This window comes from Diabrotica undecimpunctata, chromosome 4 (genome assembly GCF_040954645.1).
Source record: "Diabrotica undecimpunctata isolate CICGRU chromosome 4, icDiaUnde3, whole genome shotgun sequence".
NCBI lineage: Eukaryota > Metazoa > Arthropoda > Insecta > Coleoptera > Chrysomelidae > Diabrotica > Diabrotica undecimpunctata.
In genome coordinates, this window is record NC_092806.1 from 109,410,959 (window position 1) to 109,483,047 (window position 72,089).

Genomic DNA, 72,089 nt, shown 5'->3' on the forward strand with positions numbered 1-72,089 from the left:
AATTTTTGATTCATATAAAACAACAATCAGTAAATATTTGTTTCTTTGGAGATTAATTGCAGTTAATTATTAGACATTTTTTTAGCTATTACCCTTTGATAAATTAGGGGATAGATTTGGCAATCGTCAAATCAGCAGTTGCCAGATTACAACAGATGTTTGCAATTAATCTCGAAAGAGACAAATATCTACTCGTTATTGCTTCATATAAATTAAAAATTGCAGAATTCATAAAATAGTATAATCAAAATGTACTTTTTAAAAGCTTTATTTCTTTATATTTGAAACGTACCACATATGCATTATAAAAACATGTCAACACTGCCAAACCGAAATATTTTTGACATTTGCGGCTATATTCAGCTTGTTCTTTCGGTAAACTCAACCAGAAGTAGTATTATAGGTACCCAATTTAAAAATGTACCTATTGCTTTATCCATTTGGCGTTGAATAGTTCTAGAATGGAACAGATAAATCAAGAAGTTATCAATATCCTTTGCCTTTTATCCATCGAGCAAAAAGACAAAAGAGGGAATCTAATCGTTATGAAAAGGAGACCAAAAAAGTGGCCTCTGATGGCGGACATATCCGAAAATGCGAATGCGCCAAATTTAAATTTCATGACACTTCACAATAATCATACAGTGGTGTAGGTGTTCTAATTTATCTATTTATTTGTTATATTACATAATATTAATATTACATAATATTAACACATAATACACTTAAAATACTTTTTTAACACTAGAACAAAATAAAGTTTTAATTAAATAATAACAATAATAGTCAAAAATGTGAAAAAATTGTTAAAAAACTACAATAGAAAATACAAATAACCTTTCATGTGACAGTTGGGACAAACAATAACATCAGCAATAACATAACCCAACTAAATTTGATTTCTTAAACAAGGAAAAAGTCTCTCTTTCCTTGTTTAATGTGGCCTCTCAAGATGGCACTTCCTGTCTAACAATAATTTTGCCCCCACTACCTTTACATTCCCTCTTTTGTCTTTTTGCTCGATGCTTTTATCCAGCCAATTTATATAATACGCAAGCTATCCGAGTAAAGCTAGCATTATCTCATATCGGTGTTTACCCATAACATATAGGTACCTATAAATACTCATTCATCTACTTATTTGTTTGATAGGAGCTAGGTAGTTAGGGGAAGTATGCCTATGATGGCATACCTAACTTCACCTCTCGTTTTTTTTATTAAAATACATGATCATATTTGTTACAATTTTTTTTTCCATTTTAGTTGAATGTGCCAATTAAGCTGGAAATAAAAAGATCAAAGAGAATGTGGATTTTTATATTAAAAAATTGAAATATCAGAAATGTCAAGTGTGCCCTCATAGGCACATTCCTTGTCTATGATGGCATGGCTGCACAGTATAATAGAAAAAAATATGTTTTAGTGGAATTTTCGCATTTTATTCAAAGAAAACAATAATACAACAAATATAAAAGTAACACACATTAAAACAATTAAGAACATAAATCACAATAAAATATCTTACATTTTTTATCGACCCCAGTGCATTCAGAGTGACACCAGGATTGGCACTCTTGACATATAATCCAGCATTCTTTCGACTTTGAGAGGGAATACAGGCCATTACAATACAAGCAAGTGACGTCGGAATCATCATCTTTAAAATTTTCGTTATCGCTCGCGGATTCCTGTTCCTTCTCATCATTTTTCTCTATCCCTTCTTTTGCCATTCGGTATAATGTTCGTTTTTTAGGAAAAGTGTCATCCACAGATTTCCGTTCTAATCCACTGTTCTACGTAGCTTTTCCTTTAGGTTCTATCTTCTGTTTTATTTGTCGTTTAACTTTGTTTGCCAGTTTTCTTCGTTCTACATTTTCTTTTTCAACAACCTTATCTTTCAATTCTTGAATTTCAGGGGTTAAATTTATTACCACTGTTTTTCTACGCTTCTTTTGTTTTTTTGTGTTTGACTGCGAAACACTTGGAATGGGTGATAAATCTTGGATTGTTAGGTGAAGAGTATCCTGTTAAGTATTTTCTAGAAAGACCCGTTGGCAGTCTTTAGGTGGGTGATTTTATCCACTTTCTAGGTTTTCTTCTCGATTATAATCTGGATTGTTTGGATGGATGTTTTGAGTTCGATCTTGATTGCTCTCTATAGGTTTATCTGTAACCAATGATGGAGCGAACATCCATTCCTCAAAAATATCAGGATTAAAAGGTTAAATCCCTGTTTTGGCAAAGGCATTTGCAGGAGTGGCGCTTTTAAGGTAAGCTGTTTTAAACAACTCAGCAACTTGAAAGTGCGTAACGAGTCTTCCAGGATTTTGTTTTAGCCAATTTTGAATTTCTTGGTTATAATAGGTTTGTAGAGGACTAAAAAATCCCACGTCGAGTGGCTGCACCCGGTGGAAACAGTGTGGTAGAAAGCAGAAAAGTGCAATACTATTCTCTTTTGCAACTTGTAAGACTTCCAGTCCCTTATGACTACTGTGGCCATCGAACAATAATATTTTGTTCTCATTCGAAACTTTGGTATAGTCAATAAAATGTTTAAGCCATTAAACAAAAATGTCTAAAGACATCCACCCTTTCTCTTGGCAAAAAACAACACTTCCCGGTGGGGCAGCGTCCATTAATTCATTTTTGAACCCTTTTCTGGGAAAAATAAATGCAGGTGGTACAAAAGTACCAATTGCATTTATTGAACATACAACTGTTAAATGCTGACCTCGTTCCGCATTGCTCAGTGCTCCAACTAATTTCCGTCCCTTGGTTGCAAACACTTTTTGAGGCCTTGTTTGAACAGTACTAAGACTTGATTCATTAACGTTGAATATATTTTCGGATTGAAAATTGTATGTATCTAAAACTTTTGCTAAAGAGATAACATATGCTTCAATATTGTTCTTATTAAATGCTTGTGATCGTGCGAGAGATGTATTTTCTGGTGTTCTGAATGAAATGGTACTATTTCTTTTTAAAAAACCCCTCACCCACTTCAATCCAGCTAAACGAGTCGTTTTGTTGAATTTGTGTTTGATGTTATTTCTCTTAGCAAGTTCGAAAACTTATCGTCTCAAATTTAGCGTTGTGAGACCAAAAAATCTTATTTCCATATCAATCACATGAGTAGCTACCTCTTTCTCAAGATGAGGAGGTAGTGTAATTCTTCGGCCACCCAAATCTCCTTTTCTTCCACCGGAGTTGTTTGCAAAACGTTTACGGAGCGTCGTAGCCGGAACATTAAAAGTTTTGGTGGAAGCCAACAGCCATCCCATCTTATTTTCTTTTTCTTCTTCTTTGTGTGCCGTGCTTGTATTCAAGCGTTGGCTATCGTCATATTGACAAGCTGATGAAATGATTCTCGGTCGGCAGCTAGATGAAACAGTTCCTCGACCGTTCGACCTGTCCATTGTCTAATGTTACGCCGCCAGGACAGTTGTTTTCTTCCGACCCAACGTTTTCCTTTATTTTGCCCTGAATGATTAACCAGAGTAAGCGATATTTAGGTCCTCTCATTATATGACCGAAGTATTGGACCTTTCTCATTTTGATGTTGTTGATCAATTCTCGCTCTTTGTGCACGGTCTTTAGCACGCGTTCGTTAGATATGTGTGCTGTCCATCTTCTTTTCTTGGATGTGTTGAATTGCCATATTCATGTTCTCTTTCGACCACTGCTGCCTATGTTTCTTGGTAGACGCCATATTAACAAAGGCCTTGCAACAAAACAAAGCCTTTATATCTGATATCAGGAGATATTCGACTATTTAAGGTATAACTAGATAACGGCAATCCAATTTTTAAGGATTGTACTAAACCTTTAAGGATATTTTAGATATACACTTAAATTTACTATTGAAGATTTTGTGCGATTTGAAAGCTCCAAATTTGTTTAAAAAACCCTACAAACTGGTATTGTTTATCTTCTTTTCCCTTAATATAAGTAAAAAGTTGAGTTTTTGAAATTGTTGCAATTAATATTCATTTTCCTTTGATGGCATATAACATGTGCACATGATGACATAATGTGCCATCATTGGGACACATCTGCTATGCCGTCATAGTCAAGTGCGCATCAGATTTAAAGCAGAGCGTTATCTTCTAGCACCACAATGGCAGAAGTTAAAATGCATTGCCTACTGAAGCTTAATACTAATCAAAATTGCATACTTACTTTGGATATTTTAACTTCATACGAGAAGCGGCAAAAAACTGTTTGTGTTAACGTGCGTTATAATAGTTCAACACTCAAAAAATCACACTTTCCGTTACAGACTTATCTGTGGAAGTGGAACTAACAATAAGTGTTTGTAACTTTACCGTTGCAAATAAACACTGTCTATGCACATGCCTATGCAGCCGATATCGTTCGACAGGAAACGATTTACAAATTACAGGTGGTATGCCATCAAAGGCAGCATGCCATGATAGGCATATTTCCCCTACTTTTTCTACACATCAAAATCTAGATGTTTTACTTTCTTATTTTGAAAGTAAAAATAAACTTGTAGATTCTGAAAACGACCTCACTTTACCCATAGCGGACCGACTAATGTAAAGGCGCGTTTTCACGGGTCGATTTGGGTTGAACGATTTGGATCGTTCGACCATAATGCGATCTGTGCCGAAAGCAAAAAGGTTTACACGACAGTCGATGAATGTTGAATTATTTGTAGTACAAAATGGCTACACGTGAAATTCTTAATGTAGGTGTGGAATTAATTTGTTATGCAATTCGAGAAGAAATCGCCAAATCAAACAAAAAGAAAAATAAACGAAGGTGGTGGACCCGACCGTGGATTTTAAGACGAAATACTCATGGTGCATCACAAAGCCTGCTCCAAGAAATGGTTGTGGGAGATCCAGAGGCTTATATAAATCATTTAAGAATGGATAATGCACATTTTAAAGAACTTTTAGAAAAAACTGCTGGGAAAATTCAAAAAATCGATACTAAGCATTACCGGCAACATTTTTTTTATAAATTAATAATATAATTACTTCAATCCATCTATTTAACCCGTTTGATAAATTTAATAATGTTTAAATTATAAGAATAACTCTAAAATTAATAGTAAATAATAGCAAATCAAAATTAAAGGTCTTTTAAAATACCTACTTTTAAAAATTATTTAAAAAAATATTTTTCAGCATTTTTTGCAATAAAAATTTGGTATTTTATATACAGGAGGTTGACTGATGTTATATATTAATTAGGCATGAATGAATCAAGTATATAGCACCTTTTTTGTGTATTATTATTGTGTATGATGTATTATTAAAAAAAAACTGAAAGGTTATTATTATAAAGAGGGATCTGTATAGCTGTAGCTATGCTTGACTTAAATAAAACAAAATTAGATTATTAATTTAACAAATTTTATTAAAATTATCTATATTTTTAAATGTTAATATAATTTGATACATTGCTTTGTATATGTAATATTTTCTAAGTAAGGTTTTACATAAATAGTCTATTTATAAATGCACCATTAAGATGGTATTTTCTTAGATAAAACTTTGAAAACAATTAGAACCAAATTACAAAATGATAGATTAACAACTAGAACCAAATTAAATGTATCAGCTATAATGGAACTGTTGACACGATCTACTGACAACACTTATTTTTATCTAAACAATGATCTCTATAAACAAAATTTTTGGGCTGTGCTTTAAATCCATTATTAGCTAATATATTGATGGAAGACTTCAAAACAAACATTCCTAATCAAAATTTAAAGCCCACAATATGTTGGAAATATGTAGATGTTGTGTTGGATACATTTCTGATTAATATAAATAAAAGGTAAAAGGAGTCAATAAAATTTACAATGGAAAAGAAATAAAATAACTCGTTACCTTTTCTGGATGTTTTAATCTTAAAGGAAAATAGTGGATATGAGACTAATGTATACAAAAAACCAAACCAAAAACCAAAACAAAAAAAATGAAAATTGCCTGTTCTAATGATAATTCGTTTTTGAAAGAAAAATAAATATTATTTAACATCTATTTTAGTAAAAAATGATTATTCCAGTCGTTCGACATTGAGTCGGCGGCAATCGCCTATCAAAAGTAGACAGTCTTTCTACTTCCGTCGAATCGCCTCACTCCGCCGAACGGCCAAGTCGATTTGCGGTTTACATATTCAATTTGCTTTCAATTTAATAATCGATCTAAATCGTTCAATCCAGATCGACCCGTGAAAACGCGCCTTAAGAAAACGTTTTAAAGGGGCAGATAACGGTTTACATCGGAATTAGTAAACTCGGTTCGCTAATCCCAGTCGGAACTGTCTAGTGAATTTAGTAATTATTTTTTTGCGAAGTTAGTTACTTTTTGACAGACTAAAAGTGGCTGGAAATTACTATACAACCAAGCACCCGTACTCATAGCCAATATTAATAGTAAACAAACTAAATAGTAAATAAAATAGAACTTTGCGAATTACCGACAATCAATATTTATTTATCTGCACCATATAATAAATAGTTATGTTAAATTATAACAACTAAATATATATTTTTTAAATATATACTACCCAAAATTTGATGGGTTTAGTATACACTTCGACTATTTAGAATAATTCTTCTTTTTTTAAAGAAAGAAGTCTGTAATAGCAGGATACTTGAGCTATTATTACTGAGAAGTAGGAATTGTTGTGTGTAGGTGTAGGTTTCCGACAATGAATCTGTCAAAATTTGTCCGAGCTAAGCGAATGGAGTTTACTTTATTTGTATGGGTTATGTTACTTATACGAAACGAGGAAGACCAGCCAAGTCTTGGATACAAGGTGTTATGGAAACCATGAAAGATAGAGCCATTGATGAAAACACCTGGAGAGATAGAAAAAGATGGCGATCGAAATGCGGGAAGCGGCAGAAGCTGTAGGATCCCCGCTTATATTATTATATGTTACTTATAACACGTCAACGTATAGCAACGTCAAGTACAACAACGAGTTATACTTGATCAAATTACATTATTTTCTTTATTTTCTATCATTTTATACCACCTTTTGATGGCTTTGGATTTTATAAAAATTATTAAGAATTTCATGCACTAAGCGCCATCTATAAACGCATAGCCAAATATTGTGACAGAAAAATCAAATTTACTTTATTTTAAATTATGTTTATAGTATCCTAAACATTAAACAGTATTTCATTCATATATCCAATTTATTTTTGTACATAAGATACTAAAATCGAAATAAATCTGCTGAAATTTAAGATTGTATTAAAGTTTCATCAGTTGGACAAACTGTATTTTCCATAAGCTTTAAGGCGTTAAAATGACGTGTCGATAGACAAAACTAATCTCCGGTCTGTCAATGTCAACAATATGATTTTAGGTTAGAGTGTTTCAAGTAAGATAGTTACATTGACGTGTCTAAAATTTATTAAACGAATAAAAAGTTAAAAAACAGATAACAATGCACTCAGTGTTACAAAGGGGCAATTCAATATTTGCCTACACTCTCACTGTCTTAGCCTGTTTAACGTTTTTATGTTTTGCTTCCACAGTTTGTCTGAACTATGTAACAGATGCTAATATGAATACAGTTAAAGTAGTAGTGTAAGTAATGTTCTTATATAAAACTGAATGTATCTAACTATATATTTTTGCAGAAAAAATGTTCCAGATTATAGTGCAAGTAGAGAGAAAAATGACTTAGGATTCATTACTTTTGATTTACAAACAAATCTAACTGGTTTATTTAATTGGAATGTTAAACAGCTATTCCTGTATCTTACAGCAGAATATAGAACACCTAGTAATGAATTAAATCAGGTAAATATATTTATCAATAATTTTCAAGATTCGAAACATATTTACTTTTCTGAATCATATTTAAGAGTTGCTGAGATAAGAGCTGAGAGTTTTAGCGAGATGAACAAAATCAAAGAGTTTGAGTTTATATGTTCTATATAATTAATTTAACCTTACTATAATGCTAAAATTCCTTAAATGTAGGATCATGTGTATTATACATATCTACATGTAAAAGATAGTGTGAAAAATATTTGGTTTCTAATTACTTGTGTTTTACAATGACACAGGTAAGCTGTCAATAAAATTATAAAATTCATAATTTGTAAGTTCTTCATATTTTTTAACATTTTATCATTGTATCTTTCAACAGTTTATCATTGCCATCAAAAATCAATATTCAGTTCAGATATTTGTCCATCCTAAGTCTTTTTATTGTTGTGGTATGGTTGAGTATGGTAGAATAACAAAAAAAAAGCTTAGCGCTTTTTAATGACAATATATTTTAGCAAGTTTATATCATTTGAGTGTCTGGGAGATATGTTCCTTATTTTATGGGTATGAGGAACACTATGATTTTATGTACTTTTTATAACCATGTCATTATAATATATTTTTACAGAAACTAAATTTCCTACTGTCTGACTTGCTTATCTCAGAAAGCAGTGTCCTGTGAGAAGATATGTTGTTAATTTAAGTATTTTTTGCCTATTTTGAAAAGGTAATTGAGATAATTTTACAAATCTTTTGATTGCTTCAGTCCTGGTATGTTAAGACAGTGAAATCATAATTGATTGGGTTCCAAAATACAGAATTCTTTTTTTATGTGGCCATTGATTAGACCACGAAAGGAACCCAAACCTAGAAAATGGAAGTTGGCTCCTTGTGCTGCCAGCTTGGCAACTTTTTGATCCCTGATCCTTTTATGAATTTTCACTAACAAGTAATTGTGGGAGGCAATTTGGAAATTTGGACTGAAGAAATTGCTGCAATGCAATCAAAAAATAAAGTGAAAATTGAAGCTTTTGTTTTTTATCTCTTAGCAGCAACCACCTATATAGTGACTAATTTAAGAATTTCCCTTTCAGCTGTCATTTTCAGAGATCTGACTATTATAATGTGGATCATTGTGATATGGTAAAATAATAAGTCAACAAACAACACAAGATGGCGTTGTCACGGGTAGCGTCATAGAATATCGGTTCTTGACATTGATTCACTACTCTTGATCAATTAATTTCTAGTCGTCATATATTTATTCTAAGCAGGTTTAAATTAAAAACTGCATGACAAATAATTAACAAAATATAGAAATTAAATGAGAAGTAAAAAATTAAAAGAATATCTGTCACTAAAAGATTCAATTCATAACAATTATCAAAATTTAATAAAAGTTGTAAATGTCATCCGATTAATAACAACATTGAGAATAACAAGTCAGTAATATCATTTTTTAACATGTCATATGAGTTGAGTGCCATGAAAGTGTAATCCAGTTCAGATCTGGTATTTTACATATAATTGAAGCACTAACATCTATTTCAATATGGAAGGATCCCAAGACTGCTACATTTGCATCAACTTTGCTTAATTCTTTATGCATATCTTAGGTTCTAGTGTCAATGATGTCACTGATTGACATACTAAAATTAACATTGCCACTAAGCTTTCTTCTACAAACAAAATCTCTTGATGTTAACCTATCGAGTAAGGCTGTTTTCAATGCCAAATCGACTTTGAAAGATAGAAGATCTAACTGCAAAGAAAGTTTTAATAAGATTGCATTCTTTGTCCTTGTTTTGGTCAGTATTAATTTCATTTTTTTTTTGTCGAAGTAGTCAAATAATAAATTTATTCCCGACTCGCGACAAAAATCGCTATCCAATCCCGCGTCCCGTCCCTTCCCGCTGGACAAAATGGTGGCCAAACGGCGATACGGGACGTCCCGCGTGCATAACTAAATGACCAATATTATTCGCCTTTTTTTATACTATTTTAATTTCAAAAACTAAATTACATTTCTTTCTTTGCATTTGTTGGACTTTAAGGGGTTTTAGGTTAAAAATTGCAGCCCCCCCACACCCCAAAAATCGGTCCTGGAGCCACCCTTGTATTAAATGATGTTTATTTATATTTTATTATTAATATTTGATCTGAATTTGACAGATTTATCATAAGTAAACAACATATGCTTTGTTAATATGTTAACAGGTGGTGTTATGAGCAAACATAATAATTTATTGAATTTATTTAAAATATAAATAAATAAACAAATTACTTTAATTAATTAATTTTAAATGTATTATTTATATTTTAAAAATGCAGAAAACATAGTATGAAGCTCCACTCTAGTCTACAGTACCACCTACTGTTTCACTTTTTTTCTTAATAAATGTTTAAACAATGTATATTATTTCAGGTTGTTCTTTGGGATAAAATTATTCTTAGAGGAGAAAATGCAGTATTAGACTTTAAAAGCATGAACACCAAATATTACTTCTGGGATGATGGCAATGGTCTTAAGTAAGTATTCTTTTTGGTGTGGACACCAAATATTTATAATCTCTGGATATTAAATTATAATTATTATAAGGAGATAAATTCCAGTACACTTGTGCAAAGTTTTCTTAAATCAAGTTAGCTTTATCATAAAGAATAAATTCCTCATTTAATTTACAATATGAACCAATATTTAATTTTCAGTGAAATCTAAGGAGGGATTAACCCATTATATGCCATCGTCGTATTTATAGATCATTGAAACTCTAATTGTTTTTTTTTTTTTCAACCCTTAAAATTTTGTTCCGAAGCTATTTTGTTGTATCAACTTAATGCAATTCTGTTTTTATTAATGTTTTGTATTTTGAGAACAATTTGTTAAAGTGGAAATTGAAACGTCAAAAATAAACTAATTTTAAACTTTTTTAAACTGCCTCAAAATTTGTTTAATGAAAATTTTATATATATTTTAGGCTGTAGTAAATTAAATTATATTATTGAACTAACTACTGAAAATGAGATTTAAGGATAATGAAAACTGAAAAAAAAAATGAAAGAAAATGTGACTAACGCTTACACTATTCTGGGCACCTGGAAAGGGCATCAATTTATTCCTATTACATGGCGTTTCTCAAATTATAACTATCCAACGCATTGCAAGTGAATATTTGAAATATTCCTAGATAAATAAGATAATGCATCTACCTACTGGGTTAATGCAATTCATCAGCCTGAATATCTGTTCATAGAAAAGCATTGGTTTCAAAAGCATTACCTGCTGATTTAAAAACAAGTACAGCTGGTTTCAAATGCAGTGACAAACAGTTTCACGAAATATTATATCAAATAGACAATAGAAACAGCTAACGACATAATGTCAAATAAATAAATTTGCTTTGTTTTTATTGAAGATAATAAATACTATTTCTTTTTTAGGGGTAACCAGAATATAACCTTAACTCTGTCCTATAATATAATTCCAAATGCTGGACTTTTACCAAACGTTTTTGCTAAAGGGAACTACCTATTCAAATTCCCTGCTGAATACACAACTTCTAGGGTATAATTATTTGTATTTAAATTTATGTACCTCTTTTTGTAAATAAAAAGTGTACACACTTAAAAGAGAATTATGCTTAGTTGAATCCCTCGCAGTTTACTTTTGTTCGCATATCAATAGTATCTCAAAATTGTACAAAACTTTGGGTATCGTCGATTTTTTGGATGTAAATAAGAATTGTAAAAACATTCGAAAAGATTTTTGTGCTGTCCATCCGTAGATTACTGCCATTGGATTATTTAGACGGCCTTAGAAATATTTTAAAATTATAAACAATTTTTTTGGTTTATAAACAAATAGAATATCTCGGTAACTATTAGCTTAAATTAAATTTAGGAAACAGGGTTGAAAAAGACTTGGTAAGACGTTTCTTATAAAAGAACAAAAGTTGAATTATGAATCCCCTCTTTTTTGTATTTATTGCTATTTTGCAGCTAGGGTAATAAATTAAAACATTATTATCCAGTCGTATCTTATAGAAAATTTAATTGTGGCTATTTCATTTCATTACGACTTTGCTCCAAAATCAATTGTTTTAAAGTTATAAGCAAGAAAAGTAGAAAAAAATTGATGTTTGTAGTAATTTTTAAATATTTAAATTTTTTTATTATTATGGGAGAGTGTTGTACCTTGGGTCAATTTTTAGTTTTTATTTTTTCTAAATCCTAGAATTATATATTTGCAGTTTATCCAATGCATTTGTTACTTTGGCTATTTGGCTACATGCTTTCTTTTTTTTAACATTTTAAGCTTAGTAGTTAGTTAAAAAATATATATTAGCAGGCCCTTGCATGTTGACCCAAGGTACAAACTGGTAATTTACCTTGGACCAGCATATATTGTACCTTGGGTCAGTTATAAAAAAAAATAAGATATTAGAACAAATCTTGAAATTTTTTATTGAAAATCTCAAAATAATCAGAACATTATGATTAACTAATGATTAATTTGGTAAATAAAAGCTTATTTTGCATTATATCCGCTAAATTTAACATTAAACTGCAGGTGCGCATCGTGACGTGCAGTTCCGCTTATTTTGTGCGGCTGTGGAAGTTTACGTACAATATCATTGCGCAAAAAATCATGTCTCGGATGAGTCGTTTATAAATTTAGAGGTATCTAGAATTCTACGTATATCTCTAAGCTAAGTTCATTGTTAATTCCATCCATCCAATGGCGCTACAGCCCAAATCGGGCCTTGGCCTCCTTCAACAGGCTTCTCCAACCATCTCTATTTACCGCTGTTCTTTTCCATGAACGCGTTCCCAGGCAGTTCCTGGCATCCTCATCGACTTCATCTTCCCATCTCTTTTTAGGTCTTCCAACAGGTCTTTTTCCCTGCATTCTTGCATTTAATAATTTTCTGGGGATTCTATTCTCATGCATGCGGACCACGTGCCCTGCCCATCGTAATCTCTGCAGTTTAGTATGTTGTGCTAGAGGTGGTTCGCTATATTGCTCTCATTGTTAATTCCACTGTTCAGTATTTCGGCAACAAAATAAACAAAAAACGTCTTCCCTGCCACTTTCACTAAAACAAAGTCCCCTTTTTTAATCTCGCCCTTTTCAGATGTCATATATTTTTTGGTCATTTATTAATTCATTTTCTCTAGTTACCAAGTCCTCAAATGTACCTCCATCACTTGAACTTAATTGACTATCATACTTAGCAACTCTCTTTGGTACATTTTGTATATCTTCTGTCGCTATTTGCTTTGTAACTGCCTGCACTTTCTCAAATGATACCTTCTCTTGAGTCTTTCCCTTTTTGAGCGCAGCTATTTCATCTTTCTCTGGAGTGTCGGTAAGTATTCGTGACTTTCCTCTTGCTCTTCCTAACTTCTTTTTGCGAACAGGTGCCTTTGGATAGGGTCGCAACATTTCAGGTGTAATAGAACTTCCTGAAGTTCCTTCTTGACGAATATTTGAGGTAGAAGGAGTAGACTCTTCCATTTCATTAACTGTAGTTTTCGTTTGTTCCCCGTCCTGTTCAACATTGACTTGCTCGCGACTGTCAGTAAGCTGGTTTAAAGGACGATCAGTTACATACGAAGACAGAAACTCATTATCTTCAAAAATATTTTCATTGACGGGATAGAGACCGCTCGCCTCAAATTCCTTCTGGATATTAGATGTAGTAAATGCTTTTGGAAATGTCTTAGCTGCAAGTTTAGCTATATCGTAAATCGTAATAGGTTATCCAGAGTGCATAATCATCCACTCGCTACAGGCGGTATTATAGTAGGTTTTCATCGGTCCAAAAACTGTTCGATCGAGCAGTTGCATTTTATGGCTGGCTGGGAGGTAAAACTAGGTGAACTTACCGCTAATTACCATGATTTGCACTACTTTACGAAACAACGAACAAAACGAATTCAATATGAGTGCATTGATTTTCACTGTCGAGTTGCGTCTTTCCCTCTTAACGACTTACGCTCTTGTGCTTTGCGGGATGCATTCCACGAGCTCGAGCGATACTATAGGGATCGCAGGAATACAGGGTGGACAAATGTATTGATTAGTTCACACAACCATATTTGAATTTAAACAGATAATCTATGTGATATTTCCATGTCATTTTTTATCCATACAAATGCCTAGGTATTTTACAGATGCACGTACGGTATACTTTGTTGTATCCAATGTTATTTCGGTTTGAATGTTCTTTCTTTTTCTCGTGAAAATGCAGACTTCTGTTTTTTTTTCCTGAAAATTTTTAGACCATTTCCATTACACCATTTATTGAGGTTCTTATAGGCTATATTTAATTGTTTACACCCTTCTTCAATGTATTGGCATGGTGAATATATACAAATATTATCGGCAAATTTTAGTATAGAAATGGTCTCACTACATTTAATTTTACATTCCAGATCTGCTGTATATATTAAGAATAGTACAGAGCTTAGTATATTTCCTTGTGGTAATCCAATATTGCTCGTTTAGGGCCCAATGATTCATCATTTATATTTATTGGCACTGTTCTATCGGAATATAGTAATCTGAAAGCTTAAGAAATTCCCATTTTTTCACAGAAAATGTCTAAGATTACTTTATCATATGCTGATTCCATATCTACAAAAATTGCTGGAAGTGATTTGTTGTTAGTAAAATCAATATTTTAGGTTACCTATATTTTCAGTGGTTGAACATCCTCTTCTGAAGTCAAAGAAATAAAAGAAAGAAAAAATGTTTAATAAAAATTAACACATTTATTTTCAAGTATTCGATAAAAAATAAATATTAGTGCATTGATTATTTTATTCTTACAAAATAATATGCATATATAGGTAAAAACTGAAAATTCCGAGACTTACTACAACTACTGTTTAAGTAAAAATATATATTTTAAGTTATACTACATTGAATTTTACACTAGAGTGTCTGGTAAATATCTTTATTAGTAATAAATGAAACAAAAGAATGCTTTTGCAATCCAGCTCTGACTTTAACGTTACTGGTATGATAAAGTTCAAATTTTAGTTAGTCAAAAAGTAGGTAGGTAGAATACATTGTTTTTAAATATTGACGTTGAACATATTTTTACATTGGGCTTTGGAGAATATTGAGAAAGATTCTTGTAAACGGGAAACGTTTGAATAAGTTTAATATGCAAAATTTATAAAAACGAATAGCAGAACTGCAGCAAATACCGATTATTTAGAAATTTCGTCGCGTAAATTTAAAAGAGTTTAATTTTAGCAGTATTGGTAAAGCATAGCAATCAAATAGAAACGGGCATAAGTAAACCCGAATAGCAAAATAACACTTAGACACTTAGCAGTAACAATAAATGCCTAGGTTGTCATTGGACTTCTCCTTGGAAGCTAGGCATATATTAGAAGGTTTATCGGTCGGAGGCATCCTGTGACTGGATGCAAAAATACGCAACGTCGCACACTTCACTGTAAATGATGTTTACTATACATGTTTATTATAAAACACTGACTTCGGTAGGTCAATAGGTAGCTCATTATATGGAAATGGAAATAATAATTAATGAAAGAAGATTTCTGTGAAGACAATTTGAAAAAAGAAAGTTTTAGGAATGAAATGAGAACAATCACCATATTTCTATGAACTGATATTGGATCGGATCACTAACCTTTTGTAGAGGACATTAGACTAGGCTTTTAAAATAGCAGTGGCAAAAACAGAGAAAAATAATTCCTTGTCTGAAGGGGTGTCTGAAAAAAAAACAAGTTTCCTAGCTGAAAAACATTCGATAGTTTACCGTAAGGCAATTTTTTCTACGACTGTACACCGTGAAGCCAGCGGTAATCTCGGAGAATTCTGATGTGGCGCAAAAAGAAAAAGAACTGATTACAGTTTTTTTTACCGATATGTTTAGTTATTGTTAAATCTTGACATATAAGGTACCACACCTTTTCACCCAAGAATAATCTGCTAGGTGTTACCTATTCCTGTCCTTTTCTATAAAACTCAATTCTGTACATTGAAATTGGGAGATTTCACCAATTTAATATAACGGCCAGAAAATTAAACATAATAATTGCACTAAAAAACATGCATGGTTATAACAGCAAATCTACCAAGATGTAAACTGGAGCTAAAAGGACAGATAATAGAACAATAAAACACTGAAAACATTTGTTTCAACACAAAATTTATTTTAAATTATTATCACTACAGCTGTTTAGGCCGAAGTGCATTGAGAAAGGCATAATAAGTTTACAGAAACTTATCCTTCGTAGAAAAGCAACGTTAGAGGAAGTTTATAATTATACTAAGGAGTTATCATAAAACATTAAGGAGATAAGCCCATGAATTTATTAAAAGCATTTGATATAATCGGACAATATGTGGAACACGTAATTTTCCTTGGCGAAACTAATAAATACATTACGAAATACTAAAGTTATTTATTGAAGAATAATCATCCAATATCGTAGTGGGGCTGTTTAAATTAGTCTACCTAAGTGGCCAAATTCCCACATCTAAACACCATCAGTCTAATAAGGTATGGAACCAGCTTAACATTATTCAGAAGGTTGTAGGTAAAGTCCAAATAACGTTATGCGTATAGCGGACACTAAAACACATTTAAGATACAAAATAATAATACGCAAAGTCCTAACATATGGGTCAGGGATCTGGACTCTAACAAAAAGTAATGAAAAGATATTAGGATGTTTCGAAAGAAAAGTAAAGTATCTGTAGAAAACGATACAATTTCGAACTTTATGGAATGTACCAGGAAGCAGATATCGTAAAATATATGTATTAAGATGGGATGTCTGATGAGGGTAGCGCATGTAATGTGGATGGAAAAAAATGACCCAGCTAGAAAAACGCTCCTTGATAGACCCATTGGTCATATAAGAAGAGGAAGACCCAGAACAAGGTTCCTTGATAACATCGACGAAGACATCAGAAGTATAAGAATACGTGCTGGCGGAGGAAGCCGATGGGTAGGAACCACTGAAGAAAAATTCTTGAGGAGGCTAGGAGCCTCATACAGGGTTGTAAAGGTAGTATGAAGATGATGACTTGTAAAGAATTCGGAATGAAAATCATTGTTAAAATCCAAAACTATGACTGTACAAAGAAAACTTTACGTTCCGTAATCTATGGCAATAAACAACAACACAAAAGAACAAGTTTATGAATATGGGTACCTATTTAAGATGCTGGATTAAGTGTAAATTAAATATACATGTGCACTATTAAAATTTACAATTGTTAGGCAAAGTAAGTCTCGTTATTTGTTCTCTAAACTTATTCTCGTGAGTATTTTTTTCAAAAAAGAAGAGAAAATATGCATATGATACTGAATAATAAAACGAAATTTATCAGTACAAACTTTATAAATACAGCCAGAATTAATAGATAAGAAAAACAAAAATTTTGTAAAAAGATTATGTGACTAATCTAATTAAGACATGTAAGGATATAGAAATCGCAAATAGTTATCTATATTGTAAACTATAGTAATATATGTAACACTAACTAATTGTAGTATCATAATACACAACAATTATATATGTAACACATTGTGTTCCTTTTTTAAATTTTTTTGCAGTCTTTTATATATAGAAGACATGAAAATACAGGAAAAAACTTGCACTTGTTTTCAATTTTGTTTCCGATTTTGATAAACACAAGTTAAAATTCTGTTTTAGCAAAGGTTTGTGTAACACTTCAAAATTATGTCCAAACGTAGTCGACTGAGAAAATAACATCTGAAATTTACCTGGAAAACAAAGAAATTGAAACGTTAGATTTTGATCGCGATGATTCTCCAAGTAACCCCCACTATATCCTGGAAAACACGGACGACTCAATTGATTTATTCGATAATTTTACTGGTTATACTGGTCTACAAAAAGATATACCGGAAGAAATGGCCCAGCTTGATGTATTTTGTCTTCAGGTTGATGATTAAATTATTGATGTTATTGTTCTCGAAACCAATAGATTTGCCACGCAAACCATAGATTCCAAAGAGTTTAGACTCCTGCGACGGTCTTGAGACGATGTTGTAATCTTCATACTAAAAACACGAGGTTCTGGCGGAAGTCATCATCCATCCCTAACTTCTTGTACGACAAGAATTGACCAGGAACAAACAAAAACCGCAATGAAACTCAATAAGCATCAAAAAGGTCGAAGCGAGGAAAATGTTTAAATGTCTGATGAAATATTGCCGAGAGAAACCTTTGTAGGCTCAGAACCAATGTGTGGCATCACCAAAGATGCTGCAAGAAACGAGGTTCAGAAGTAGATAAGGAGTCATCAAAGGAAATGAGGAGCCACACAGGGGCAAATAAAGACTAAAAAAATAATCAAGAATATTGATAAAAAACTCTCGCACAATTTCATGAACCTCAATAAACGAGAAATTAAAACGGTCACCGAAATGAAGACTGAACATTGCCCTTTAAGAAAAAAACTATGCAAAATAGGTAAGGTGAATGAATTATGGTACAGAAAATGCCAAGTGTAAAAAGAAACTGCCATACACATCCTTTGCCATTGGAGTTTAATGGAAAAAAAATAAGGTATGGTACAAAGGTCATATGACCAAGCGCCAGAGATTAAGTGTCTCGCCTAAGCTAAGAAGAAGAAATAAGGCCACAACTCAAAAAAGGCAGCTGATAAAGCCTATGAGAGATACGAACATATATTTAGGTATACACAAAACATCTTTTTTTATATACACAAAAATTTATCGGATTATTATTTTCCATGGACTTAGTTCATGCACCAACAAAAAGGCAATTCAAGAAAGGGAAGGCATGGGAAAAATTCAACTGTTGATATTCTACAAAGATTTCAATCGCTTCTTTATTGAAATTAAGATATATTTATATACGGAGCTTTAATATTATAAAGGGATTGCCTAACATTTAAGCAATTACAATTACTAAAGACTGAAATCAACAAAAGGATGGGACAAGGTAAGCAATTATACCTAATTCGTTTTACAAATTCCCATCTGTCAACAAAAGCACGTGAAAGCCAAAACAGGGTCGTACTGAGGTATATTATATGATTTTTAAAAATATTTACTTTTGAAACTATTAGTGTAAGAATTTCTTGAAATTTAATCACTGTGAGTAAAATTTAATGTTCCATTGAAGGAAAATGTGCTAAAATAAAATATTCATTAATTGAGAGATACATAACAAAGTAAACATTTTGAATAAAAAAGCAACAACAATTTGAATTTAAATAGGGTGGCAAGTTTGGATCTGTAACATGAGAATCCATATGGCTTAAGGCAATAAATTATATTTAATAGCCTCTTGACGAATGAGAGGGCGAATATTAAAACGTACTTATGTTTACAGATGGGAATTTGTTAAATGAATACACTTTAACAAAACTAAACTGCGCGCTGTGGAACTAGTCCAGTCGCCAGAGAGTTTACTCCTAAAAATCATACGAACAAGCTGAATTTCGCAGAGAATATTAATTTTGGGACCCCAAAAAAAGATGCAAAAAAGTTTACCACTTTTACTCCCGGGCTTACCCCTAAACCCCCCCGATAGGGGGGGTAAAAACGTGAAAAAATCGATTTACCAAAAATCTGTACACCGTAGAAAAAAATGTTGCTGAGATAATTTTAATCAAAAATGTTTTTTAGCATTTTTAGTGTAGAATGAACGGTTCTGTTAGAAACAACGCTTGTAGCGACCGTCGATTTTGCATGTCAGTTACGCGCGCGAAATCAATGTTCAATAAAATTTGTATCAGCTGGACGGTAAAAATTCGATATCTTTTGATCCAAATGTCCTATCGACAAAAATCAAGATGCGTTTTAAATGGAAAGAATGCAGTTTTTGTATTTTGCCGAGAATAAACTCAGTTTTTATAAAGGTGTTAAATAAATTAAGAGAATGAACTTGGACCCTTGGCTGGAGGTGCTTATATACATTATAATATTCCTGAAATAAATGACCTGAGGAGATGGTTTGACCACTCATCCGCAGAAACCTGTTGTACAGCAGATTCCAAATCTACAATTTCCATTTGGATCGCAAACCTTCGAAAGCAGAATGCACAATAAGAAGAAGTACTATATTAACTTTTGTTTTATTATTATGTCAAAATAAGTAAGAAATAAATATGATACAAGCGAAAGTGCATGATGTGTTTATCTATTAACTGCAACCGTTTATCTTTCAATCTGTCCAGCAGAGGCCACGGTTAAGATTCCCCATTTAAAACACACTATATTGTCGCAACGTCGCACACTACATTGCATATGAATGGCATCGTCTAGAATAGAAATACCTGTCTTATTATGATGAACCGTGACCTTTGCAGAAATATCACTGTCTTTCATATACGACATACATGACACGCAATGTTAATGATGGTTAGAATAAAAGCTGCAAATCTATTGAGCAACAAAAACTGGATTAAGAATATCTGTTTTCATAAGTTTAAACCAGCAATTATTTTATAAAATAATCTTTACAGATCAAAACTTGTTGCTTTCATAACAAGTCCTTTAAGTTAAAAATATATCAGCCTTATTAAATTCTTCACTAAATCTTTTTCATAATTTATCTTTTTATTCTGAAATAAACACTCACATAGTCCACACAAAATAAAAAAAAAATGTAGCCCATCTTGACTTACGGCTGTGGCTAAATATTTCACAGAAACATAATTTAGCGTTTGGTAAGTGCCACTTCAACCGTTTTGTAAACAAAATAGTACGCGTTTTATGGTGGAATAATTATATAGAAAAATTATTATAAATACCTTTCAGAATTGTATCTTACAACTCAGTGTTAAGATTTTCTAACAATTGGTTAATTGAGTTAACTTAAAACGAAAATTTGGAGTCAATAGATGAGAAAAAGAGCTCGATGACTCATGTTCATATTTTGTGTGAACTTGATAATTGAGTAATCCAATAATGTGTGATAATATATAGTACAAAAAATAAATTAAACATACATTATAAAAAATTAAAAAACATAACAAACATTATTTTAAAACTATTTTACAAATACACAAAGAATATTTTTCAAAAAATTTATGTCTGCACTTCAGTTTGTACAAATTTATCTTCTTTTTTCAAGTTTCCGCATTTGTGAGCAATGTCCAACATTTCTCTTAGGCCCTGAAATATACAACAACTTAGTAAACAGTAAGTGAAAAATACTGCATCGTCGTAATGCAATAACGTTAACATTCGAATGAATGCCTATGTTTAAAAAGGGGCAGAAATAGAGCATGTTTTATATCGGCAACAGCGCTACGCTATGTCAAGTCAGTTCACACTGTATACGGACCAATCCTATAATTGGGTTCTGCGTTGTTTTAACTTCTTCTTCTTCTTTCAGTGCCTATTCGTTCCGAATATTGGCAATCATTCTGGCTATAATTATTTTATTGACTGATCTTTAAATAGATTCGTTGTTGTTGTGGAAAACCATTTCCTCAGGTTCTTCAACCATGATATTCTCCTTCTCCCAATTCCTCGCTTTCCGAATACTTTACCCTGTAGGATTACCTTCAGTAATCTGTATTTAGTGCTGTTTCTCATTATATGTCCGAGATATTCCAACTTTCTCTTTTTAATGGTATACATCACCTCTCTTTCTTTGCTCACTCTTCGTAATACGGTCTCGTTGGTTATCTTGTCTGTCCATGATATCCTTAGAATTCGCCTGTATAGCCACATCTCGAAGGCTTCAAGTTTTTTCTCCATTGCTTCAGTTAGTGTCCAGGATTCAACTCCGTAATACAATATTGAGAAGATATAACATCGTAGGAGCCTTACTTTTATCTCCAGATTAAGATTGTGGCTTTTAAAGAATTTGGCCATGTTATTGAATGCACTCCTAGCCTTCTCTATTCTACATTTTATTTCCTGTGAGTGATCCCATTGTTCATTTACTGTTGTTCCAAGATAGTTATACTGTTTTACTCGGTCCACTGGTGTATTATTGATAAGTAGTTGAGCGTCTCTAACTTTATTTTTGCTGATGATCATAAATTTAGTTTTTGTTATATTTACTTGAAGTCCAAATCTTTCACTTACTTCATTTACTTTGTTTATCAGTTGCTGTAAACTGTTCAAACTGTCTGCAAAAATAACGGTGTCGTCTGCATAACGGATGTTGTTTAGGCGTTCTCCATTTAGAAGTATTCCATGTTCGCATTTTTCCAAGGCTTCACTAAATATTTCCTCTGAATATAGATTAAATAATATAGGTGAAAGTATACAACCTTGTCTAACGCCTCGTAGAATCTGGATCATTTCCGTTGGTTCACCTCCAAAATTCGTTCTTATTGTGGCTGATTGGTTCCAGTATAAATTTTGTATTATACGCCGATCTTTATCATCCATTTGGGCTTTTGTTAGAATATCCATCATTTTTTGGTGTTGAACTGTATCAAATGCTTTTTGGTAGTCCACAAAGCAGGTGTAAATATCGCAAGTCATATCTCTGCATCTTTGAAATAATACTTGTAGACTAAACAGTGCATCTCTTGTACCTACGCCCTTCATGAATCCAAACTGTGTGTCTTGTATTCTCTCTTCGCATAGCTTGTATATTCTACGATGTATAATTTTAAGAAAAAGTTTTAATGTATGGCTCATTAGACTTATTAGCCTATATTCTCCGCACTTTTTTGCTCCCTGTTTCTTTGGTAAGGTAATAAATTCTGAAAGTAGCCAATCTTTTGGGATATTGCCTGTGTCATAGATATTATTGAAGATTTTGCATAGTACTCTTAAAGATTCATCATCAAGAAGTTTAAGAAATTCAGATTGTACTCCGTCTGGTCCTGGAGCTCTACCTTCTTTTAGTGATATTATGGCTGCTCTTATTTCTGCCACTAGTATAGGTGGTCCTGTTTCCGTAGGTATTGGGGGCTGGTTCTCTCTCTCATCAAAAAATAAATTTCTTATGTAATTTTTCCAGGTATCATTGATACTCTCTTTGTCTACGATTATCTCTCCATTGTCATTAACAAGTTTACTTATTCTTCTGTTTTTACATTTACCTGTAATTTCTCTTACCTTCTTATGCACGTTGAAGTCGTCGTATATACTTTGGAGAATTTCGATTTCTTGGCATTTTTTCTGAAGTTCTTTCTGTTTGGCTTCTCTGATCTTTCTCTGTATCTCTCGCTGTAATGTTTTATACATGGAGTTATCGTTCTTGTTTTTCCTTCTTTCTTCCATTAGCTGCAGAATCTCTGTCGTCATCCATGTCTTATTCTTACCTTCTACGTTCTTTATAAAATTGTCTTTAATGTCGTCTATTGTTTTCTTAAGGGATTCTATCTTATCTTCTGTGCTTTCCGTTGTATTATCAATTTCTTTAAATTTTCTATTTAATGTTTTGCTGACTATTTCTTTTACTTCGCTACATTTCAGTTTTCTCATGTCATGTTCTTTTTTTTTTTAACTAGGCGGATATATTTCGAGGATATGTGGAAGATTGATATTATGAACACCAATGTCGTGTTCCCAAGGATTATTTAACGACTTATCAACAGAGGGTTTAATAGTATCCTTTTCATATATTGATTTCCAGTGCGTGCATAAATATACTGTTATATAATGGCGTAACGAAGGCGTCCGGATTCCCGGTGCCTTGTTGTGTCTTTGCGTCCGTATTGCTTGTTTGATCTGTTCAAAAACAGTCAAAAACAACAGAGTCCCAGGAGCCGATGACATTGAGATTGAAAGTATTAAAACGTGGAGAAAAATTAATTTATGCACTAAAAGTCCTATTTAATACATGCTTAAAAACCGGAAGAATTCCAACGTCATGAAACAATGTTACCAAGGTAATCATGATCGTAAAAAGAGCGAACAGACATATATTAAAAGTTAGCACCCGTTTAGTCTTGCCTCATACGTGTTCAAATTGTTCATAAAGATCTTCACAATACGATTAGCTTGTACAGTAAATGTATATCAACCTAAAGGGCAAGTAGGTTTCAGATCCAATTAGTATAGTAATATTACAAAGTACAACTTACTAGTTAGTTAAAAAAACAGTGGAATGAAACAAACCACGGGTCTAAATATTTGTTGAACTATGAAAAAGCTATGTCTGTAGAGTTAGCATATCCATTTTATACAGCCGAATTAAAAGCAACTCTATAATTTATTGCTAGTTTATTACGGAAAGAAAAAAATTATTGATGTAGCCGTTTCCGAGAACAATGGGTATGCTAACTTTAAGGTAAAGCTAGCATAGCCATAGCTATATCTCGGTAAGGACAAGGGGGACAGAGCCCATCTTGGTGGCATACTTTATTGCTAATTAATTGCTGTTGATTGGAATATTGATTGCTAATTTATTGCTGAACTTTTATGCCAAGAAACAATTTATTGATGCAACGGTTTCCAACAAACAATGATTATGCTAACATTACGGTAAAGCTAGCATAGCCATTGCTATATCTCGGCAAGGAAAAGGCTGATAACAAAACACCAGAATACACCACAAAGATAAAAATCGAAAGCTTACAAGATGCCTCCATAAGATACCTATTCCAAACAAAAAATAACCGAAAAAAGCAGGAACAAATATATCGCAGAAAGTAATGGAGTCGAAGAAAGCTGGGTAAGAATTAGGTCTAATCAAGGAATCTTGGTAAAAGAAATAGAAATAAAAATAAATCGTTCGCAAGGCGAATAATTCCATGGTTTTATAAAGAAGTGAAGGAAAAAATAAAGAAAAGAAAAAAGCTTACCTGAAATACATGTCAACCAAAACACAATAGGCATACCATAAGTACAAGATAATAAGAAACGAAAAACATGCACTTGTAAGAAAAATAAAAAATGATCACTGGGAACGCTTTTCGAAAGAAATGGAACATAATTTATACGGTCTGTTAAGGAAATATGGCACTTTATAAGAGGTCAAAGAACGGAGGTAAAGGAACTAATAGAACCAAAACACATAGAATAGGATATATGGATTGACTACCTAAAAAAGCTCTATGCAGAGGGGGAACAAATGACGTCAGAACCGGAAACACTAGAAATTACCAGAAATGAAGAACTTAATATAAATATGCAGGGAGTTTGTAAAATACTTAAAAAGCTAAAGAACAGAAAAGCAGCAGGTAAAGACGGGATACCAAACAAATTACTGAAATATTGTGGAGCAGCAAGGACAGAACAATTAACAATATTAATTAATAAAATAATACAACACAATAAAATACCAGAAGAATGATTAAACTCTGCATATATTGGTATGGGGCAAATTGAGTAGCTCTATAACCGATGCGGTCAGTTTTAAGCCCGGATAAAAGAGGAGGGGCAAATGAGTAACACCTCTAAAAAAACCAGGCTTTAGATGACCCGGCTGATAGCACTCTGTGAAGGTCCCTGTCTGAGGTACAGGTGAAAACCGGTCAACGGTCTCAAGAGCAGAGGATGGCTGGAATTAGCAACCTAACGAACGAAAATCGCAAGATGAAAAAGCCAAATACGGAAACACTACCCCCGGTGGAAATCCACACCATCAGATACGGGAGGGGGCCAATGTTGCGAAGAGTTCAGAAGACCCAGTCTTATCAAAGCTCAACCAAAAATCAAAACGAAGAAAAGATAGGACACTCATATATGCAACGTGGAATATACAAGGATGGAACAAAAGGGCGACGAAAGTGATCAAGGAGTTTAGAGAAAGTAACATCGACATACTAGTAACAACAGAAACCAAAAAGAAAGGAAATGGAACGGAAACAATAGAAGACCGTATCCACTGCTGGTGCGGAGTTAATAAGGAATGTAGAGCAAAGGCAGGAGTGGGAATGCTAATCAAAAATAAGTGGAAGCACAGTGTTAGAACATGGGAGCCAATCAACGAGAGGATAATTAAAGTGCATATAGACACGTACGGTAAAGAGGCAGTGATAGTCGGAGTATATAAACCAACAGACGATTCCTCGAGAGTAGAAAAAGAAAATTTCACGGAACAACTTCAACACCAAATAGAGCTCATCAAGAAGAACGTGGAGATAATTATAACAGAAGACCTTAACAGTAGAACTGTAAGGAAAGAGAACGATAAAGTAGTGGGGAGATTTGGAGAGGATGAACAAAACGATAACGGAGAACGTCTGATTGAATTATGCGAACTAAACAACCTAAAAATCACCAACGGATTCTTCAGACATAAAAATATTCATAAATATACATGGACGCAAGAAACACGAAAGCTGAAATCGATAATAGACTACGTAATAGTTAAACAAAATACCACAATAAAGATAAAATATGTGAGAGTCAGAAGAGGAGCAGAATGTGGAACTGACCATAAACTACTGAAAGCAAAAATGGGCATTAATTGGAAACATAACAAGACCCCCTCGACAGAAGAACCGTTGAACGCTATAAGAGAAAAACAATACAATATAGAACTACTCCAAGAACTATCAATAAGAGAATTATACAAACAACTTCTACACCAAAAATTAATAGAATTTAGATACGGCAACATCGAAGAAATATACGAGCATATAAAGGCGAGTATAAAACAAGCAGCATTCGAAGTCCTTGAAGAGAAAGAACATATAACAAATAAACAGCACTATTATGAAATAAATAAACCAACAAAAACAATAATTGAAGAAAAAAGCAACTATACAGAAAATGGCTGACTACAAACAAAGATGAAGTTTATAAAGAATATAGAGAAAAAGATAGAGAAGTGAAAAAACAACAAAAGAATGAAGAATGGGAAATAGCCTGCTTAAATATTGAAACATACATAGGAGGTACAAGAACTTCGCAGTCATGGAAAGTACTGAGAGGATTGAAACAAAACTCAAAAGAAAAAATTAAATTGGGAAATATACAGGACAAAGAATGGAAGGACTATTATAAGGAACTGTTAACAGAACAAAGACCACAATTCATTGGAAAAGAAAACAGGCGAAGATGAAGCAGGTCCTCACAACAAGAAATACAAGTAACAGATAGGGAAATGAGAATGGCCATAAAAGCAATCAAAAATAAGAAAGCACCGGGACCTGGAGGCATCTCACCTGGGATTATAAAGTATGGCTTAACAAAAATTACATCGGATGATAAAATGGATATTTCAGAAAGCCATAAATGGAGAACAGCTCCCAAAGGAATGGACGGATGCATATATGACATCTATATTTAAGAAAGGAGATAGAAAACGATGCGAAAACTACAGAGGAATAAGCGTAATATCATCAATAGGAAGATTATATGGAAAGATACTGCGAGAAACGATAGAACAAGCGATAAAAGGCAAAATCAGGGAGGATCAGACAGGCTTCATGGCAGAAAGATCATGCATAGAGCACATATACACACTGGAACAACTGTTGGAAAAGAAAAAAGCAAAAAATATAGATATACATTTGGCATTTGTGGACCCGAGAAAGGCGTATGACTCTGTACCAAGGTCAGAACTATGGGAGGCAATGTACAAATTAGAAATACAGACAGACATAGAAGCTACAAAAGCTATGTATAAAGAAAATGAAGTGTCTATTAAAATGGGAACAAGAATCATAGGAGACTTCACCACAACAAAAGGGTTCCTGCAGGGTTGTTCCACATCTCCAACCCTATTCAAAATATACTTAAAGAAAACCTTGACTACATGGAAAAGAAAATGCAGAGGCATGGGAGTACCAGTACGAAATAAAGACTCATTGGGCCCTAAGCTCTTTAATTTAATCATGAATGAAATCATCAAAAGCGTTAACAAAGGAAGAGGACACAAAGAATGGGAAACAGAGAAGTAAAAATACTCTGTTACGCAGATGATGCAATATCGATAGCCCAATTGAATATGACAATCTCATCTCAGAAAACCAAAACAATAGTAATCAGCTAATAACCAATCAGATTTAAAATAGAAATTGATGGCATCAGTATTGAACAAGTAATGGAAACAAAATACCTTGGAATTACACTGTCCAGCTATGGAGACCTGGACAAAGAAGTGAGAGATGAAGCACAAAAAGCAAATAGACTGGCATGATGACTTAATAACACTATATGGCGAAACAGACACATTAACACTGAGATGAAGTCAAGAGTTTACAAAGCCAGTGTAGGACCAATAATGACATATATATCAGAAACAAGACCCGACACAACCACAACACAAAGGCCACTGGAAGTTGCAGATATGAGAGTTCTGAGAAGAATTACAGGAAAAACGCTGAGAGATCGAAAGAGAAGTGAAGACATTGGAAGAAAATGTATCACAATGTTTAAACGAATGGACACTAAATAGGAAAAAAATTGAATAACCACATAAGCAGAATGGGAGAGACCCGTGTCGTCAAAATAGCAAGAGATAAATCACTAATTGGCAGAAGAAGTATCGAACGACCGCGCAAAAGATGGAGTGGCAACCTTCCATAGAGGTATTAATCTGCCAATGAACAAGCAGAATTACTTATAAAAAGTAAGAAGAAAAAATGATGAGGAAAAATAATTAACTACTAAAATATTAAAATTACATCTAAGCCATGTATGAAAGATCGAAGAATTTAGGACAGCAGTATAAAGTAAAAAGATGAAAATCACAATGATAGTAGTGATCATTAAAAAAAAAAGACTATAAGAAGGGGAATGATCTTACCTGATTTTCTACTTGTAACATAGAAACTACTTCTTGTACCCTAGAATCCCTATCCTCATCTATCAAGGCAGCTTTGTCCATCACAGCAGCCATTTCTTGAATTTTTTCTGCTTGATTTTTAATAATCTCACTATATTTTTGCTCCTGCATTGCCTTAAAATTTATTTTGGATTTGTAGATTTCTTCATTGGTATGTTCCCTATATTTAGACATCACATGCTGTAGCGTGGTATGGTAATCCTCCAAAGCAGCCCTAAGTTCTCTATTTTCTTGTTGAATCTCCTTTAAATGCCTATTTTCTTTTTGAATATTTGCTATTAATTGGGAATGGGGACGTTGGTTGGCTACTTCATTTAACTGTTCTACTTCTTCTTGAAACTAAAACAATATATTTAAAAATCATACAAAAAGCATTGATGTTTAAGATCAAATTAAAAAAAAATACTCCTGTAGAATCATTGAGAAAATGCTAGTTGGAGTACACATTAAAAATTAAATATTTGGGTTGAAACTTGGTCAACCGGTTAGACACAGGACGTGCCACATATGGCCGAGTATTATCACCATGCATCAGGTGAACGTGAAAGTTTTCAGCAACATTATTGTAGCACTGGTGTATGTGTAGATTCCATGGCCATGTCTTCAAACTCCCTGAAATTTCCCAATAGCAGTTGTAACATGTCTTTGTCCTGGATGTTGCTCAGCTGAAGTATCTCAAAAACACCGCCATAATTGACTTTGGGAGACTCCCATGTGCTCAGTTATGCCAGTTTACAGCATGCAAGAAGGCCTATAGCTCCATTAATTTAATCCGAATTTAAATGATGTTGTTCTATAGTAAATCGAAGTATTTATAATGAACCTACTAAACATGAACGGTATAACGTGAATAAAATTAAAACTGTATAAACAAAACTGTATAAAAAAAAAACTGTATAAAAAAACGGGTGTGGCAGTCCAGTGGGACTGCCGGTGGAAGTTACACTTCTATACACGCATTCGCCGTTACAAATTTATTTGGGAGTCAATCTGCACAATCATTACATATGTAATTCTATAGGGAAGACATAGCAGAAAGAGAAACAGAAATAATAACAACTTACTAACAATGAAGGATTGAATCAATATTTTGATGAAAATGTATATTTTTATTTTCATATATGTATGAAAGGAGTTGAATGCAAAATTTTTTTACACATACTCTGCAGTAAAAGTCATTGTTTATTTTGTTATTAATATAATAATACAATACAAATTAAACTGCAATATTCATAAGTATTTGAAAATGACAATAATATACATAAAAAAATACACTACAATACAGTGCAACATAATTCCATATATAATAATACAATACAAATTAAAATGCAATATCCATAAGTATTTAAAAATGACAATAATGTAATAATATTAATAAAAAAGTCCTCCCCGACTGGGAATCGAACCCCGGTCTCCCGCGTGACGGGCGGGGATACTGACTACTACACTACCGAGGACATAACACAAATGTATTTCAAAATTGACAGTTCTGGATCATACAGTGATTTATTGAGATTATTATTTTGAAATACAAAAGAATAATATAATTAGGAACATTTAATAAATAATACAAAACATATCACATAAATAATAATATTAATAAATATTTTATTATATGTATAAAATTATATGTATATCTATCTTTATATATTATATATAATATTAAATTATATATACAAAAGGAACATTTTTATATTCGAGAGAGGAAGAGAGAGAAAATATATCTTCTGTCTCTCTCTCTTACTCATTATCTTACATATGTAATGGTTTCACAGATTTACTCCCATACAAATTTCCAACGTGGAGCGCGCGCATAGAAGTATAACTTCAAAAACTGTATAAAAATATACAGAATGAGAATGTGTAACAATAAAATATAATTCACAAATTCATCCACAAAAATTCAATTTTGTTAATTTTATGATTTTATAAAAGAGACCCTGATAAGCTTAACTTTCACTACTGACTCTGTATCTAATATATTCAAAATTACAAAAGTAATTACAGTACACAAGCGAGAAAACTGAATAATTACAGACCAATCTCACTATTGAGGGCTACTCTGGCTACCCTGACTAAAAATATCATTTTACAGGGTAGCAGCAGAACTTCAGCCACAAGAAACCTAATAAGCAAAACTATATATCTTGAAACATCTTGGTATAAGATGTCTTTCTTTAGATTGGTTCCAGGATTATATCATGAGTAGAATGCAATCCGCCTAAACCTAATACTGTATCAGTATATCACTTTAGAGACTATGGGGAGTTTTGATTCTTGCCCTACTCTCTTTTTAGTATGTTTAGTATGTTAACTTAGTCAGCTTACTACATTAATTACAGAGTCAATGACAATTCTATTTTAACTAAACCTGTGTTACATTTTTTAAAGAATGGAGGCCAATAATTTTTCCTTACAAAATGCATTAAAGTAGCTCGTATCTGCCTTGATTTCTCATTATATGTCTCAAGTACTGCAGCTTACGGCTCTTCACGATGTTGACCAAATCCGCAGTTGTGTTTATCCTCCGAAGTACTTCTTCATTGGTGACTTTGTCTGTCCATGGTATCTTCAGGATCCTTCTGTATAACCATAGCTCAAAAGCTTGAAGTTTTGATAGAATTTCCGCCTTCAATGTCCACGTTTCTACTCCGTACAGAAGCACTGAGTACACATAATATTTAAGGAGCCTTATTTTTGTTTCTAGGGTGAGGTCATGGCTCTTGAACACAGAACTCATAGTCAAGAATGCACTTTTTGCCTTTCCGATGCGACATTTAATCTCTTGGGTATTGTAAGACACATTCAATTCTCATTTGGTTCACATACAGATTTGCTCCAGTTATGTTTTCCTTGCTGATGATCATTAGCTTGGTTTTGATGTTGTTTATATCCAGTCCATATTTTCTACTTATTTCCGTTATTTTGTTCATTAAGTATGCAGCCCTTCTATGGTATTGAAAAACACTATTGTATCATATGCACGATACAATATGATCACTAACACTAATCACAAATAAATGAAAGAGCATAGTAATACCAAAAAGTGAAAATACTACGTAAAAATCGGAAAGGTACATCTGGATGTCATAAATGCAAAGTTAAAAGCAGAAGAGACAAAAAGTTAGTATCTCAATAATAATGACAGGCAGATCGTGAGATAAGAGAGAAGATATATATTCGTCTCTACCACTAAAAATCATCTAGTATATACTGGCGAAAAATAGAAGAGATAGAGAGAAAAAAGACCAGTTCCTTTCATATTATATAATGTATCAGATTTATGGGTGGAATAAATCTCGAGATCAGCTGATGTCGTACTATCCAGTGAAACGAAGGACATTACGATGGTATAAAAAACTTATTCAGCTCTATTTATACAATAATAATAATGCTGTTAAAAAAATTTCTGGTAAGAAACTCACACTCCAGCAATTCAGAATTGCACGTTTGGAAAAACCATTGCCACTGACAACCCCTTCAATTACAACCAACAAAGGGATTATTGGGCATATACCTGTGCAGATTGGGCTGGGAAATGAACATGGCAGGTCTGTCAGCAACAATGTCATGTATGCTCAATAACAAGATTCAAAGATACTTTATACAATAGTGCAGAATGTGCAGAGAGACCTGGACTATATAATAAATATTTCATTGAGTATCACAAATAAAACTTTGCATTAATTAATATTTAAATGGGAATAAGCCACAATTAAAGGTTAAAATACATTTATTGACGTTTCAATTTCCACTTCGGAAATCGTTCTCTTTTTCCGAATTGGAAATTGAAACGTCAATAAATGTATTTTAACCTTTAATTGTGGCTTATTCCCATTTAAATATTAATTAATTTAAAATGCCACAAGAAAATAGCTTGAGAACAATAAAACTTTGCACATTTCTTTTTGTTTAATATGTTTTATTTTGTATGTTATGAATAAATTTTGATTTTCTTAAAGATTGCATTATTTTACTACATATTTTACTACATTTACTACTCTGTCCTCTACATTTTTTTTTAATTCTAAAAATATACTGAGGATGCACATGTGCGCTTTGGAAAAAATTATAATAAAAAACGTTATTTTAGATTACTATGATATTTTTAGCGTAGACGTATATATTAACATAAACTGAGCAGTCTGTAGAGTTAAGCGACGACACCCTCTTTTTTTTTCGTTGTTCATTGTGTTTCTGTCTTACATCAAGTAAGTATTGCACGGTCTCTTTTTGGTGGGGAGATAGAAAGAGTGAGAAGTTTCAATGCGCTAGAGAGAAACAGATCGAAGAAACACGAGAGATCTTGTCAACAGTAGGCGCGTCCGGTATGCTCGGTCTATGTTAATAGTAAATATATAAGTCTATGATTTGTAGTGTATTACCTTGAAACCTCTTCACTGTAAAATTTATGTGCTCGATAGATGGAAGCTACTCAAGTCAAATACCTAGAGAAAGTGTTAGGTACGGGGAATTATCGTAAATTCAAGTAAATGATTCATTTGTGAGTAAAATTGCTTGCTACAGCAAGTTGGATTTTATCCGCCTTCTACTCTGTCACGATACCGCGTTCCCTGTGATTTCATCACTTTTTTATGTTTATCTCAGTGTTGCTTCAGTTTACAAAAAATCGGCACATATATTATCGAGTTAACTTTTAAAGCGCGGCAAAAAAACCTGACATACTGTAAATGTAGACTGATAGAACTGATCTGGAAGCAAATAAAGTTGCTGGAAGACTGGAATGTAGGTATAATTGTACATATCCACAAGAAAGGAGATCAAACAATGTGACAACTATAGAGGAATAATCCTCCCAAACATAACTTACAAATTTTGGCATATAAACTACCAATCAAATATTCCTTCTAAGGCAAGCTCTGGAAAAAACATATGAGTATGGCATTGATACTCATCATCTGTTTGTTGATTTTAGATATGCCTATGATAGTGTTGAAAGAAACGCACTGTACAAGGCCATGATAGAATTCAGCATACCAGTACACTTAGTAAAATTGGTGAAAGTGACATTATTGCAAGAAGAAAGGTGGACGTGGTCGAATCATTCAAGGCGCTTGAAGCAGCACCAAAAACAATGGGGCCAGAGGTTAGTGAAGAATGTTTAAGATGTTTTGAACATAATCTTATCATAATCTTCGTGAAGTAAATTATGAAACATATCAAGCAGACCTGGAATATTGTTTCAGTAAGATTAAAGGGATGATAAGCCATATATTGAACATAGACATGGCTGCAGAACAATTTCAAGAGATTGTCATGTCAGTGTTTGAAGATAACTGTCCGGAGATAGTGAGGAATTTCAAGGGAAAATTAGTTAATTTCCATTTCTATTATTTCAAGTTATAAAATTTTATTTCCATTATTAATATTGAAAATTTCATGTTTTTAACTTTTAAAATTAAAAATTCTACAATTTAATATACTAAAAATAAAGATTTTATTGTGAAAAAAAAACAAAAAAAAGACAGTTTGCAAATCAATGGCATCGAAATTTTATTAAGTGTGGATGCAAAAGTTACTTAAATAGCTCTGCTCATATTCCTTTCCCACTTCCATTTGAAATGTCCTTCTATATGTGTCTATATTCTTTGATGATAGGTTTTTCAAAATATAGTGTTTTGTTGGCCACTTCAAAAACATGTTCAAAACTTCATTCTATCCTTTACAAAATATAGTTATAAATGAAAATGTGAAAAGACACTGATTTTGTATAACATTTTTTGTTTTAGTGAATTGTGAAAGTGGATATAAATATTGTATTTCCTGATTTATACAGGAGCAAGCTCTGAAATCTCAGAGTTTGACAATATAGTGGGAAATACTGGAAATATAGTTCTAACAATGACTGAACCATATTGGAACAGAGGCCATCATTTGTATACTGATAATTGGTATACAAGCTCACTTTTGTATCAAGTACTATTCAATAAAAAAAACTAATTGTTGTGGTACAGTCAAAGTTAATAGGAAATGTATGTCATCATTTGAAAAAAAACAGAAAAAGGAACTGTACAAGAAGTCACAGAAAAAAACTATGGCAAAAATATAAATTCCAGTATGCATAATAAAATATAATGAAAACCTGGGTGGCATGGACAGAACAGATATTCTTTTGAGCACTGTTTCGTGTGTAAGAAAAACCCGTAAATGGTACAAAAAAAAGTTTTTTTTACCTTATAGACTATGCCATTCTCAATTCCTATAAAGTTTATAAAGTAACAGGAAAGGATCTTCCTCTTCTAGACTTCCAGAAGCAGCTGGTAAAGGAGCTGATTGAGAAGCATACAAAAATCATACCAAGGATTTCCAGTAGCAGCCAGGCAGGGCTTCAACATTCCCCGCTAAGGCACTATGGCACATGTGTAGCTGATCCACTTTCAGGAAATTAATCAGCTCTCGAGTTGCATTATTTTTCCTGATTACCTAGCACCCATACTAGTGTGACATTATTATGCTCAGCCAGTCTATCTCGGCTTTCTATCACTAGCTTAACATATCTTCTGATAAGACAGACAGACAGCAGACAGCAGCTGTATACAGCAGTTGCAGTTGCCACCTGACAGCAGTTGCTGTCTTATTGATTCCGAAATCAGCAGTATCTACTTCAGTTACATGTCCTACACAACCATTGTACTTAACTAGACTTGAAGAAAGCTCTTATGAAACACTGATCAAAAGATTTTTTTCACTTTCTGAGCGATCTTCCAACCATTTTCTTTGAGATGTGAATTTTTATAATTTGAATTTTTGTAGTCGAATAAACAGGGATATTTGGGCACTAGATCAATAAAATAATCACTTTCTTCATTTTTCAATACTTCCATGTTGTCCAACTTCATGACAGCACTAATGGCAGTACTATGTTCAAGTGGCAACTGTAACTGCAGTCTCTATCTGCCATCTGCAGTCATTGTCAAAATTGTACCTTTAGAGGCTACCTTAGAACACTTAAGAGGTCCCTAATATATGTGATGTTAAACAATTCTCAAGAGAACTTATTTACGAAAACAGTTAATTGGCCCTATTAAATCATATTTTATTACTTATTTTTTTAATTTCTGGTTTATTTTTGCATTAGCCCATTAATTTTTATTTCAGACATTCTACGAAAACTATACTTAAATGCAAACTTCTATTTTGTCTTAAGTAATTGGGATTATTATGCAAACATCTAAATTTATGCTTCCAATTAAACAATTAATTTTTTTTAATTAAATTCCATATTACCTTCTCTCTCACCATCTGTCCCATTCTCTATTTTTTTAGGGAGGGATTTTATATAAACTCAAAAATGGTTTTACCAGACAGCAGTAACATGTCTGAATCAGTAGTTTCCTTAAAGATTAAATACAGACAATACAACAATTAAAACAAGCCACTGTTACATTAAGTACAAGAATATATTGCAGAAAGTATAAAAAAGCATACAAGCAATATTAACAAAGGATCAGCTATTTATGGATATAACCTTTGAAAATTTATATATAAACCCTCTTTCAAATTTTTCACCTTATCAATGATAATTTGGTATATTAGAGATTATGTTGGTGATATCAATATATATAACAAGCAAATATTACTTACATAGTGTTAATATTCTTCCAAAACAATAAGGATTACACAAAGTTCCTTTTGTTATCAAAAATTAACTTCTTTACAACATGCATGTCAAAAAGTGTTAAAAGTAGTGGATGTATACAATTTAGATAGGAATTTTTTATTTGGCTCTAATAACAAGAGAGATGATAACAACTTTATTGACCACTTTACTCTAGAAACGGCTTACATACCTGTTTCATGGCATCAATTTTTTTATTAATTGCATGGGTTTCGTTTAATAGTGCATCAGCTACTTCATCTCTATCCTTTAAACGACTGGCAAGTCGTTTTGCATCAGTAATGATTTGTTGAATTGTTAGAGACATATTTATTGGATAACTGTAATTTCTCAATGTATATTAAACCAGCTGTGCTCACTTGCAAATTGTGTCTGAATGTTTTTAATTATTTGGTTGAACATAGGACATAACAACGTAAATTCGATAGTTGCAACTTATTTAGCATTTCGTTTTAGTTCACTCTTAGTTGCAGTTGCAGACATAATTGACAAGTTTCCAAATAAATTAAAACGTCAAAGTCAATTAGAAATGACAGGTTACAATTACAAACTTACAAATCTTACGTTTTGCTGTCTATGTTCTTTCTATCTATGATTATTAAAAAAGAAGATTGGCAGGTTGATTTGATGGTCTTTGGTCTCTAAGAAAACTAGGCACCAACTCAACTCAGAGTATTTTAGAAAATCGAATTTTATAGTGATTTTGCTTTTTGGGTCTAAATTATTATTTGGATACATAAAAACAAATGTAATTAAATGGAAGTACCAAAACAAGAATTTAGGGAGAAAACGGTGAACTAGAAATAGAATTGGATGACTTTAAAATGTGAAATTCGGGAGTGTATTCGTGTACCTATTCATTGTACTAGAGGATAGACATTAGTATTGCGTCTCTATTCTTTGGTATTATTTCTAATGATAATGATAGTTAATGAGTTTGTTTGACATTTTATCAATTTACCGAGTTTTTACTTCAGTCACAAGGTTTGTTCCAACACAACAAAAAACCGTCACGTAACGGTTACGCTCCTGCGCACTAAACAAAATACGTTCCAACAAAAATATGATCGTTCATCTCATCGTCCTTCCGACCGTTCCAACAAAAATTATGATCACCCAGTGACGGTTTCGTGACGATAATTTCAGTAATCTGGCAAATGTATGTACTGGTTGGGATGACTTGCGCACTAGGATTTTATTCTACTTCTTTAAATTTGTTCAGAAAAAAGAAGTTAGGTTAATGATTTTATCACATGCTTATGATAGACTTATGATTTATTTATATATAATTTGTTTCTCGTTATTTATAACTTTATAAATATGACTGACGATGAAGGAATTAGTGATTTTTCTGATTATTATAGTAGTGAGGATGATTTGGAGCTATTAGCCGAACCTAGGGTGAAAAACCAGAATTATTTAGGTAGATTGTACTTTATTTTAAATTTGTGCAAACTACTGATTAATAATTAAATAAATAAAATAGAAAAATAAATTGTCACCAAATTATTTCAGTTGTCAGAAAATCGTTCCAACATCAGTTTACAAATTACCGTCATCAGACGATACAAATGATGAACATGCGCATTAAAAACGGTACAAGTAGTTTCGTGACGGTTTTCGGACCGTACAAAAATTGCGTGTTGGAACAAACCTACAGTAATCACAGTCACAGCTTAAAGAATAGTAGGTTCACTCTCGCATTTTCACGGTTCCAATTTTGAATCCACTCGTAGGTCCGTGCCGGTCCGTGCGCAATAGATTTGGCGAAAAATGCTGCTGTTGTTAGATTTAAAATATTCCATTAGTTTCAAAGAATATTCCAAATTTATAATAAAATATTTAAGTTTTAAGTTCTTCAAAAAGAGGAAAATAAATTTCATAAATGGTAAAATTCTTCACATAGCCACTATACACACTTCTAAAGTTTGAAAAATCATATTGCCTAATTGACTTAATCTATTCTCAAATAATTAATCATAAGTATATATCCATTGATTGATTACATTTTGGCAACATTGATTTTACCCAAACACGTGTTTGTGTTTACTGTTTATGCTGTGAAACGTGAATCGTGAATCACCAAAGAAGATAGATAAGCGACAAGCGTCTATATTCTTTGGTGAAACTACAGTTATTTCAGTAATTTATATATAAATTTCATTTATTTGTTGTTATATAGTTGGTTTTATAAGTTTCTTCCGTTTTTAATACATATTACTGTGATATTTCTCCAGTTTTCTAAGTGGTTTTATTATTTTAAACGACGGATTATGATGAATTCAGCCAAAACAAAAGTTTATTATTGCTGTGTATGTAGAAAAAATTCCAGGGACCATAACAACTTGAACTTGAGTTTCTTCAGGTTTCCCAAGGATGAAAATCGGTAAGAACTACATTCTCTATTTAGTATAATTGACCTCATCGGTGTCGTATTTTTAGGTTTGCAGAATGGAAGAAAATTGTTCAATGTGAAAAACTTGAAGGCAGGTTGAAAAAAAACGCAAAACCATCTATTCATCTTGTGAGATTAAACATTCCAGTTCAAGGTTTACCCTTTTTCAGGTGAATAATGAGAGAACTCATTTTTGTAATTTTGTAGGCACACCTGTGGAGAAGTTACAAACATTTGCGAGTACTCCGGAATCATTCACATATAGAATTGAAGGTATGCATATATTTTTAAAACTCATTGTTGGATATTTGTGGAAAATTGTAAATTTTGGTCATGAGTTTGGTAGATAACTGTCTAAATCTAAACTCTAGAAATAATTCATCTATTTTTGGCTAATAGAGCATTTGTCTGGGTAGATTTCATACAGCCTCTTCCTAAGCTTAATGCTTGAAATTAGAGTTTAATGTTTTAATTGTTTATGTGCTGGTTTTATGAAGATACTTCAAAAATCTAGATGGGTCTTACTAAGCTGTAATGGCTTAAAGAAGAGTAGATGAGTCTGCTCTACACCAAGTTCTGCAAAAGGATCCCATGATATTTATACATTTAATAGATTTTCTAATTATATTTTCAATATGCTTATCTTATAGGTTGTTAAATTTTTTGTTTAACTAAATAATCTTACTTTTATTAACCGAAATTTGAAGATTGTGGAGATAACACCCTTTATCAATATCTGACAAATATGGGTTAATTGGAGTGAAGTTCAAAATGAGGCTTAGGCTTTATATAGTTGAACTAGGCACTAGCATAAGAGAGTAGGGTCACATTATCTGGTATCAAATTATGTGAATGAGAAGAATTAAACTGAAAAAATCATTTATGATCAATTCAATGCTACTGATCAATATGATTTTAATATATTTTACTTAATATGATACATATGTTATTCTTTCTAGGGACATCAGCTGTAGAGGAATTGCAGGCAGTAGCAAGTACCTCTGCAGAATCTATGATGTACAGTATTGAAGGTATGCATATATTTTTAAGATTAATTATTGTTGGATATATATGTTAAATTATAAATTTTGGTCATGTATTTGGTAGATACCTAACTGTCTGTATCTAAACTCTAGAAATCATACATCTGTTTTGTCTTCTATAGCATTTGTCTGCGTAGATTTCGTACAGCCTCTTCCTACGCTTAATGCTTGAAATTGGACTGGGTCTAACTTTTTAATAATTTATATGCTGATTTTTTGAAGCTACTTCAAAAATCTAGATGAGTTTTACTAGGCTGTAATGTGCTTGAAGAAGAGTAGATGGGTCTGCTCTACACCAAGTTCTGCAAAACGATCTCATGATATCTACATCTTTAATAGTTTTTCCAATTATATTTTCAATATGCTTATCTGGTACGTTTTTAAATTGTTTTTTTTTTTTAATTAAATAGACTCACTTTTAATAGCTGAAATTTGAAGATTCTGAAGGTTGCACCCTTCATGAATATCTGACAATATGGATTAATGAGAGTGGAGTCTAAAATGGGATCTAGGCTGTTATAATATAGAAGGACTAGGTCACTAGCATAAGAATGTAGGGTGGTATTAAATTATGTGAATGACAATAATTAAACTGAAAAAAATATTTTTATGATCAATTCAATGCTGCTGACCAATATAATTTGAATATGCTTTTAATATGATGTATATATATATATATATATATATATATATATATATATATATATATATATATATATATATATATATATATATATGTATGTCATTCTTTCTAGGGACATCAGCTGAGGAATTACAGGCAATATCAAGTACCTCTGGGGAATCTATGCCATATAGTATTGAAGGTATGCATATATTATTAAAATTAATTGTGACTCTGACAACAATTTTTATATGAAAGATGTATCTCATTTATTGAAGTGAACATGAAATAACTTTTTCAAATAATATTTTGAAATTTGACAATGGTCTTACTGAGAAAAACATTCGGAGGCATTTTATATCCAATATAAACAACAAAAACCTCGTTTGTCCCAGAAGCTTATAGATGCATACATTTTTTCATTTTCAAAAACTTTCAATAACAGTGTTAAAACTCTTAAGTTTATAAAAAAAAAACAAGCCAAATTTTCAATTTAATGAATTCATATTTCAATAAAACCAAATCTTTCAATAGGCCTTTTATGGGGATATTCAAAATTAGTTTTTACATACATTAAGAAGAGAAAGATAAGTCAATGGATTCCCTAAAACATTAGTTACTTGATGTTGAATTATTTATTTATAATTTTCAGATGCCGAAAATGTCAGAGAGTGTGTTTTCTCCCCAACGACATCAAATATATCTTCAGATATATTTCAAGAGAAAGGTCACAAATCAAAAGGTAAGGCAAATATATAATGACAATTAGTGCCTCCAACTTCTAATTAGAATATTTGATAGTAGAAACCCTGGTAAATCACTTGTTACCTCGTTTTAATGGAAATTTACTTATTTCTTAACTACTTACTTACTTCTTAACAGCATTCAAATCAAGACTATTTTTTAGGCATCCAAACACCAACAAAATTGTTATTTGGAACTCCCAGGAAAGCCCTTTTGAGAAAAACAATAAAACACCTTCGAAGGACATTAAACAGCCCTCAAGCTCAAGCCACAACACAAAATCATAATCTAACAATGGAGAGTATTTCTTGATTTCTCCAAGAACATGTTACACCCAACTTAGCTAAGTTCTTAAAGGTGCAGTTATCCTTGTCAAAGAAATCGCCAAAAGGATCAAGGTATTCCAATGATTTCAAGCAGTTTGCCTTAACGGTACACTTCTTGGGGCCTGAAGTATACAAGTTTCTCTCAAAAATATTTCGATTGCCTTCAAAGAGTACATTATAAAGGATTACTGCCAAATGGAATATAAGGCCTAGGTTCAACCAATTTTTATTTGACGCTCTTAAAATAAAAGCTGAAATGCTACCCAACACTTTCAGAGATTGCATTTTATGCCTGGATGAAATGTCTCTAAAATCTCAATTATTTTATAATATAGCTCAGGATGAGATTGTTGGATTTCATGAAACTCTGTTGAAAAAGTCATTTAAACCTGCTCAAAATGTTTTGGTGTTGATGGCTAGAGGCATTAATCAAAACTGGAAACAGCCAATTGCTTATTTTTTTGTTAATTCAAGTTGTCCAGTTTATGATTTAAAAACTATTCTTTTTGCAACTATTAGAAAATTGAAAGATGTTGGGATGAATGTTCTCTCGGTTGTATCAGACCATGGCAGTAATTTTTCCAGCTTAATTAAAGAGCTTAATATATTAGTGGATAAACCCTATTTTATTTGTGACTCTGACAAAATTTTTTATATAATAGATGTACCTCATTTATTGAAATCAACTAGAAATAACTTTTTCAAATATAATTTTAAATTTGACAGTGGTCTTACTGATAAAAAATATTTGGAGACATTTTATGTCCAAGACAAAGAACAAAAATTTCGTTTGGCCCCAAGGATTACAGATTGTCACATTTTTCCATCGAATTTTCAAAAAATAAAATGCAGCCCAAGTTTTTAGTGCAACATTGGCAGCAGCAATCAATGCCTACATTTCGTTCCAAAAACTGCCAGCAGCAGCTATAAAAACTGCAGAATTTATAGAAAAAATGGACAAACTTTTTGACTTGAAATGAACTCTTTTAAATTCAGTAAAGCCAAATGTTTTAATAGGCATTTTATAGGGACCTCTGTACAAATAAAATTTCTGAAGGAAATGTCAGAATTTTTCAATACAGTAAAACCTCGATATAACGGACTACTTGGGGGGAGGGGGTGTCCGTTAAAGCCGAAAGTCCGTTATATAAAAATATGGTTAAAATAAATCAAAATACTTTTTTTTTTAAATATATATGTACACTGTAATTAGATATATATATATATATACAAACAAAATTCTATTTAAGTAATTGTCTTCGGACATTCGTCGTGAAGTGACGTTGCTGTGGATATCGACGCGCTTGCTGTTGGTAATCCCGTTTTGGATAATCCCGATCAACTCCCTAAAAACAGTTTAACTATTGGATGAATAATCAATAAATGTTGTTAGATCGTCGAGATGCGATCTTTCCTCTGATAACTTCATTTTTAACAGTCTTGTTTTGTCGTCTTGTTTGCTATCTTTACTTCCGTCCTTATTTTTAAGGTTCATAACTTCATCTGCTATTTAACTTTCAGTCATGATGTTATACCCAGGGTCACCTTCGTCTACTTCTAGCGATTGTAAAACATCTTCCTCGGCTACATGTTCTCCGGCATTATTATGTATTGTCCTACAGAAATTAGTAACTTTCAACCCTTCTAAATCTATGTCCGCATCTTGGCCATCCATCAAATTCTTCCAACCATTTTTTAATGTTTGCTCTTTCACCTCCTCCCATGCTGCAGCAAAATTAAAAAAAAACCTTAAGTTTTGCAAGGTACGTTGCGCTCTTGTATCTTCTGCATTATCTCCATCGTACAATACAACCATTACTTCGTCTAAAAACTTTCTGCGATATATTCGTCTGGCTGCCAAAATTATTCCCTGGTCCATGGGTTAAATAAGCGATGTTGTATTTTTTGGCTGGCAAAAACATACACCTGAAGTTTCCATCTTCTGAACGTAGAATATTTTCAGAGAGGTGAGCAGGAGCGTTGTCTAAAAGCAATAAACATTTCACCTCTTCTGACGGTATTCCCAATTTTTTCTCTTGAAATTTTCTCATTGAAGGTACAATTTCTTTGAAAAACCAATTTTTGAAAATATCTGAGGTGAACCATGCCTTCTTAGAGCTATAGTATGCAAGGGGCATATGATGCATTATGTCTTCTAAACCTCTAGGTTTGCGAGATTTGCCAACCACTACAGGTGCCAATCTATGCGATCCATCAGCGTTAGCACAAAGCAGTGCCAAGATCCTGTCCTTGCTGATTTTTCTTCCAGAATCCGATTTTTCATATTTGGAGGCTTGTGCGCTTTTACGCAAAGTACGCCATAACAAACCAGTTTCGTCAACATTGTAAATCTGAGATTCTAATAGCATTTCGTTACTTACTTGCTATATTTGCTACTAATTTTTGCCTAAAAGGTTCTGTTTCTTATTTTGGTGCAGTTGAAGCTTCGCCTTAAATTCTTTTATTCGTGATTCCGTGCCTTTTACGAAAGCGCCAGAGCCATCCATCACTTGCTCTGAATGGTATGTCCATATGATTTGCTAATTTAATTGCAGCAAATTTCAATTTGACTGCTCGGACCAGGATCCCACTAGAACGTTGTTACCATTACCATTTTAAGATTGCTTCTTCCAGTGAAGTTTCACGAGCCAATTTCATTCGTTTTCCAAGTATGCTATGCTCTCCTACATCACACATGAATGCAAATTTATTTATTTTGTATTTGTTTTTTTTTATGTCCGAAAGTTTGCTTTTTTATGCCATATTGATTACATATATGAGACGCATGTGTAATATTAACAGTATGTTTTTTTTTACATTTGACCGGATTTTTATCCGTTATATCCGAAGTCTGTTAAATAGAGGTCCGTTATATCGAGGTTTTACTGTACTTTGACAGTTCTTAAAGGCAACAGAGATGTAACAAAATAAAATTTACATTTAGCTGGAGGTTAACCATATCATCTTTGCTAGGGTTATGGGATGTATTGAAGGCCAGGCAAATTAACCAAATTTTTACAAGGCGATTGAACCAGGATTGTCTTGAGAATTTATTTGGTAAAATCAGACAGCAAAGTGGAAATTGCCGGAATCCAATACCAATTCAGTTTCAAAGAGCGTTCAAAAAAATGTTTGCGGTTAGTTACATATTTTAATAATTCTGAAGGTACAAATTGTCTTGATGAATTTGATACAATTTTGGCCAATATAACACCAGAAGTAATTGAAAAATGTCAAATACTCATACCTGAGCCAAATATTTTCAAATATCTGAAAATAGAATCTAGAGACTATACCAATCTAAACATAAGCGAAAAAAATGGTTTTGTATATGTAGGAGGTTATTTCATGAAAAAAATGTTAGAGAAACACAAATGTGCTTCATGTTTACAATATGGTAAAGAACAAACTGATTTGAGTGATTCAACAATATATAGTTTTTTTAAGGCATACCCAAATGCAGAAAATGATACATTTGGTAATTTAAAAATGCCCAATATGAATTTTATAACATACATCCATGCCCTAGAGAATGTGTTTTGTGAATATTTTCCAGAAATGGCTATAAATCAAGACATTGGAAAAAATTTAAAAAATATGCTTTCAAATATAGAACCCCCAAAACCCTGTCAGGAATTTCCGGTAGATTATCTAATAGCACTGTTTGTGAGAGTAAGAATTTATTATACTATTAAATTTTTAAACCAAGACATCAGATTACGACTAAGACCAATAAAAGTAATTTAAAACTGAAAATTTTAACTCATTCTTGAACATCAAAAGATTAAGCAGGTACAAGAGAACTGAAATTGAACATAAAAATGAACGCTGAAGAAATGAATCTAATCAAAGAAGAAATGAAATTATTTAAGAATGAGTGGTGTAACATTTTTTTATATAATATAAATATTAATTATTTTTATTCCTTTTACCCCCGTGATGATACGCTCATGTTCGGTTTACCGTCTTCAAAATTTTATTGAATGCCCGGAATTTCCCTGCGTCCGAAAGGTTTTTAATCCTTTCCGTCTTAATCCGGAGTATGAAAAGAAACTAATGCTTTTCGGTGAAGGCGGGTCTTTTAAGATAGATTAGTAAACATTCCGAAGGCTCGTATAGTAATTTTTCTGTAAAGACTCAATCTCGGGATTTCATATTTTATCACGTGCCAAATTACCTCGGACTTTCCGATAGCCGTTATAACCTTATCTTCTTAGAAATACATACAGGCTGGCCTATCATTTTTGGGGGGGAGATACCCTCACCTTTTCTTGGGTAGCTTGGTAAAATTTTAGAGGAACCAAGTTACTTCTCGGTGGGCACTCGTAGAGAAAACAAGTTACTTTTTGGTGGTACAGTCCTTGCATAAGGACTAGATCTTACTGTATCTCTGTTATCGTACCGTTCTCTGTGCATTTTCTTTATAAGTGTGTATACACTTGTTATTTTGAGTTTTTTTTTTATCCTATACTATATTAGATTAAATACAGTCATAAAGCACCTTTAAGGGTAATTAAATTCAGTGTTTAATACCAGTATAGTATTAACTTCAGTGACTTAATGCAGCAGTCGTCAGGAATTACCGTAAGTTACTATAATCTAAGTATCTCCACTTATCTTAGCGAGTAACATGGTATGGCATCATATCATCTTCCATTATCTGGACGTATCTAAAGTTCATACATGTCTTCAAATGTAGTTGAGAGTTACTACTGAATTTTGCATTAAATTTAAAGAACAGTCAGTATTTTGTTACGAACCAAATAATCGACTTAACCAAGTGCGGTTTGGTTAAATTTTTGTTTTCATTTCTGTAACCTTTCTGTATTTTTGTAAATTTAGATTTTATTAATTTTTGTTATCTTTTGTGTTTGTTATAATTTTTATTCATTTTTTTGCTGTAATATTTTGAGATACGCCAAAACTTTATTTGTGCATGATTATATTATATATCTGTGTAAAGGTATTTTCTAATTATATTTCTGCTTATTTTTATATGTATAGCACCATTTCATAGTTGTTTGTGTATTTTTATTACTTGTGTTGCATTCAGCAGCGTCATAATTTTGTTGTTGAATATATTGTTATTGTTTTATGTATGTATTTTATTTGTCGACTCCTAACAAAGTTCCCTGAAATAACCATAACTCTGAATATTTGCTTTTTACCTTTAAATATAACTATACCTTTGACCAGTAGAAATATCAGGCTGATTAAGTTTCGTAGGTAAGTAAGTGTAATACCTTATATATTTATTTTTGAAGTTAAACTTCTATACGCACGGTCGGCGTTGGAAATTTGCACGGGAGTGAATCTGTGAAACCATTACATATGTAAGATAATGAGGAAGAGAGAGACATAAGATATATTTTCTCTCCCTTCCTCTCTCGAGAATAAAAATGTTCCTTTTGTATATATATTTAATATTATAAATATTATATATACATATACATATATATATATATATATATATATATATATATATATATATATATATATATATATATATATATATATATATATATATATATATGTTCGGATAAGTTTCCGCGGTCAGATAAATGAAAATTACTGAGTTCTCGAGAAGAACCACGTTAAGAATTTAAAACTCGACGTTTCGGCACCCATTTTGGAGCCATTATCAAGAGTGATACGGTTCGGTTCGAGTTCGTGGTCTCAATCTGCCTACTCCCCTCACTCGAGACGTACCAGTATCGTGTTCTATATTGCAAGAACTGTCTCTCGGCACTGAGGTCTCAATCTGCCTACTCCTCAGTGTCGAGTGACAACCGGTCTTACCCTGTGTGGCTGCTTTTATACTCGCTGTATGCGCGGGAACAGTATGCGCTGACGTGGCCTGAGCGGTGTGGGCGGGAGGTCGCTGAAGCAGGGGTCGCCATGTTGCCGGCAATCGTTTCGCGTCATCGCGCGTGTTCAAGCTGTTATCCTATTTTTATTATAACGTATTTTAAAATTCAAATCCTCAAAATATAATTTATAATTCGAATGTATTATTTTTTCATCTATAGGAATTAGTTTCCTTATTAGCTCTTCGTTTTATGAGATTCCTCATCAGTAACAGTGAATACAGCGTGATTTTCTAATGAATACAAAAAATTTAATATTCGATTAATCAAAACTGATGGATTCAACATAATACATTTTGAAGGACACACAGTAATAATTATTTTGGGAACTATTGATAATTGTCGAAAACGCTAAATTTAGTAAAGTATTCATTATTCCGAAAATCTAATTAAATTTTAGGTCGCCACAAGTCACACTTTTCCTATTTATTTTCGAGCAGTGTATTAAAAATTATATTGAGCAGTGTATCAAAAACTGAAATTTATCTGCGCGTGGAACATGGAACTTATGCGCGTGAAAAAAATTTAACATCAAGAACAAAGGACTGGCGGCAGAGTGAACCTATTTACTGTGCTTCAGTTAAAGGATTATAATGTTTTAAAAAGTACCTGTGGTGTGTAGGTACTGTTTAGTTTATTATACTGTATAGTATATAATTATGTAGACAAAAAACTACAAGTTTTTATTTGCCATTGTAGTTGGGTTGGTCTATTCTGTGGATACAAAAAATCAAGTGTAATCAAATGGAAGTACCAAAACAAGAATTTAAGGAGAAAACATGTAAACTAGAAATAGTGTATAATGAATTTGATGATTCTCTTTTGGATGGCTTTAAATGTGAAATTCCAGAGGAATCCAATAGACACACTTCACATGACACATATGATTATTTAGACTTAAAGAAATGTCCCAAAAATACTGAAATAGAAAAACATGGAAATAAAATAAACCTATTTGAAGAAAACCAAAAAACTGAAAAAGGTTAGTAACAACTTAACTTTAAAGTAAAATTGTGATTTCCAAAATAGTAAATTGCATTAAGATGCTACAAAAAAATAGCTTCAGAACAATATTAATATTTTGAACTTCAATACAATTTAAGGGTATATATGGGATAATTACAAATTAAGTGCTTAGTTAAATGATACCTTATTCTACAGATGAAATTAAACAAGTAATTACCTCTTGTCCAATCTGTGCAGAAATTAAACCCAGATTTTATAAGAAAGAAGATGATAAATATTTAATCAAATCAAAAGCTCAGTTTGAAAGATTGAACATTGACTTTAAAGGTCCAATACCCTTCTTCAAGTTCTTCTAGAAATTCCTATATGCTTACAATTCTTGACGAGTTTTGAAGCTTTTCATGAGTTTTCCAGGCTCAGGATACATCTAGTCAGACAGTAATTGAATCTTTAAATTAACTATTTTGTTTATATGCAATGCTGGCATATACAGGGTGAGTCATGAGGAACTTTACATACTTCTACCATATGTAGAGTCCCTCAGGGAGCATATCATGTGGCCACTAAAAAATGTCAACTCCTCTTCTTTATTAATTAACAGGGTGATTTGTGTAATTGACCATTTATTTCATTTTACTGTAGTGTTTATACAGCTCATTTGATTTTTTTAATTTTTGCATGATACAGTACACTACTATCAAGCATTCGACTGGTATTAGCTAAACTAAAAAATTCCAGGACTGGCTTTGGAAAAATTAATTTAGGGATTCGTATTAAATATTACACCCTGTATATATTTTTTTTAAAATGCAATAAGTGATTTTCAAACTACATAAATAGCCAATGAAAACGACATATGCGACAATGTTGTCGCACTTTTATTAAATTTTTAGTGAACGATCAAATCTTACCAAAAATAGAACAACCATAATGAAGTATCAAATTATAAGGTAATTAATTTAAACAAATGTTATAAATTTCAAACATTCTAATTGAAATGATAAACTGAGTCACTGCACAACAAAAAACAGTAACTGCTAACAATAACGAAGAACAATTTAAAAAAAAAACTAAAAATATGTACATAGTTATGATAAACCCATAAATTAGAACTGGAAAAGATACAATAATGGTAACAAAATAAATATAATTCAAAATAGATTTTCGAAATGGAACCCTGCAGCCTGTACACATTTTTGTTGCCGAATTGTTAATTGACGTATTGAATTACGGATACTCTGGGGATCGTTTCTAATAGTATTACAACAATGTATAATTCTATCAATTAATTGTTGTCGGTTATTAATATTCACTGCGTAAACTAGTTGCTTCAATCGTCCCCAAATATGGTAATCAAGGGGATTGAAATCAGGGTATCTTGAAAGCCACGAAATAGGACCTGCACGTCCTATCCACCTGTTGCCATAAACATTATTGAGATGTTGTCTCACTGCCAGTAAAAATTGTGGGGGTGCCCCATCATGCTGAAAATACATCCCTCGGATAGCAACGTTCGCGTTGGCAAGCAAATTCGGCAAAATATTTTGTAGAAAGTTCAAATAGACCTGCCCTGTTAAAGGACCATCAAAAAAGTGAGGACCTACTAATTGGTTATTTATGACACCAATCCACACGTTAACCGAAAACCTTAACTGAGAACGACATTCTCGAATAGCATGGGGATTTTCTTCTGCCCACACATGTGAATTTCGTGAATTATTTATCCCGTCTCTGGTAAATTGGGCTTCATCTGTAAATAGTGTCCTGTATAGCGTTGGTCGATTATTGTTAATCCATCTACAAAATTCCAACCTATCGATCTCATCTCCAGTATGTAGTCGCTGAACCGTTTGAATGTGATATGGGTATAGATTATTTTTTTGTAAGACTCTACTTACTTTTGATTGAGTAACATTGAGTTCTCGACTTACTTGTCTAGTGCTTATTGTAGGGTTCATAGTAACGGCGTCCATAATGTCATCTTCCTGCGCTTCATCTACATGTCGCTCTGTTGTTCCACTAGGAAAAGTGCCATTTTCTCGCAAATAATTAAAAACTGACCCAAATGTTGGATGACTGGGAGTTCGACGATTAGGAAATCTCCTGCGATATACTCTACTAGCAGCCCTACCATTCCCATTACAGAATCCATAAACAAATATTATGTCTGCATATTCTGTGGTCGAAAACTGATGTGGCATTTTGAACGAAAGTAACAAAAGCTCTACCAAAACTAACACAATGTACTTAACGTAGATATGACAGAAGAAATATGTATTCTTGTACACATAAATAACAATCGATAATGACAATAATGACAATGGGTATAAAATATCAAGAAACGTCAAACGGTCAACGCCAACCTTCATTTTAAACTTTTTTAGATTTATTTTTATTTAGTACAGTTGATGCAATGTATTATTATTTGACATAAAATTTTAATCATTTACAATCAACAAAAACTAACACATACAAGAGGTTTGACTTTTTAATCAATTTAATTTATTATTTATCGAAAATAATGCCCCAATACGATCTATGAGTAAAAATTTAAAATTGAAAAACAATTGATTCTATCGTAGAGATAATACAAAGTGACAGTGAAGATGTTAATTTTCTACGTATTAGATTATGTTGTAGGAACTCATTTTAATTAAAATGTTTGAAATTTATAACATTTGTTTAAATTAATACCTTATAATTTGATACTTCATTATGGTTGTTCTATTTTTGGTAAGATTTGATTGTTCACTAAAAATTTAATAAAAGTGCGACAACATTGTCGCATATGTCGTTTTCATTAGCTATTTATGTAGTTTGAAAATCACTTATTGCATTTTAAAAAAAATTTATACAGGGTGTAGTATTTAATATGAATCCCTAAATTAATTTTTCCAAAGCCAGCCCTGGAATTTTTTAGTTTAGCTAATACCAGTCGAATGCTTGATAGTAGTGTACTGTATTATGCAAAAATTAAAAAAATCAAATGAGCCGTATAAACACTACAGTAAAATGAAATAAATGGTCAATTACACAAATCACCCTGTTAATTAATAAAGAAAAGGAGTTGACATTTTTTAGTGGCCACATGATATGCTCCCTGAGGGACTCTACATATGGTAGAAGTATGTAAAGTTCCTCATGACTCACCCTGTATACATTCTGAGAGGGTAACTAGCTTTACTTCACAAGGGTTTATTAATTATTTACACTCTAAAGGAATATTTTCAAGTAGATTCGATTAGATTAAGAGAGGTGGCCTTTCAGCCTATTCCACTGCGACTTTTCATATCTATTGTGGTCCTCTAGTCCTAGATAATATTCTCTAGTCTGACGCTTTTTATAAAGTTTAGTAGCTTCGAGACTGTACCTTCCATGTAGCTATTTGTCAGTGGATTTTCTTCTCCTAATGCAAAGAACCACACATTTGCCAGACTTTCACACTGACATAAAATGTGCTCTGCTGTTTCTTCTTCGAGGTGACAATCTGCACAGGTCATCATCTGATAATCCCATCAGCTTCAAGTGCCTGTTCAGCTTACAGTGCCCTGTTAGAAGACCTACTATGTCCTTGACTGTTTTCCTGCCTTTGCTTATTAGGTGTGCCGTAAATTTTGGCAAATGTTCTGTAATGAACTGTTTCGCCTGTCTTTGTCCTGGTGAATTTCTCCACCATTCCAGAGATTTGTGAGCTACCCACTTGCTTGTAGCTGTTCTTGTTACTGATTTTGCAACTCCACAGAAGGGTTCCGGTCCAATGAATGGCATTGATGAGCCTTGTTTGGCCATTTCATCTGCTTTTTCATTGCCCTTATGACCCTCGTGCCCCGGTACCCAGGCTACCATAACCTTGCTACGGTCTAATAGTTTATTTAGCACACACGCAATCCCATACTAGCTTAGAATTGACCTTTACAGAATTAAGTGCCTTAAGCGCTGCCTGACTATCCGTGAAGATGGCAACTGGACAGAATGTTCCTTCCTGCCTTTCTATTTCTTCCACGCAGTGATGTATTGCAGTTATTTCTGCCTGGAAAACTGTCACATCCTTAGATAGACTTACCGGGAAATGTTTCCCTTGATTTGTCCCTACTATGCTGGCTCCCACACCCTCCGATGTTTTTGACCCATCCGTGTACCAGGTAGCAGCAGCTTGTATGGGTACATCTTTATTCCAGTCTTCCCTGTCTGGTATCTTAATTGTGAACTTATTGTTAAAGCTATATCTCGTAACTGTTGCATCAATAGGTTTCCCCATCACAATATCGGCTTTAGCTCCTCGATTAGCTTTCTGTTGTCAGTACCATGCATCTGGCTTATATGTCGCTGATTATGGATTAATCTGTGCATCACTGATCTGGCTTCGCCCTGTATAAAGATATGAAGTGGTGGTAGATTCAACAGGACTTCCAACAATGCAGTAGAAGTTGTTTTTATGGCTTCCGTAATGCATGCTAGCCTTTGTGAAGAAGAAGAAGTTTATTGATTCAAAAATAGGGAAAGCCCTAATACATACAAAATTAATCAATTTATAACATTCATATATGATAAAAATAACAATTACACTTAAAATATAGTATACACTTATTAAAAAATATAAAACAATAATATATAGCATAAAACATGACAACAAAACAACTACCTAACTATTGGTGCTTTTAATATGGTCCATTAATTTGTTTTTAAACATTTGTATAGATGAACAACTTTTAACTGTTTGAGGAAGCTTATTAAAAAGATCAAAACCCTTAAACAACAAAGAGTTTCTTGAAGCCGTCCTTTTTGTTTTCACAATGTGTAAATTGCACTTACCTCGAGTAGGGTAATTGTGAATATCACAATTCCGTGTAATAAACTCACAAAAGTAAGCAGGGGCCAAATTATTTAGAATTTTATAAATGAACAACATTGTTAGGTAAAAGACCCTTTGTTGAACTAAAACCCACTGCAGCTAAGCATTGTTGCTATAGGTGTATATATGTTTCCACCAATAATGATTCTCATTCCACGATTTTGTAATTTTTGCAACTGGGCCGATTGATTTAAATTGAAGAGAAAAATAATTGACGAGCAAAAATCGAAGTGAGGTTGAATAATCGCATTAAAAACTGTAATTTTAGTTGCAGTTGACAAATTTTTAGATATTCTTGAAAAAAAGTATAATTTTTTAGAAATCTTTTTTAATGGGTAATTAAAATGGTCATTAAAAGTCAATAAATTATCCAATTTAAAACCAAGCTACTTAATTGTTGTAATGATTTCTATTTTGTCATTGTCAATTTGAAGATTAATAGTATTAATATCAATATTTGAGTATTTGTATTTCGTTGTTATTATCATAGCCTTTGTCTTTAACACATTTAACTTTAGTTTGTTGATCTTTAAATATTTATTAACAGACTGCAATGCTGAGTTCATTTTAGATACAGCATTTTCTAAGTTTGAATCAAAACATGCAAGTAGGGTGTCATCTGCATACAAATTAAAGAAATCACATTTAACAAACAAGTTTATATCATTTAAATACAATATAAGTAAAAGGGGTCCTAAGACACTACCTTGAGGTACCCCAATATTAACACTTATTGCAGAAGAAGTAATATCATCAATCCTCACTTGTTGCTTTCTATTCAATAAGTAATCTTTAAACCATTCAAGAACATTTCCTCCAATACCATAACCTTCTAATTTAGTGAGAAGTATATTACTATCAATAGTTTCAAACACTCTTTTTAAATCAAGGAATACTACTACTACATAATTATTATTGTCCAATTCAGGTCTGAATTTACAAAGTGAAAGTTGCAGTGCAGTTTCACATGAATACTTTTTATGAAAACCTGACTGAGTATTCATTAAGATTTCATTTTTATCAATGTGATCCATTACTTGATCATATACTACCAATTCTTATAATTTCTCAATGGGCGGAAGTATATTTATAGGTCTAAATGCATCCGCCTTAATAGTATTATTAACTTTTGATATTGGAACAACTGTACTGATTTTTAATAAATCTGGAATTTTTGATGATCTAAGAGAAGTATTTATAAAATTTAAGATAACGTGATCACAAGTTACAAAAAACTCTTAATATTTTGGAGTTTAGTATTTCATTAATGTGTATTACCTACAGCCTTATTGCTCCCACTTGCTGCGTCCTTGTCCACCACGTCACCAGGCCATAGGCTATCATGGGTCTAATAACCCTTGTGTATAACCATCGAGTAATTTTGGGGGTAAGTCCCCAATCCTTACCGCACATTCTTCTACATCTGCTTAGGGACATAGTAGCTTTCTGTGTGGTTTTCAGAATGTGAGTATTCCATGTAAGCCTATGATCAAAATATACCCCAAGGTATTTTGTTTCTTTTGCAAATGAAATCTCTGTTCTTCCCAGCACTTCCCAGCCTTCTTCTTAGGCCTTGTAGTGCTATTTTTTTGGTGAAGTTGATGATTTGTGTTTTCTGAGCGTTGACTATCAGGCTCTCTTGTTTACACCAGTTGTCAACTACATTTAGGGCTGCTTGCATTCTCTCAGACGCTACCTGAGCAAACCTGCCCCTGACAATGATTGCTATATCGTCAGCATTTCCTAGACAATAAAAGCTTTTATTTTATTTTATTTCCGAGGAGATCATCTACCAAGGTTGTCCAAAGTAGAGGGGACAGAACTCCTCCTTGTGAACAGCCTCCACCTACTTTTGCTTTGATGGTTACTTTACCCAGAGTAAAGGGATGCCCTTCTATCTGCATATTCTCCAGGGATGCCCTTATCTATCTGCATATTACCGCAGGCGCGCCTCATCTACTCATAGCCCCTATCAAAGAGCTGGTGGTAACATTATTAAATGCCCCTTCTATATCTAAAAAAGCGGCCATTGCTATCTCTTTGTCTTCCATTGTTTTGTTTATATGGAATGCTGGCATATATACATTCTAAAAGGGAAACTAGCTTTGCTTTACAAGAGTTTTTTAATTATATACACTGTAAAGGAATATCTTCAAGTAGAACATCATATAACTGTGAAGGAGATGGTCAAGTCAAAAGATACAAGGGAGTTATATGAAAAGCAGTGAGTCTACCATTGAAAACCAAAAATTTAGATATCACCAAAAATAGGGCTATTGAATGTATGTAGTATAATTTAGTGTTCTTAATGTTGTGACAGTTGTCAGTATTCAAATAATCCTTTTGTCATCCTATTGTCAAGTTTTATTCAAATAAACGCCTAATTCTGAAAAAGGTATTTTACTACACAAGGTTTACTATCAATGCCTACTCTAAGCTAGTAGCTAGTTTTGTGGACAATATGTATATTTTTGAAATATGCTAAGAATTTGTTTGTATTTTAGCATTAAACCTACATGGTCTGTTGAGCAATAAAAGTAAAGAATAATTTTAATGGTTTACATGTTATAATTTCTATCCATATACTTAAATTTTATCATTTATTGAAAAACTCAAATACTGTACTGGTATAAATACATTAAATAAAGAAGAACACTTGCAATAATTGGTATACTTCATTCAAAATTATAAGAACTGACTTATGCAGAATTTAAAAGTATCCCGCTGATAAAGTCGAAGCCATAAAGGGATTTGCCTGTTCAGGTAAATAGTAGAAAGGGCCGGCTTAACGAATTTTATATTTTATTTGTCATTTACATTACATATTTAATTTAAATAAATATCTAGATAATTAAGGGAAAAAATACATAAACTGATGGAGTATTAGAATTAATTAATTATTATATTTTCTGTTTCGATTCTTTATTAAATATATCCAAATTTTGAAAGTCATAAACAATTTTTGTTTTATTAAAAAAATTGCAAGTGAAATAATAAAATGGTGAAGTGAAAATTAAAATGAATTAATGTAGATACAGTAAAACCTCCGTTAACCGAAATAATTGGGGGGGAGGCCGTTTCGGATAACAAGAATTTCGGTTAAAAATAACATTGTTTTTTATAATATTCTTGATCAAAGTATTGGTATTAAAAAATACTATGAGTTGATTTCGCAATGTTTTCTAATAAGTAAATCCAAAATAAAGTAATAAAATTAAGGAAAATGAACAAGTTTAACATGCTTTTTTAAAGAAATCTGCTATTTTTTTTGCGTTTTCGTTTCACAACGATGTTTCTCTCTCCCTCCATCGTTAATTTGCAGAACGTCATGAGTTTGCCTCATTCGATTGTTCGACGAAACGTAAAGCTGACAATCTGAAAAGGACAAAACTTTATGTAATGACAACAAAAATTAAGAATCTAGTCGTGTCCCTAACTAATTAGGCCTACTGTATAAAATTCTTTCCTCTAAAGCATTGAAAATCTCATCGACAGTCTTGTGCTGCCTGTTGCCTCTTGGGTCGTCATCTTCGTCATCTGATATGCTCAGGTTGTCTTGATAAAGAACTATATCAATGATGTCCTGGTCGATGAATTCACGTTCTGAGTCATCAGCTGCTAACCAGTCACGTATCTCTTCTTAGTTAATTTCGTCATGTCCCGGCAAATTTTTAATGAAAGGTTTAATTTCTTCTGTCGTTTTCTTACCATTTTCTTCTTCAGGATTGTCAATCAAAATCTTATCAAAAAGTTTGTTCCAGCATTTTTCCAAAGTTGAAGATTTGATCTTGGCCCACGACTCAGCTCACCAATAAAAATGTTTTATTGTTAAAGATTTGAGAATTTCGGGAACACTTTTGGATTAATTCGTCTCCTGTAATAACAGATGTCTTAAGAATGCTTCTTTATAATGTCTCTTGAATGTCTCTATGACTCCCTGGTCTAACGGCTGGATTAAGCTTGTGACATTCGGTGGCAAAAATCTGACAATTGTCACCTTTTTGTAGATTTTGAGGGTGAGGGCGCATTGTCAACAAGCAACAATGCTTTGATGAGAAGGTTTTTGATTTTAAAAAGGATTTTACACTTGAGACGAATTCATTTTCAAAACATTCTAAAAATAAAGTGGTCGACATTCATGAACTTTTTTGGCTTCTATACCTTGTAACACTGCCGTATTACAATAATATTACAAGGCCAGAATCGCTCGTTGTCGAAGAGAATAGGGCGGGGTTATAGAAACTATATCGTATTTTAAATTCAAGCACAATTAGATAATATGAAATTATTATTTATTATTGGACGCCACCCCTGGTTTATCCTCGAAGGGGAAGAGCAAAAAAAAAAATTAAGATTTATTGAAAGTGTACAAGAAAACTATTCTTTATTATTTCTTAGCAATGAACAAAAAGAAAACATTAAAAGTTACGTCATCCCAAAGGGATTCCAAAATATTATTTTATGTTAACATTATCATAAACAAAAAATCTTTGTATCGTATTAAATTAAGAATTGGTTATAAAGAAAATGAATGTATATATATATTAACCCCAAATTTCGAAATTTGTTTACATTGAAAATAATATAGTTATTTATCAACTAGGAACAATGAAGAAAATAAACCTTTAAATTAAATTAGAACACTTCACTATATTTTCATTTTTTTTTGAGTTCATAATCATTTCTGTTGTCTTGAAAGTAGGTATAATAAAAATTGGTACAACCTTAATCTGCTCTGTTCCTCCTCTTATTTAATCAGTCACCAAATTGATTCAGCTACGTACTATATAAAATCACCACCATCCTAGATAAGAGGGGTTAGGGATTCCAAAAAAAGATACTGCTACTGGGCCATGATCTGGAATAACTCCATAGCAATACTATCTTGCGACGAGTATTAGAAATATAATATCAGCATTATAGCCTCTCCAATAAGGGTCTAAAAAAATAATATATCTATCTGAACTGAAATATGGACAAGAAAAGGATTTATTAACTCACCTCTGAATTGAGACCCAGTTTGGAAACACGTCTTAACGGTTGGACGGTCTTAACAGAAAAGAGCGAAGCGCTATCATGGCGCCTGAATCTGGAAATTGGGCGTGAGTGACAAGTTGAAAAATATGCTCATCTACCGGATATATTTGGGAATTACAGAAGAATCCTTGAGTCGGCTACAGGTAGGTACTTGACAGATAGATGGGGCTATTAGTTTTATTAAAAAAAATATAATCGAAATATATAATGAGTTTCTTTTAAATCTTTTGAAACGGTTACACAGCCCTCCCCACGATTTCAACTGGGTACCAGCGTGGAATCGGACTAGGCATGGTGGCACACCATACTAACCTTTTCAAAAGTGGGAATAGATATACGGAGAGGTAAGACAAACAGAATGGAAAAATATAGCTACAATCTGGACTCACAGAATCCTTCTTTCACAACTCACGTGGGAACAACTCAAAGATTTCAGAACAAAGCGAAACAGAACGCATAGAAATGACTCAACTATAAAAATGTAAACAAAAAAAATTGCATTCTCACTCTCAAAATGCATAGGGTATTTCACCTATAACCAATATCATGAACAAAGCGGAATAAAACAAAACATATCTACAAATCATTATTTGAGACCAAATGCTCGCATTCAATCGAAACAATATAATTAAGATATTATTATTTGAAATTTCATAAGTAATATAAAGCAAAACATACTAGTGTTGTCACCAAGATACAAAACAGATAATTTACTGCGTAGTCGTTATGAGACCTAACACAATAAAACACAAAAAAAATAATGTTATCGTTTGTTCGGAAGCGTAGAGTCTTTCATCTATGACTTAATCCACGAATAACATAAGAATAATAATACAATCGTATCATTAACGCCATAAGATACAAAATACAAATGTGTCATCGTTTGTTCGGAAGCATAGAGTCTTTCATCTATGACTTAATCCACGAATAACATAAGAATAATAATACAATCGTATCATTAACGCCATAAGATACAAAATACAAATGTGTCATCGTTTGTTCGGAAGCATAGAGTCTTTCATCTATGACTTAATCCACGAATAACATAAGGTAATAACGCAGCGCGTCATTATAGACACATTTAGAAATACACAAATAAAAGGAAAGAGTTACTAATAGTTCAAAATTGGGTACATTAAAGTTCTACAAAGACAAGCCTTAATAAGTTCACTGGGAAAGGTAGACATCAGAATTTCTGTAAGACACATCTATATTTAGAAACAAAAAAAAGGCTGATGTTTAGTTATTAGTATGACAACTAGAATTTGTGATAACTAACGTGTATCATCCGCCTATAATAGGGACAACATTGGTAGGTCAACTTCGGGTAGGGTCAACTTCGGGTAGGGTCAACTTCGGGTAGGGTCTAAATAATTCTAGATTACATAACTAAACAGGTATTGGAGAACTAAAAAAAGTTTCCTGACGCGGGAGGCTGTTATTCTAGATTTATTACTGAAATACAATTATGAATGGCTTATCATTCCGACGAGTCAACTAGCGGGAATCCGCTTACTTCATCCCTAGCCTTCCTCAGTGTCTGGCCATTCAGAATATAGGATGTTAGACAGCAATAATCTTTTCAAACATTATTTTGGGGGGTTTCGAATAGAGAGTCGAAATTCGAAGGTCTTCACACTAAGAGTAAAACTTAGGCAAAATGAACAGATACTATAATGAACTATCATTGGTAACTAGACAGAGGAATCTTGATATCCTTGGTATAGATACCAAAAAAATTACTTGGATTTATAAATCCATAAAATAAGATAAATTGAATTTTGTATCCACTTGAAGACAACTAAAGGTATGTACAATTTATTGTAATATAAACTAACATAAGCATAAAAATATCACATTCTACCAAGGCATTCTAAAAATAAAATGAGATTAAATTTTGCAAACACCCTTAAAATCAATATAGGTTCTTGGTCGGGGTAGCACAAACTCAAGATCTCGATCAATACAAACTAGAGAGAGAATAATACCGAAGTAGAATAAGATAAGATAAAAATAAAATTTATGTCTAAAAGAAATACGACATATATACATATATATAGACATATTGAACACAATAAATGATCAATATTATAATAATAAAAAGTAAAACAGTTCAACGAACTGGGGTGCGAGCCAAACTGAGTTGCTCTGGAGATCGACGTGCGGAGTCTCCTACACTACTTCCAGAGGCTCGTCTCTTTGCGACAACATCTGAGATACACAAAATTATTAATTGGAATAGGGATAGGTCCACTAATCCACTTGACTATAGCAGGATGCTCCCTGACTAATAGTCAACACCACCGACATAAAACAAGGGTTGTCGAGACAGCTCAAAAAAAAAAAATTGAAACGTGTCAACTTCCTGAAGGGAAAGAAGCACTAAGGGACAGATTTGCCGAAGCAAAGTGGTATTCAATGTACTAAGTACTAGGGTATCAGTGCTGTACTGACCCCACGCCAAAAAAATTTGGAAAGGAAACGAATCCTCTCCAGGATAAAGTTCGCGTTAGCGCAACTCTTCCTGTACACGGGCCACGGAGGGATTGAATAGTCGCTGAAGAAGATAGCAAAGATTAAGTACGCAAAGCGTAAAGGGAATCAACTAAAAAATTAAAAATTAAGAATGGACTGAACATTTTAGAAGAAAGACAGGATGGCCAATAGTTCCATAAGAATATCCTCTGGGATTGATCACAGTGGAAAATTTCCAAGCAAGGAAACTTCCAGAAGGACAAAAGAAGAAAATAAATCCAAACCGTTAATACACAATCTTGGAGAAGAAAAAAAATGGGCATATGGCATACAAGCCACAATCGCTACACAAATAGTTCAGTCTAAAACTGTTGTTTTCAAAAGAAACAAAAAAAGAATCGTAAGAGTCTTCCACGAAACAAAAGCTTACGATAAGACTTAAAAGGAACGGAAGAATCATTACAATCTTCCAAAGAAATAGAAAAATATTACAGTCCATCGTCAATAATGAAAAAATCATGATGTTGGATGTAACACACCACAACAATAAAAAAAGGTTGAACAGTAAAACATTTTTGACACCTAATTGAATCCAATATGGTCGTCATACAAATCACAAAGAAATGTTTACCATTCTTTAGCAGAACTCCAATAGAGTCAAAATAATATAAACTTTTCATTCTCAGTGGGTCATTTACGGTAGCACCAGAACTATTTCAATTGTTAAACAAACGTGGTCTTAACGTCGACATAAAGATAAAAGATAAATTCACAATAGGCGGCAGCGGGTTGTTTCACCTCTGTATATACAAAGAGTCACAATAGACAACAGCAAACTACTTCAACCTCACTTGTACCATATCGTGAACACAAGATAATAAATGAAAGCTTTTGAGCCTTAGCCAAAAGTCTCAAAGCAAAAGATATATGTGGTCTAATAAACTATTAGAAGACCGCAAAAATGTCAACGACAAAAAAAGAAAGCTGCTGCTTATACAACAGTCTGACATCACACAAATAAGTCAAGATACAATAATACAGGTCACGTGCCTGTACGTCCTACAGGACATCTCGAGAAAAGAAAACGGTAAAACCACAAATAACAATAAATTCCAGTACTAAAAACATACTTCTACTACATCTGACCACACAAAGACATAAAATTAACATAACAGAAGGAGAATAACAATATTTCCGCTTCGTTTTTTTCGCAAAAAGCCATCGTTTAGATACGAATTAATTTATGGACATAAACAAAATTTCTCTAACATGGAATGTTTACATAGACGGACGGGGAATAAACAGACGATTATCTTATACCATTCAAAATACGACCATTAAAATGCACACGTAATAAACATTCCAAATACGTATTATGTATTTCACAAAATTAAAAATACGACGAGAATATTTCTACGCAATTTTACGAAGATTAAAAACGAATACATATAAATACTTTACAGAAAAAATTCTAAACTGATTAAACAAAAATTGGGTAAAAGCAAATACACAAACAACTTGAGTCTAAAATACGAAATGTAAACAGAAATCATAAACATATTACGTTGTTTTTATAATGAAGATACACGCTCCACGATTGGCGCGCCATTTATGTAACACTGCCGTATTACAATAATATTACAAGGCCAGAATCGCTCGTTGTCGAAGAGAATAGGGCGGGGTTATAGAAACTATATCGTATTTTAAATTCAAGCACAATTAGATAATATGAAATTATTATTTATTATTGGACGCCACCCCTGGTTTATCCTCGAAGGGGAAGAGCAAAAAAAAAAAATTAAGATTTATTGAAAGTGTACAAGAAAACTATTCTTTATTATTTCTTAGCAATGAACAAAAAGAAAACATTAAAAGTTACGTCATCCCAAAGGGATTCCAAAATATTATTTTATGTTAACATTATCATAAACAAAAAATCTTTGTATCGTATTAAATTAAGAATTGGTTATAAAGAAAATGAATGTATATATATATTAACCCCAAATTTCGAAATTTGTTTACATTGAAAATAATATAGTTATTTATCAACTAGGAACAATGAAGAAAATAAACCTTTAAATTAAATTAGAACACTTCACTATATTTTCATTTTTTTTTGAGTTCATAATCATTTCTGTTGTCTTGAAAGTAGGTATAATAAAAATTGGTACAACCTTAATCTGCTCTGTTCCTCCTCTTATTTAATCAGTCACCAAATTGATTCAGCTACGTACTATATAAAATCACCACCATCCTAGATAAGAGGGGTTAGGGATTCCAAAAAAAGATACTGCTACTGGGCCATGATCTGGAATAACTCCATAGCAATACTATCTTGCGACGAGTATTAGAAATATAATATCAGCATTATAGCCTCTCCAATAAGGGTCTAAAAAAATAATATATCTATCTGAACTGAAATATGGACAAGAAAAGGATTTATTAACTCACCTCTGAATTGAGACCCAGTTTGGAAACACGTCTTAACGGTTGGACGGTCTTAACAGAAAAGAGCGAAGCGCTATCATGGCGCCTGAATCTGGAAATTGGGCGTGAGTGACAAGTTGAAAAATATGCTCATCTACCGGATATATTTGGGAATTACAGAAGAATCCTTGAGTCGGCTACAGGTAGGTACTTGACAGATAGATGGGGCTATTAGTTTTATTAAAAAAAATATAATCGAAATATATAATGAGTTTCTTTTAAATCTTTTGAAACGGTTACAACCTTAAAATACCTTTTCGGAAATATCTTTTAGAGCTCGTGGTTTTTGTGATTTCCCAACACACATAGATATCAATTGGTGAGTGAAATTAACGGAATTGTTTACGTTTTGCGACAAACATTTACTTTTTATTGACGAAATTATTGAAACTGTCAGCCGTTTCGGTTAAACGATGTTTCGGTTAAAAAGGTTTCGGTTAAGGGAGGTTTTACTGTATATACATATAGCTAAATATAATTATATTTTATACTTCATGTAAGGAAAGAAGTGTTTTAATTGTTAGTAAGGTATAAAGTATGTCTGAAAAAGTTGGCAACAAATGGGAAATTTCTTTATTATTAATTTAATGAAAAAAACTATTCTTCATAAACATTTCTGCATTTCATAGACATCAATAATCAAATTTATAAAAGTTTAAGTGGTATACACCGAAAATCAAAAATATTGATTTATGCTCAAAAGTGAAGTGCTTTTAAATTTAGGTGCAGCATAAAATGTTATTTTAATTTGGTTGTAGGATTTAAAAATTATTTTTAAATTTAGATTCATGGCCTTTTAATGATGTATCAGTAGGTGCATTAATTTACCTTATTCAATATACAACATCAACAAATGCAAAAGTATTTTTTTATTTACTTTTTACTTTAAATGTATTATTTAATTATTAGAAGGCCATGAATCTAAACTTGGACATAATTTTTAATAGCTACAAACATTTTAAAATTACATTTTCTTGCATATCTAAATTTAAAATCACTTTCCTCTTCAGTATTAATTAATAATTTTGATTTTTCCTATCTACCACTTAATATTTTATAAGATTATCTGTTAATGATTTTTATGTGATGCATAACCTTTAATGAAGAATAATTATTTCCGTAAAATTATTAATAAAGAATATTTCCCATTTTTTGCCAACTTTTTCAGACATGAAAAGGAAAACTTAAACATAACAAGTCAACATGGTCAACAAGTCAACAACAAGTCGACTTTACTAAAGTAACAAGACATTTACTTAACACAGGCACTACACAATACTCCCCTGAGTTAGTGATAAGTTATAGTCTAAAAAAATCATTATGAAATTGACTGGCCAGTGTGAAAACTAGTGCCAATAGAACACAAAACATTTTCTTCGTTGAGACTTAAAATAATGATTAATAACAATAATTATGGGAAATTTGTATGTTTATAAAAAGAGTTTTTTGACATTGCTTAAATGATAATATTTGATCTGATTATATATACCTATATACAGTCGTGCTATGCTTGGCTATTATGCCAGTCCTGGCAGTTTTGGTAGCTGTGATAATTATACAACAATAGAGTATTTACAAGGGATTATTCAGTTTTACAGCTGTTATTAAAATAACTTTTATAATGAGACACTAAATTTCTGGATACAGTATATATGTAATATTGTAATAATAATTCAACTATGATTATACAGTTATGAAAATAAAACAGAAATAATAAAAAATTAAAAAAAAATGTAACATGCATATCTTTTCACAATTTTAGGCAGTTTTTTTGTCTTTTGAATCATTCTCTTTCGATCAGCTTGATCTGATAGATATTTTTTACAGATTCTACAGTTTTTAAATTTTTTTTATTCTTAAATGTCTGATGCTTTTATAGGGCATGGCATAAGTAATGCGAGAAGAAGAAGATATTTTTAAATACAAGATTGTTTAAGAATTTGTAATATTTTATATACCTTTATATAGATTTACTTATGTTAACTTTTATGAAAAAATTTAAAAGAAAGATCCTCCAATCTTGAATATATTATCTCTTTTATCTTTTATGATACTTTGTAGAGACCTTTTTATACTTTTTGGTCATTATTTAACAAGTACATTATTTCATATTAAGGAGAATTCTGGTACAGTCCACAAATACAGAAATAGGCCATTCTCCTCGCTCTGATTGAAAAAAGTGACTCATAGAAGTTGTGTGGTCATTGTGATACCTCTGTGTGCATAAGTATATGCAGCTTTATGCACAATATTGAATGAGTTGAGGCACACATTAAAAGACAATAGGGCTGACTATTACACATATAGAAGACAGAAACACAGGTTTCTAAAACATAATTATATAATTCACTACTTCTGCTATCTTAAATTGTATTATGGCCTAATTTGATTATTCTATTCACTTTCTTCTTCTTAGAGTGCCATCTCCATACGGAGGTTGGCAATCATAATGGCTATTTTTATTTTTGAACTTGTTGCTCTAAACAAATCAAACAATCTGCATTGATACCAATCACGTAGATTCTTCAACCATGAGTTCTGCCTTCGGCCAACAGATCTTCCTTGAATCTTTCCCTGTATTTTGAGTCTCAAAATTTCATATTTTGGTCCCCTCATCATGTGGCCTAGGTAGTCCAGTTTTCTGGTTTGTATAGTGGTGATTGATTCTGTTTCTTTACCAAACCCCTCCAGTACTTCTTTATTTGTAATTCTATCAGTCCATGATATTTTTAATACTCTGCAGTATAACCAGAGTTCGAAAGCCTCGATTCTTTTTAAATTGCATTTTTTTAATGTCCAAATCTCAGCTCCATATAATAATATTGAAAATATATAACAGCAAATGGTACATAGTCTGATGTCCAAATTTAGATTTTTGCATGTTAGGAGTGGCTTCATTCATGTAAATGCTGATCTGGCAATCTCTATCCTCCTGTTTATTTCTGCAGTATGATCATTGGTTTCATTGATAAAAGTTCCCAAGTAGTGATATTTTTCTACTTGTTTTATCTCGTTACCATTGATTGTCAATAGGTGATGTATATTTTGTGGTCTTTTTGTAATTAGCATGTACTTCGTTTTTTTAGTGTTTATAGTAATTCCCATCTCAGCACTTTTCATACTTAAGCTTTCGGTAAGATGTTGTAGATCTTCTATACTCGTTGCTATTATCACAGTGTCGTCTGCATATCGTAAGTTGTTAATTAATTTTCCGTTAACGGTAACTCCCGCTTTGATATTATTGAGCGTGTTTTGGAAAATTTCTTCAGAATATAAGTTAAACAAAAGTGGCGATAAAACACATCATTGTCTAACCCCTCTACAGATCTTCATTTCTTCAGAATGATTTTACTGTCAGTGAGCTTGTTCATAAGTATTGATATTAGTTTTTCATGTCTTACTTTATCGAAAGCTTTTTCGTAGTCAACTCATAAAGCGCAAGTGTAGATCAACGATTACATCCCGACATCGCTGAATCAATATGTTGATGGCAAATAGTCCTTCTCGGGTACCTATTCCATTTCAGAACCCGAACTGTGTCTCGCTAATATCTTCCTCTAGCCTTTTGTATTTAACTGCTTTTATTAATCTAATTTATTAACTTTATTTATTATAAACATATTCTAACACTTAGTTTATTAAATGAAATGAAATGTGGATCTACCGGAGAATGCTCAAAATTTCATGGACATCGCATACCTCAAACGAAGAAGTGCTGCATAGAATAGGCAAGGAAAGAGAACTTTTTAACACAGTAAAAGTTAGAAAAACATCATACCTAGGCCACATACTGAGAAATAATAAGTACCAATATGCCCAACTTATAGTGAAAGGAGAAATCGAGGGAAAGAGAGGCCTAGGAAGGAAAAGACTATCGTGGCTCAGAAACATCCGACAATGGACAGGGCTAAATTTTGAACAGCTAATAAGAACAGCTGAAGATAGAGAAGATTTTAAAATTGTAGTAGCCAACCTCCATTGAGGAGAGGGCACTTTAAGAAGAAGAAGAAGAAGTTTATTAAAGTCTTTAGTTGTACAATATTACAATTTATTTCACACTATAATTTTATAATTTATTTACAACATTTATTACAATTTATATTCCCGACAATACGCGCGTTACATTTCAAAACTCGACTCAATATTATTATTCAGACTAACTGTTTTCAACGAAAATTCTCTCTCTATATATATATATATATATATTAAATATTCGTTGTTCTGGAATCCCTTCGAAGCGAATGGATGTTGACCTGTGCTTACCCCTGAACTCTCTTGAACGGCATGGAAAGAAGACCGGTTTTATAGCGGCTTCCAGAACATACGAGAACATACTTGAATAATAAAATGTTTACAGGTTAAATATGAGTCATATTTAGCGTAACAGTGTATTCTCTTATGTATTACTTTCAGCAGTATGAGTTAAAGTTAAAGTATGACTCATGAGGCTCGGTGTTCGATAATCAGAGCATTCTTTTGCTGCTTGTTTTTTAGGGATGGTTATAAATGCTGACTTCAACCACTCTTGTGGTATTATTCCCGTATCGTACACCGTGTTGAATAAATCTGGCAATACTTCCAATTATCCTCTTCTACTAGTTTTAACAGTTCCACTGGTATTTCATCTAATCCAGCTGCCTTAGACTCACTAAAGGATTTCATTTTTATATTCTCTGCATTTGACCTCTTTCATCTTGAAAAAGGTTTCTAACGTACTCCTCCCATCGTCTTAATTTCTCTGGTAAATCTATTTGTAGTACTCCTTTTTTGTCTTTTATGTGTCCTTGCTGTCTATTTCGACCCATTCCAGTCATTTCTCTTATTTTTTTGTGCATATTTCTAATGTCCTATTTTGTTTCTAGTTCTTCTATCTCTTTACATGTTTCATCAAATAGATTTCCTTAGCTGTTTTGATTTTTTCCTTAACTATTCGTTGTATTTCTTTATACTTCTGTAGATCTTTTCCTTTATATTTCCTTCTTTCTTCCATTTGTAATATTATTTCTTCTGTCATCCACTGTTTTTTAGCCTCTGACCTATGTTGTATCAAACTTTCTTGAGCTGGTTTGAGTAATATGTTTTTTATATTATTCACTTTCACTTATACTCAAATAGGTATTTATATTATAGTTGGTTTGTATTTCAGATTATGTCCAAGATGAACACAAAATGGAAATTATTGAGACACTAATAATTGAAGATTCGTATTATGAAAGAAATTATATTATGAGTCAACACTCCAAAGAAAAAACATTAAATGAAAATATGAAAGTTACGACTGGCGAAAAACCTTATGAGTGTGAAATTTGTTTTAATCAATTTAGTCGAGCAGATACTTTGAAAATACATTTGAGAGCGCACACTGGAGAAAAACCTTACGAGTGTGAAATTTGTTTTAAGCAGTTTATTACTAAAGGTAGTTTGAAAGTACATTTGAGAGTGCACACTGGAGAAAAATCTTACAAGTGTGAAATTTGTTTTAAGCAATTTAGTCGAGTAGATAATTTGAAAATACATTTGAGAGTACACACTCGAGAAAAACCTTATGAGTGTGAAATTTGTTTTAAGCAGTTTATTACTAAAGGTAATTTGAAAATACATTTGAGAGTGCACACTGGAGAAAAATCTTACAAGTGTGAAATTTGTTTTAAGCTATATAGTCGAGCAGATTATTTGAAAAAACATTTGAGAGTGCACACTGGAGAAAAATGTTACAAGTGTGAAATTTGTTTTAAGCAATTTAGTCGAGCAGAAAATTTGAAAACACATTTGAGAGTGCACACTGGAGAAAAATCTTACAAGTGTGAAATTTGTTTTAAGCAGTTTATTGCTAAAGGTAGTTTGAAAATACATTTGAGAGTGCACACTGGAGAAAAATCTTACCAGTGTGAAATTTGTTTTAAGCAATTTAGTCTAGCACATCATTTGAAATCACATTTGAGAGTGCACACTGGAGAAAAATCTTACAAGTGTGAAATTTGTTTTAAGCAATTTAGTCTAGCACATCATTTGAAAACACATTTGAGAGTGCACACTGGAGAAAAATCTTACAAGTGTGAAATTTGTTTTAAGCAGTTTATTGCTAAAGGTAGTTTGAAAATACATTTGAGAGTGCACACTGGAGAAAAATCTTACCAGTGTGAAATTTGTTTTAAGCAATTTAGTCTAGCACATCATTTAAAATCACATTTGAGAGTGCACACTGGAGAAAAATCTTAAAAGTGTGAAATTTGTTTTAAGCAATTTAGTCTAGCACATCATTTGAAAACACATTTGAGAGTGCACACTTGAGAAAAATCTTACAAGTGTGAAATTTGTTTTAAGCAGTTTATTACTAAAGGTAGTTTGAAAATACATTTGAGATTGCACACTGGAGAAAAATCTTACCAGTGTGAAATTTGTTTTAAGCAATTTAGTCTAGCACATCATTTGAAATCACATTTGAGAATGCACACTTGAGAAAAATCTTACAAGTGTGAAATTTGTTTTAAGCAGTTTATTACTAAAGGTAGTTTTGTAACGATACGTATCGTTAATAATCTAACATTTTGAACGTTAGCAAACCGAATCCCTACATTAACTACTAATTTGCCGCCGTTGGAGTATGCAACACACAATACGATCTCTAATATTTCATTTTTATTACTTTCGAACATCGATAGCGATGATAAGATAATCGATTCCCTTGTCAAAAGGGAAAAAGAATAATGTAATGGCCATTTTGGAACAGAACTTCCTGGAGATAAGTTGTTGAGTTTGCGGCAGGCAGGACTTGAAGGAAGGAAAAAGAATTTAAGTTATTTTATTATTTTTTTTTTTGGGAAAAGTGAAGAGTTTTTTTGTTGTTGTTGAAGAAGTATTTAGTTTTTGTGCCTTAAGAAGTTATTGTTGTTTTATGGAAAATAAAACTTCCAAATAAGTTCTAGTAAGTTACCACACATCTTCCATTTAAATTTGCCAGTTCTCAATCGTCTAAATCTTCTCAGCTTATTACAAATATACAAATATCATTCCTATTTATATATATATATATATATATATATATATATATATATATATATATATATATATATACATATTATAATATATTCCAGTGTCTTAACATTAAATATTTGAGCCAAGGTCACTTAATGGCAAATATATTCTAGTTTTTGTTACTAGAACAAAAACTATATTAAATACAAGAACACAGACTAAAAAGTTTTTTGTCTCTTGTAGCCAGCCCGCTCCAACTTCAAGACTGGAATTTAATTTTTATTTGGGAAAGGAGTTTTTTGATTTGGGGAAGAATTACACTTTTATTTGGGAAAGAAGATTTTTTTGATTTGGGGAAGAATTACATTTTTATTTGGGAAAGCAGATTTTTTGATTTGGGGAAGAATTACAACACTTGGTTGGTCTGCCAGTCCTTAAAGGCTGATACACGGAACATAGGCTGATCCATCTTAGAGTCCATCCACTACCTGAACACTGGACAGCAGATTAAGTAACTCCCTTTCGAGCAAAAGGGTTACTAAGAACCATTATATTTTTATCAACTTAATAATTTAAATTTCAATTTTTTTTTATAATATATATCTTGGATACTTAGGCCTTCGGTCTAAGTGGGTTACAAAACAGGTTTGTGCACAATCCCTGGGTAGTACCCTCAACTTGCTAAATCCTTTTACTTGTTTGAATTTTGTCATTCCCTATTTACTTTGTATTTATTTATTTATTAATATTTTACATAACCCTTATGATAAGTGGTCAGGATATATTATCCAAGTTGATGGTCATTTGTATGTACCATCACATATCAAATTGATGTAATGCTGTTCTAATGTCTTAACTGACTATTCTCATACTTTTAAACTGCCCTTTTTGTAACTTATATAAGTATTTAATTATTTTATAATATTTTAATTATTATTTACTCCAAGTGAGTTATCCAAACAGTAATCCCAGACCATTTTGCCTCATTGCCAGAGGACGGTGTAAATCAATTTTTGTATATAATTATATTTTGGGTCATTTTTTTTAGGTAACTGTTTTTTGTAAATAAATAATAATACAAGATCTATGCAAATATGCTCATATGCGGATGGTGTTGCCATAATAAGCCGCAACAAAAGGATATTGAGCGAAAAAGTTATAGAACTGAAACGAGAAGCTGCTACGTTTGGTCTATATATAAATGAAAGCAAAACAAAATATATGGAGTGCACAATATCGAATGAACATGAGAATCTGAAGGTAGACAACCATACCTACAAATATGCCTCCACTTTTCCTTACCTAGGCTCAATAATAAATGACAACAACAACATCAGTCAAGAAATACAAGCACGGATTCTTAGCGGTAATAAGTGCTTTTATGCATACAAAGACTTAATGAAAAGTAAGTTACTGAATCGTGAGTCTAAGCTGAGAATCTACAAAACAGTCATTAGACCAGTGGTCACATATGGATGTGAAACGTGGACCCTCTTAACCACTAATGAAAATCAACTGAGAATATTTGAGCGCAAAATACTAAGGAAGATATTTGGACCAACCCAATGCAGCGATAGTTCGTGGAGAATTAAAATGAACCACGAGCTGGATGAACTAATGCAGAGAGCAGATATTGTCAGATTTGTAAAATCACAAAGACTAAACTGGCTTGGTCACCTAGAAAGAATGCCAGATAATCGAGCTGTAAAAGTAGTCCAGAGATGGAAGCCCCAAGGAAACAGAACAAGAGGAAGGCCCTGTAAAAGATGGATAGACGACGTAGAGAGGGATCTTAAAACCATGAACATCAGGCAGTGGCGAAGGAAAGTATCCGACAGGGCAGAATGGAAGAACATTGTTAAGCAGGCCAAGACTCACAAAGGGTTGTAACGCCATTAGAAGAAGAAGAAGAGTTTTTTGTAAATATATATTTTGTGGATATATTTTAGTAGTTGTTTAGTGTATATAAGTATACGGTTGGGATAGTACATTAAGTTTATAATATAGTGTATAAAGCATTTTAGATTTTTATTTGTTTCCTATCATCTTTTATTTTTCATAAGTTGGTATATAACTACATATATCCCAAATTGGAGTGATATTCAAAATTCACCCTGGCGCCCATCTCAAGATCATCTTAGGATTGATCTAACCTTAGGTTACTACAGGCAAGCAAACTTGCC

The 72,089-nt window shown here is 32.4% G+C and overlaps 4 protein-coding genes across 4 annotated transcripts; 3 read left to right on the forward strand and 1 right to left on the reverse strand.

Moving 5' to 3' along the window:
- The first annotated feature begins 7,341 nt into the window (after positions 1-7,341).
- Spase22-23 (Signal peptidase complex subunit Spase22-23) lies at positions 7,342-11,410 on the forward strand. Its single transcript, XM_072528021.1, has 4 exons — positions 7,342-7,586; positions 7,640-7,802; positions 10,201-10,304; positions 11,217-11,410. The coding sequence occupies exons 1-4, from the start codon at positions 7,444-7,446 to the stop codon at positions 11,344-11,346; spliced, it is 540 nt and encodes a 179-aa protein (XP_072384122.1). The 5' UTR covers positions 7,342-7,443; the 3' UTR covers positions 11,347-11,410.
- Positions 11,411-14,528: 3,118 nt separating this feature from the next.
- LOC140439846 (FGFR1 oncogene partner 2 homolog) lies at positions 14,529-36,641 on the reverse strand. Its single transcript, XM_072530001.1, has 3 exons — positions 36,290-36,641; positions 28,440-28,817; positions 14,529-20,941 (listed from the first exon to the last, which is right to left on the reverse strand). The coding sequence occupies exons 1-3, from the start codon at positions 36,422-36,424 to the stop codon at positions 20,855-20,857; spliced, it is 600 nt and encodes a 199-aa protein (XP_072386102.1). The 5' UTR covers positions 36,425-36,641; the 3' UTR covers positions 14,529-20,854.
- A 1,576-nt stretch (positions 36,642-38,217) lies between these two features.
- On the forward strand, positions 38,218-44,402 carry LOC140439847 (uncharacterized). Its single transcript, XM_072530003.1, has 7 exons — positions 38,218-38,503; positions 38,560-38,666; positions 38,720-38,785; positions 39,472-39,543; positions 40,311-40,379; positions 40,830-40,919; positions 41,085-44,402. The coding sequence occupies exons 1-7, from the start codon at positions 38,391-38,393 to the stop codon at positions 41,231-41,233; spliced, it is 666 nt and encodes a 221-aa protein (XP_072386104.1). The 5' UTR covers positions 38,218-38,390; the 3' UTR covers positions 41,234-44,402.
- Positions 43,396-46,176, forward strand: LOC140438889 (uncharacterized). Its single transcript, XM_072528526.1, has 2 exons — positions 43,396-43,466; positions 44,283-46,176. The coding sequence occupies exons 1-2, from the start codon at positions 43,396-43,398 to the stop codon at positions 44,992-44,994; spliced, it is 783 nt and encodes a 260-aa protein (XP_072384627.1). The 3' UTR covers positions 44,995-46,176.
- Positions 46,177-72,089: the final 25,913 nt, after the last annotated feature.

Coding starts and splice junctions, on each gene's coding strand:
- LOC140439846 (XM_072530001.1), bottom strand. CDS start 36,424: ATGTCTCTAACAATTCAACAAATCATTACTGATGCAAAACGACTTGCC. Junction 28,818..36,289: donor AAATTGATGCCATGAAACAG/GTATGTAAGCCG, acceptor ATATTGTTTTAG/TTTCAAGAAGAAGTAGAACA. Junction 20,942..28,439: donor TGTTACAAGTAGAAAATCAG/GTAAGATCATTC, acceptor TGTATATTTCAG/GGCCTAAGAGAAATGTTGGA.
- Spase22-23 (XM_072528021.1), top strand. CDS start 7,444: ATGCACTCAGTGTTACAAAGGGGCAATTCAATATTTGCCTACACTCTC. Junction 7,803..10,200: donor CTAGTAATGAATTAAATCAG/GTAAATATATTT, acceptor ATATTATTTCAG/GTTGTTCTTTGGGATAAAAT. Junction 10,305..11,216: donor GATGATGGCAATGGTCTTAA/GTAAGTATTCTT, acceptor TTTCTTTTTTAG/GGGTAACCAGAATATAACCT.
- LOC140439847 (XM_072530003.1), top strand. CDS start 38,391: ATGATGAATTCAGCCAAAACAAAAGTTTATTATTGCTGTGTATGTAGA. Junction 38,786..39,471: donor ATTCACATATAGAATTGAAG/GTATGCATATAT, acceptor TATTCTTTCTAG/GGACATCAGCTGTAGAGGAA. Junction 40,920..41,084: donor GAAAGGTCACAAATCAAAAG/GTAAGGCAAATA, acceptor ACTATTTTTTAG/GCATCCAAACACCAACAAAA.
- LOC140438889 (XM_072528526.1), top strand. CDS start 43,396: ATGTCTTCTAAACCTCTAGGTTTGCGAGATTTGCCAACCACTACAGGT. Junction 43,467..44,282: donor AATCTATGCGATCCATCAGC/GTTAGCACAAAG, acceptor CGATTGAACCAG/GATTGTCTTGAGAATTTATT.